This window comes from Anabrus simplex, chromosome 1 (genome assembly GCF_040414725.1).
Source record: "Anabrus simplex isolate iqAnaSimp1 chromosome 1, ASM4041472v1, whole genome shotgun sequence".
In the NCBI taxonomy this organism is placed as follows: Eukaryota; Metazoa; Arthropoda; class Insecta; order Orthoptera; family Tettigoniidae; genus Anabrus; species Anabrus simplex.
In genome coordinates this window covers 1,188,763,814-1,188,835,902 of record NC_090265.1, presented here as the reverse complement: position 1 = coordinate 1,188,835,902, position 72,089 = coordinate 1,188,763,814, and the positions used below count along the sequence as shown (strand labels likewise).

The 72,089-nt window shown below is 40.8% G+C and overlaps 1 protein-coding gene across 1 annotated transcript; it reads left to right on the top strand.

Moving 5' to 3' along the window:
- Positions 1-35,090: 35,090 nt before the first annotated feature.
- Positions 35,091-60,103, top strand: Lk6 (Lk6 kinase). The gene is made up of 7 exons (XM_067137537.2): positions 35,091-35,276; positions 36,325-36,450; positions 49,426-49,645; positions 54,014-54,150; positions 54,263-54,417; positions 54,548-54,969; positions 56,302-60,103. Exons 1-7 carry the CDS (start codon positions 35,231-35,233, stop codon positions 56,588-56,590), a joined length of 1,395 nt encoding a protein of 464 aa, XP_066993638.1. The 5' UTR covers positions 35,091-35,230; the 3' UTR covers positions 56,591-60,103.
- Positions 60,104-72,089: the final 11,986 nt, after the last annotated feature.

The window sequence follows — 72,089 nt, the reverse complement described above, 5'->3', positions numbered from 1 at the left end:
ACTATGTTAGTACCTATTCCTGCTTGCCTTACGTTATAGGTAACAGCGTGGAAAATTACCACCCTCTCCTTGTCCTTCTCCCTCCCTTCTGTTTTCCGCAACATCTGCCTTAACCTAATTTCTGGATAACCTTTCTTACCTGTTCCCTTTCCTCCACACACTTTCCCCGCATGCCTGACACTTGAGTCACCCATGACCAGAGCCTCAACCCCACCCTCCTCGTTCGATCCCCTTCCCTCCTGCTCTCCCTTAACTTCCCTGACGCCTGCAGAACCCACTCTCTCCTCTCTTTTCTCCCTCTCACAACATTTCCCTTTCCTACTGGTACATTTCGTCTTACCCCGCCCCTCCTGTGTAAACTTCCCCCTGCTGATCAACCTGTAGTGACTCATACCGATTCCTCACCGATATCTCGCCTGGGCTCAATCCCTGAGAAAAACTCTTAGTCCTCGTTTTCCTTGACCTTAAAATATTAGTCCACCTGACATCCACAACTTCTCGCCTTCCTTCCTCACCCTCTTGCCTACCTACCATATCCTGTACATTGATTGAGTGAGGCCTATATTCTTTCTATTCTTTCCTGTCCTCCGTTACAAGTCTTATTATCTCCCTCAAATCGCTCTCTTTTCCCTCACCTTCCTTAGTTGGCTGAGTCAACATCAAGTAGCGCCACCAACAACACTACGTTTGTCCATTATGACACGTCATGATTATAATCTCCATGTTTATTGTTCCACTGTATCCATCTGTGATTTGCAGTATGGAAACAGAGAAAACTGCGAAGATAAAAAATTTACAATCTGATAACTGAATGGAATACGTGAATTCCCGTTTCGAAGCACTGTTGAAGAACTCCGGGATCCTACAACGCCTGACGATTCCACGTAACCTGGAACAAAGTGGAGTAGCGGTACTAAAAACCGTACAAGATTGCCAGATGTTTATTAATACAGACCGCACTTCCTCGATGGTTCTGAGCAGAGGCAGTTGCAACAGCGAATTACATTAGGAACAGGTGCCCTAAAAGTAAACTGGGTGGACGAACTCCTGACGAAGCCTGGACTGGAAAGGTTCCAAATGTTTGTGAATTCAAAAAATGTGGATGTGAAACGTGCCTACTGCCTAAACCAACCGTCGAACTTGGGAAAATTCGACCCCCGCGTCAAAAAGGGGCGTATTGCTCGAATATATCGAGCAGTTGAAAGGTTACAGAATTTGGATACCACAACAACGAAAAATGGAAATCTCGCGTGATGTCAAGCTTTTCAGAGGATATAGAAAAGAGCAAGAATACAATCACGAATTTTCTTCAACAAGAGCACTTCGATTATAATCATCCCGAAAAGGAGCCGAAGCAGACTGATTCTTTCATCAATGTAAACATAACTCCTAGACGCACAGAACGTATGGAAAGCATCGAAGGTGATTCAGATAGTTCAGAGAAGGAATTTCCTTTGTGAAAATTCGTCCCCCGCGTCAAAAAGGCATATTCCTCGGATATGCGGAGCAGTCGAAAGGTTACAGAATTTGGATACCACAACAACAAAAAGTGGAAATCTCGTGCGATGTCAAGTTTTTCAGAGAAGATAGAAAAGAGCAAAAATACAATCACGAATTTTCCCCAAGTCAGCGCACAGACGTACTTCTTCAACAAGAGCACTGCTCCGTAAAGTGACAAGTTCAAAGTGGGGCGCCCACCTTCATACGGTAAGGACAACAGCCTTAGCACTTTGTTACTCAGCAGGGGAGTATGCTAGTCCCGTTTGGTATAAATCCACACATGCCAGAAAGGTCGATGTCGCCCTGAATGAAACATGCAGACATATTTCAGGATGTCTGAAACCAACACCAACAGACAAATTGTACTCCCTTGCAGGAATAGCCCCTCCTATGATCAGACGCGAAGTAGCTACCACACGAACTACCACCAACTCAATTGAAGTCCAGGAACAGTTTTATGCACTCCTCATCCCCCGCTAGTGCAGATTCAAGGAAGACTAGACTTGTACTCTGGAATAAGAAGATCCCTTTTCATCCAGAATGCTTAAAATTGGAGGAAAAGCTTCCCCATGGTCATGAAGAAACCTGGACTACAGGGAGGGCACTGAACAGACTAAGAGCAGGCGTTGGAAGATCAAAGGACAATATGAAGAAATAGGGTCTCCTGAAGGGCAATCAGACCCTATGTGAATGCGACGTGGTACAAACGACAAGGCACCTTATTAATTGCCCTCTATGCCCTGTTAAATGCACAGAACTTGATCTGGCACAGGCCAGTATCAGTGCTGTTAACGTGGCCAAATTCTGGGCCGATATTTTGTAAATAACTGTTTAATTTTATGTATTATCTAAATTTCATATATTTTATCTAATTTGCATCTGTAATCTATATTGTGCTACTGACACGAATAAATAAATACTTCGATTATAATCACCCCGAAAAGGAGCCGAAGCAGACTGATAACTCCTAGGCGCACACGACGTATGGAAAGCATCGAAGATGTTTCAGATAGTTCAGAAGAGGAATTTGTCGGGTTTGAAAATGAACCAGAAGCAGAACGAGAACCAGAAATACACCAGTTTCGACATGTTCCAGGCAGACCAAAACTGATTTGTTCAGGAGCACGAGACAGATCTAGAAAGCTCTACCAGGAACATGACAGAGGAAAAATTGTTTCGGTATGTTTGGCTGAGGTTCCAATTCAAATGACATTTTCAGGTCCGGGTGAAAATGAATGGATGCTGGCGATGGGAGATAAATTTTGTCTCTATTCTAAAAAAACAAGGCATGCAATCTCGTAGACCATCCAGAAAATAAGACACCAAGTGGAAGTCGTGTAGTGCTTAGGAAGAAGTATGGAGCTAATGGCAAGATTACAAGAAGGAAGGCTAGTGTTGTGACCAGGGAATTTTCCCAAAGGCCAAGTATAGATTATACCGAAACGTTCGCGCCAGCAGCACGACTCAGCTCAATTCGAATGGCTGTTGCGCTGGCTGCTCACCGCGGAATGTATGTTCGACTGTTCGAGGTAGCAACTGCGTACTTAAATGGAATTGTCGAAGAGGAAATCTTTATGGAGGTCCCTAATTACACCAGGCAAATCCTTCAATCCATCGTATGGGAAGGCCATGCAACATCCTATATCATACCCGAAGCAGAACGGATGCTGAACAGGGATTGTGTGTGCCGTATTAAAAATAGCTCTACGGGGCGAGTTGGCTGTGCGGTTAGGGGCGCTCAGCTGTGAGCTTGCATCCGGGAGATAGTGGGTTCGAATCCCACTGTTGGCAGCCCTGAAGATGGTTTTCCGTGGTTTCCCATTTTCACACCAGGGAAATGCTGGGGATGTACCTTAATTAAGGCCACGGCCGCTTCCTTCCCACTCCTAGCCCTTTCCTATCCTATCGTCACCCTAAGACCTATCTGTGTCGGTGCGACGTAAAGCCACTAGCAAAAAAAGGCTCTGTATGGCTTGAAACAGGTTGGCCGCTTTTAGCACAGACGCTTGAACGACCAACTATACTAAAGCTTGGTGTTAAACTAACGTCCGGCAATTCGAGCATCTGTGTGAGGGGTGCAGATGCTGATCTCATGATCATCGTTTATGTTGACGATATTTTAGTTTTGTCACAGAACTGGAGAGAAATTGAAGAGGTCTATAAATGTCTACAAAAGTCGTTTGATGTCAAAGACCTAGGAGATATTATGTACTGCCTCGGGATGGACGATATGGACATCTTACATCGCTTTCAAATGTCTGACTGCAAGCCCGTGGCCACACCAATTGAAGCTGAAGTCAAGCTGTCAAGATCTAGTACTTAGTACAAGTATGGTGAGGGATCTAATATGTGCTCTTATGAACACGCACGTACAGAAATGGTGTCCCGACATAAACAATCAACACTACCCCATTCCATTACTGAAAAGGTGGGGTGGGAGTGAAGGAGTGGTGTCGAAGGTCACTCCGGTACTGGGGAGGGAGTGAACGGGAAGTGCTGAAGGCACAGTGTGTGTACTGCTATACATCCACCACTGTGCCCCTTTCAGTCACAACAGTATTGTAGCGGGCTATCTACCTGCAACATTGTGTTAAGCGAGGAGGTGTGGGGACGTCGTACCTTGTTTATATCGGGACACAATTTCTGTGCATGCGTATACTTATTGACTGCAATGCGTCCAGATATTTCGCATGCAGTGTGTGTGTAAAGCTAATACAATTACTGTATTATTTTGGCAAAAAACACTGGCGAGCAGCAAAGAGGTTACTGAGGTAGACCTACCTGAAGGACTTTTCCAACGTGGGAATCACTTTTGGAAGCGATACAAGTAATTTAATTGGATATGTAGATGCTGATCGGGCTGCATGCATCAACGATCGCAGATCATGCACTGGCTTCACCTTTACAATGTACGATGGAGTGAGGTTTCAAAAGAGGCAATGCACTTACAACGACTAGCAAGGGAGATACGGATTAACAGTATGTCAGCTGTGCAGCTATATAATGACAACATATGAGCTCAGAAGCTTGGTGGAAATCATGTTTTCAACTCTCGGACTAATCACATTGATGTGCGACATCATTTTGTACGAGAGGTCCTTTCATCTGTGGCGTTCGACTCGAATACTTGTCAACTGAGAAGATGCCTGCAGGCATATTAACCAAGGGGCTACGGAAGTATAAGCACTGGAAGTGCTTAGGATGTCTGGGTGTCAGAAGATTAAAATGTTGAAGCAGGTTCAGCTTTTGAGAGGGGGTGTTGAGAAACACCGTGCCTTTTTAACAATATGTCTTGTTACTGAGGAATACAGTACTGAGGAACCGCATACGTTGCTCTTCTGTGGTGGTTTGCCTCACTTTCCTAAATATACCTGGCAACTGCTCTCCGAAACTGACAATACGTGAAATCTTTTCCATTTCCCAGTCTATTCATAACTAGCAAGATACCCGTGCTTCGCTACGGTATTATACTGAAATTTATAATTGAATGCTTATTGTTTTACATATATAATCCGCCGAAATTCGCGATCTGATTCGTTTTCTGCGAGAATCCACCAAAATTCGCGATCTGATTCGTTTTCTAATAGATTACGGCAAGTTTCCTCCCATTTTTCAATCTTTCTTTCCAGCAATCGATTTCGTACTTCCCGGGCTAGGTCCAGGTATTCCACTCGGTCAGTTGGGTCCCTAAATCTTTGCCATCTTTTCCTATAAGCGTTTTTAATATGGATCAAATCCTTCAGGAGATCCGGCGTAGTGTCGTCTTGGGTGCCTTGGCGGTAGTGAACCCGCGGCCGGACTGCATTCTTAGTAATTACCCGCCCAGGACCCGTTTCCAGCGCGGTCCGCACATTTGACGACGTCCAGAACATTATTATTATTATTATTATTATTATTATTATTATTATTATTATTATTATTATTATTATTATTATTATTATTATTATTATTATTATTATTATTATTATTATTATTAGATGTTCTGGACCCCACAGCAAGATGCAAGACCGCTACTTGGCGGTAAATTACATCTGCTGCCATTGCCATTGTTGAAAATGTGACCAGCACCATTGTCGCGCGTAGGCAAGTGTGCGGGATTTCTGGCGATACGATTGACATACTTCCGTGCATTATTGACCTTATTATAGAGGTGAGCAATTTGACGGTCAATCTCATTTCTATCGTTTATTTCAAATGTGTTTACATTTTTATTTATATGCCAGAAGAATCTACTGTAATCTAAGAACGTTCTCCGAAGGAAAAGATGGCTGTTGAAAACGAACCCAGGAAAGATTAAAAATGATCGGTTTATGATCAGAATAAGTACATCGAAAATCTACAGCCTGTTTCCAGTCATTCGATAGGGTCAGGCATGAATAAAGCCCCATCTAGCGGCGACAATAGGAATTGTGCCGGCTGCCGAAGCACTCCTCTGGGGCAATGGTCGATGAATGACAAATGAAATAAAATATTGGACAGTGTTGCTGGAATGAATGGTGACAGGGAAAACTGGAGCATCCGGAGAAAAACCTGTCCCGCCTCCGTTTTGTCCAGCACGAATGTCACACGGAGTGACTGGGATTTGAACCACGGAACCCAGCTCTGAGAGGCCGGCGCGCTGCCGCCTGAGCAACGGAGGCTCCTTATAAGTACATTATGAACAGTAAAATCAATTGTTCTCACCTCCTTTTACACTCCACCGCCGTTTATTTACCCCCCCCCCTCCAAAAAAAAGTTAAAAGGCGTGTTTCTTTATGTATAAAGGAGATTCCATACACCAATGTTCACGTCTATTACCTTCAGTTTTGAGATATAAGTATCCCCATAAAAATAATTCACTTTTTTTCACTTCCTTTCACACTCCTCCCCCGCCCTCCAAGTGAATTTTCCAGCAAAAAATACTTGTTTATAATAGCAAAGGATTTTCTAAATACCAATTATCACGACTCTACTTCTTCAGTTTTTGATGTATGTGTCCTCATGACACATGGTTCCTACCCCCCCCCCCAAAAAAAACGCGCTTTTCTTTGTTTTTAAAGGTGACCAAAATACCAATTTTCACGTCTGTAACAACTTTAGTTTTTATTAGATGTATGTATTCTCATCCAATTAAGTCAATTAATTTTTCAATTATATCACCCCCCCCCCCTTTCATTGGATTTTCCGAGAATACGTGTTTCTTTACTTTTAAAGCAGATTCAAAATATCAAATTGTCACGTCTGTAACATATTCATTTTTGAGATATCAGTAGCCTAATAAAAATAATTCAACACCATTTTCAGTCACTTTTACCCCCCCCCCCCTTTCCACCCAAGTGGTATTTCCCAAAACTAAAAGTACACGTTTCTTTATTTTTAATAGAGATAAAAAAACAACATTTTTCACTTCTGTAACATGTTAAGTTTTTGAGATATACTGCAGAAATTCTCATTTTCAAATTTCACCCCTTTTTAGTTCCTTTTAAGTGGAGTTTCCAAAAACAAATCACCTATGTTTCTTTACATTTACAGGAGATTCCAAATACCCACTTTTTACGTCTGTAACATTTTACGTTTCTCAGATATTCTGTAGATATAGTCTTTCCAAAAATTAACCCCAATTTGTCACTCCTGTTTAACCGCCATTAATTGGATTTTCCAAAAGCAAAAGCAAAAAAAAAAAAAAAAAAAAAAAAAAAAGAAAAGTGTTTCTTTATTTTTAAAGGAGATCCCATATACAAATTTTCAGTTCTGTGATATCTTCAGTTTCTGAGATATATGTATCCTCATTAAAGGCATTCAACCCATTACTCACCCTTTTACACCCCTCCTATTGGGATTTTCAGAAAACAAAAAAAAAATACGTGTTCCTTTATTTTTAAGGGAGATTCTAATTACCAATTTTTACATCTGTAAACTTTTCAAGTTTTAAGATGTAGACACACTCATTTTAAAAATTCACCCCCCTTTTCACCCCCCCCCATTATTTGGATTTTCCAAAAACGAAAAATACCTGTTTCTTTATTTTTAAAGTAGATCCCAAATACCAATTTTCAGGTCTGTAATAACTTCAGGTTCTGAAATATAAGTAGCCTCATTAAAGGCATTCAACCTCTTTTTCACACTATTCCACCCTTCCCATTTGGAATTTCCGAAAACAAAAAAAATACGTGTTTCTTTATTTTTAAAGGAGACTCTAATACCAATTTTTATATCTATAAACTTTAAAAGTTTTGAGATATAGATACACTAATTTTAAAAATTCGCCCCCTTTTCACCCCCAATAATTGGATTTTCCAAAAACAAAAAATACGTGTTTATTTATTTTTAAAGGAGATCCCAAACACCAATTTTCAGGTTTGTAATATCTTCAGGTTCTGAAATATAAGTAGCCACATTAAAGGCATTCAACCCCTTTTTCACCCCTTTTCACCCCCTCCTATTGAGATTTTCCGAAAACAAAAAATACGTGTTTATTTTTAATGAAGATTCTAAATACCAATTCTTACATATGTAAACTTTAAAAGTTTTGAGATATAGATGCACTCATTTTAAAAATTCACCCCCTTTTCACCCTCCCATTAATTGGATTTTTCAAAAACAAAAAATACGTGTTTCTTTATTTTTAAAAGCGATCAAATTTACCAATTTTCAGGCCTGTAATATCTTCAGTTTCTGAGATATAAGTACCGGTATCCTGATTAAAGGCATTCAACCCCCTTTTTCACCCCTTCTATTGGGATTTTCTGAAAAAAAAATACGTGTTTCCTTATTTTTAAAGAAGATGCTAAATACCAATTTTCACATCTGTAAACTTTTAAAGTTTTGAGATATAGATACACTCATTTTAAAATTTCACCTCCCTTTTCACCCCCTTAGCGACGGAATATCCAAAAATCCTCTCTTAGCGAGCACCTACATCTTAATATGAATATATCCCCAAAATTTCATTTCTTTATGTCCAGTAGTTTTGGCTCGGCGACGATGAGTCAGTCATTCAGTCAGTCAGTCAGTCAGTCAGTCAGTCAGTCAGTCAGTCAGTCAGTCAGGACAAGTTATTTTATATATATATAGATTTGCCACGCATTCTGACAAGCACTGTCTAAACCGAAAGCAAACTGGAGAACCACAGGGTAGAAGTCCAGGTCATTCCATTCTCCAGTTATTTCTTCCTGGTCACCCCCTTCCCCCCGATTTATGAGTAAAGGTCTCCTCATTATCGTACTAGTTCCTCGTAACGTGTTTTTGTGGCTGAAATGTACGTTTCTCAGTTATAATAAAGTTTTATTTGCCATTGACATTATCTGCTAGTGTTTCCTCCCTTCTTATCCTCCTGAACGTATGCATTCCGAGACATATTTCGGTGGTTTTGGTGTCTTCTCTTCTGTGACTGCAGTAAATGTTACGTTTGTTTCGGCTATTGCAGTCAGTAAAGTCAGGAAAGTGCTTCATGTTCACTTCTGCTTCGTCACCATTCTCCTCATCCGCCTGGTGGCGATCTTCCGCGGATATATGGGTAATATCAGTAACAGGTTCACCACCAATTCAGAGGTCTTCATCGAGGAGTTCTAAAATCTCGTGCAGTTCCAAATTGTTGAGTGAGAAACCAAAATTTATTTATTAGTTTCATTAATCGAAATGTCCAGGATCTACTAATTATTTTTTCCGCTAGTTTTGAACGTGGTAAGTTACTAGTAGGCCTATGAACAATATTACAATCAAAATAATTAAAATATACACTCATCTTTCACGGTTGTTCCAACTCTTACAATGAGAGCTAGAAGTAGAACTTCCTCTGTTGCTTGCAGACATGTTTCATTTCCAGTTCTCACTAAAGGAATAATACTGCTCCATTGTTCATCTCCTGTTACTATCATTCCATACTGTTGAACAAACTCATAGGCATACTTACCAACTTAGAATCTTACTTGTATATTACGGTCAAGAACGTCGCCAGAAATTCATTAACGGGGGAGAGAGGGGGGGAAACTCAACATAATTCCAAACGCAAAGATTCGTATTTATTAGGTTAAAGTATACAGTAGTCTACAATATTACTAATTAATTACGGTAAATATATTTACATTTTTAGTCTCCCTGAAACAGCGGGTTGACAGAGACGAAGAGTACCAAAAAATGAATGAGGCTGTAAGGCATTCCAGGAGGGAGGCATCTCCCTGCCGACGTCCGTGATTACGGTCAACGGTTTATGTACATTTTAATCAGCTGCACCAGCAGGTGACACTGGGAACTGACGGTTGAAATACCCGTCTTGTCGCTTCGATGTGGCTAAATATGAAATAGGTCTAACAGTTGGAAACGGAGTGTATCGGTGAGCGGTTTACCGCTACAACCGGATTATTTTACACTTGTCCAAGAATTATTTTCTAGCAAACGTGCACACTGTCGTGGAGAACAGAAGTTTTTATGTTGCTATTTTCCGTCTGAAAAGAGTAACTCTCGTCGCCATAAGACCTACCTGCGTCGGTGCGACGTAAAGCAAGTAGAAAAAAAAAAAAAAATTAAAAAAAAATCTTTAGGCATTTTCATGAAGAATAGTATTATGGTCAGTTATGACATACACACACATTGTCTGCAATCTACATACATGCATTTCTTATAATACATATTTGCACATTAAAAACATTAAAAACTTTTTGGCCTTTTCAATCGTAAAATTACCAGCGTTTTGTCTCAATGTGGCATTGGGCTCAGCAGTTGGAGTACTACATATTTCCAAGACGCTGTCGGCAAGTGCGCCGTCGAAACACCACTGCAAACCTGCACAGTGCACTAGGCGAAGTATGTACCTACCTCCATTTGTATCAATGCCAGCCTTTGGCTTTTATCTAAAAAATTAGCCCGTTTAGTGGCCATGATCGTCAAGGCATCAGGTCTATATGGTCTGACTTCGTGGTTAGCCAGTTTGAGTCCCTTTGGTAATATACACTGACTGACAGAGCAAATGCAACACCAAGAAGGAGTGGTTCGAAAGGGATGAAAGTTGGGGAAAAAACAGAGACGGCACGGACGAATAATTGATGTTTATTTCAAACCGATATGCAGGTTACACAATGCGCACGGCATCGACTCAGTAGGATGTAGGACCACCGCGAGCGGCGATGCACGCAGAAACACGTCGAGGTACAGAGTCAATAAGAGTGCGGATGGTGTCCTGAGGGATGGTTCTCCATTCTCTGTCAACCATTTGCCACAGTTGGTCGTCCGTACGAGGCTGGGGCAGAGTTTGCAAACGGCGTCCAATGAGATCCCACACGTGTTCGATTGGTGAGAGATCCGGAGAGTACGCTGGCCACGGAAGCATCTGTACACCTCGTAGAGCCTGTTGGGAGATGCGAGCAGTGTGTGGGCGGGCATTATCCTGCCGAAACAGAGCATTGGGCAGCCCCTGAAGGCAAGGGAGTGCCACCGGCCGCAGCACATGCTGCACGTAGCGGTGGGCATTTAACGTGCCATGAATACGCACTAGAGGTGACGTGGAATCATACGCAATAGCGCCCCAAACCATGATGCCGCGTTGTCTAGCGGTAGGGCGCTCCACAGTTACTGCCGGATTTGACCTTTCTCCACGCCGACGCCACACTCGTCTGCGGTGACTATCACTGACAGAACAGAAGCGTGACTCATCGGAGAACACGACGTTCCGCCATTCCCTCATCCAAGTCGCTCTAGCCCGGCACCATGCCAGGCGTGCACGTCTATGCTGTGGAGTCAATGGTAGTCTTCTGAGCGAACGCCGGGAGTGCAGGCGTCCTTCAACCAATCGACGGGAAATTGTTCTGGTCGATATTGGAACAGCCAGGGTGTCTTGCACATGCTGAAGAATGGCGGTTGACGTGGCGTGCGGGGCTGCCACCGCTTGGCGGCGGATGCGCCGATCCTCGCGTGCTGACGTCACTCGGGCTGCGCCTGGACACCTCGCACGTGCCACATGTCCCTGCGCCAACCATCTTCGCCACAGGCGCTGCACCGTGGACACATCCCTATGGGTATCGGCTGCGATTTGACGAAGCGACCAACCTGCCCTTCTCAGCCCGATCACCATACCCCTCGTAAAGTCGTCTGTCTGCTGGAAATGCCTCCGTTGACGGCGGCCTGGCATTCTTAGCTATACACGTGTCCTGTGGCACAGGACAACACGTTCTACAATGACTGTCGGCTGAGAAATCACGGTACGAAGTGGGCCATTCGCCAACGCCGTGTCCCATTTATCGTTCGCTACGTGCGCAGCACAGCGGCGCATTTCACATCATGAGCATACCTCAGTGACGTCAGTCTACCCTGCAATTGGCATAAAGTTCTGACCACTCCTTCTTGGTGTTGCATTTGCTCTGTCAGTCAGTGTATATTCACCGCCGGCAGGGTAGGAGAGGTGGTGGCAAACAATATCTAATCACGAGATTGCGTGCCAAAAGCTTGGACTCAATTCCAAATCTCTTCGCAGTGGTCATATGGAGTGAGGGCATATGACATTGTTGATGGTGATTTGTCCGTCGGATGGGGACGTAAAACTTTGAGCAGACCCCTTGGTATAATTCAACATAAATAGGCCACGTGCCGACACCGGGTTTCATCCTCTCCTTACCTCATTAGCATCACCATCCCACATCCAGACGCGCAGGTCTCCCATGGGTGTCAAACAGAAAGACCTGCACCTGGCGAGTCGAACATGTCCTCAGACACTCCCGGCACTACGTTAAGTAAGTGTTGTATCTCAAAAAATAAGTGCCCAAAACGAAACCATAATTTAATTTCATCGATTGCAAATATTAAAAACATTCAAGCTCTGTAGGCCTTTTCAATCGTGAAATTACCGGCGTTTCGCTCCAGTGTAGCTCATCTTTACACATTATCGCTAAATCTGAACCTGTCGGCAAACGATGAACAATCGTCCATCTTCATAGTCTACAGTTCCTTGCAAGTTATGAATGTCATCAACTTGAAGGTTAAGGATTTTTTTTGCTCTCAGAAAGTTGAACATGTTTAAAGAAATGTGTATTCAAATTTCTTGAAGCAGGAGATACTTCAGTAAAAGCGGATGATTTTCTCAGATACCGAGGGAGCAGAGAGGGCAAAATATTACTTAATCTTAAGACATCATGGCACTTCGCACCTCTGCATACACATTAAATATGAATGTATAACTGCCGACAAACCATACTTCGGTATTTTCATAAATATGGGATCAAATTGATTACGTAACATTTTAGGTAACTATCATCATTGTTCTCGGCGTCTTCCAAAAATTTCAAGTTTTGTTAAAAAGCATCAATTTGGGATAGCCGGGCTGAGTGGCTCAGACGGTTGAGGCGCTGGCCTTCTGACCCCAACTTGACAGGTTCGATCCTGGCTCAGTCCGGTGGTATTTGAAGGTGCTCAAATACGTCAGCCTTGTTTCGGTAGATTTACTGGCATGCAAAAGAACTCCTTCGGGACAAAATTCCGGCACCTCGGCGTCTCCGAAAACCGTGAAAGTAGTTAGTGGGACGTAAAGCAAATAACAGTATTATTATTAATTTGGGATACAAAAGGGCTTGTGTTATTGACATTATCCGGTAAAACATAACTGTACAAAAATCCATGTTCGTTGAAATCACTCTGTGCGTGGAACCGAACGAACCCGTTTACTATGAAGATCGGGAACCTTAGGCAATCGAAAACAACTTACGTATCCTTCTAATTTTACTGGCATATCGTAGGTGCTTACGCACCATGACACTGCACATCTATCTGGCATGATTATAAAATATTCACATTCCACAGGCACCATAATAACGGAAATATCGGTAAAATATGAAGGACCGAGCTCGATAGCTGCAGTCGCTTAAGTGTGGTCAGTATCCAGTATTCGGGAGATAAATGAAATGAAATGGCGTATGGCTTTTAGTGCCGGGAGTGTCTGAGGACAAGTTCGGCTCGCCAAATTCAGGTCTTTTAATTTGACCCCCGTAGGCGACCTGCGCGTCGTGATGAGGATGAAATGATGATGAAGACGTCACATACACCCAGCCCCTGTGCCAGCGAAATGATCCAATTATGGTTAAAATTTCCGACCCTGCCGGGAATCGAACCCGGAACCCCTGTGACCTAAAGCCAGCACGCTAACCATTTAGCCATGGAGCCGGACACTCGGAAGATAGTGGGTTCAAACCCCACTGTCGGCAGTCCTGAAGGTGGTTTTACGCGGTTTCTCTTTTTCACACCGGGCAAATGCTGGGACTGTACCTTAAGACCACGGCCGCTTCCTACCCACTCCTAGCCTTTTCCTATCCCATCGTCGCCATAAGACCTATCTGTGTCGGTGCGACGTAAAGCCAATTATAAAAATATGAAGGAGTATCTTAACATACAGTCATAGGGCATTCTAGTCGGCTGGATGAGCTGTGGCGTTGCCGCATTTAGCACAACCCGATCATGACTAGAGACAGCCATGGTAGAATCCCTGCCGCCGAGTGAGCTTAGAATGTTGCACTCGGGGCCAGTGGAGGTTGTCGGCAGATTGTTCACTTCAAAAACTTGGAAATCGATCACAACACGGTATGTACGCGATCGTGGCAAACTCTATGTTCAAACCATGTGTGTAGAATTGTCGCAAATGTCGACATGTCCGGCACTGTCACTGTGCGCAACTGTCATACATTCCCCTTGCCTGAATATACTGAGATATGTTTTCCTGCAACATTTCATGGATCTCACTTTTTATGTTTCCGGCTGCTCTGAGATTTGACAGGATATATCAGCATCGGCTTCGTTCTGCTGATGCAAGGTAGAGTAGGTCGTGGTAAGAAACGTGTTATGAATACAATTCCTTCCAGTGTGCTGCCGGGGATTTCAGGAAGTTGCATCATGCTAAGTGGGCGTCAGCAGCTCAACCCTGACATCGGCTGTCGCCGGCAAGAATTCGCATTGAACCGAGCGTTTTCATGTTACCCTATTTACTGTGCTGCACTTTTAGTTTATACAGGCCCGGTTGTATAAAACATTTGATCTGAGTTTAACGAGGAAAAATGGCTGCCAGTCAAGTTGAACTTCGATTTACCGTTGTATAAACGCTAATCTAAGCTCATCTCGTCTCGATCTAAGTTCAGATTTGACTGGCGAATATTCGTCGATTAATCTCCTTGAACCTAGATCATTATCATTCATATTAAACATTGAACTAGCCCTGAAGACTTGAGAAGTGTTTCCTTCTATCGTATCTGCGTAAGAATACCGTACCTTAATAATATCGAAATGAGTTATAAATATCTTGAATGCTAGTAGTTAAATAATATTGTTAAAGATCGCTCGATTTTTTCAGAAGTGAGGTTATGTGAATATCATATAAACAATAGCCTACTGCCATACCAACACGTTGTTGTTACTTAGTTTTATGATACTGCTTCAATAATGAATTATTTTAAATTATGTTTCAAGTTTACAAATCAAAGCAACTGTGTAATATATATATATTTTTTTTTCTTTAGCAGGGATGTCAGATTATTCCGACTTTTCGTCTGATGAAGAGTTGATTTTACGATGAGCTCCTCGCGTCTTTCGGTACAGACGGAATCCGATGATTGAAATGAGTGATCAAATGTTCAAAATGAGATTTCGTTTCTCGAAAGATGTTGAGGAACGACTGGAACTGGAGTTAAGGGACACACTACAAAAACCTACTCAAAGAAATTATCCCCTGTCACCCATGTGTATGTTTTATGCTACAAGAAGTTTTCAAATGGTTGTTGGAGATCTCTTCAAATTGACAAGTCAACGGCTTTCTCTTTCAACTCTGATGTCACCATATCGGTTCTTTTATTTTCTATTATATGTTTGTACCTTGATAGTACAATATCCACCAGATCGTCCTTTTATTTCGGTGTGAAATTCGCAGAACGCTCCTTTGAATTTCCTTCCATGTTTACTTCGCGAGATTTCAATATTATCTTCTTCTCCTTCTTCGACAGTCACGGCAGTTTCGTATTTCATTTGTTTACAGTCACGGCCAAGTTAATCACGCCATTTATGTATTATCCAAAAGGCCGGGCTATTTCGTATTTCATTTGTTTTGCGGTGTTGCCACGTCCACTTTTTTGAACTCCGATTACATTTGAACTACACATGTGTAAACTGAGTTCAGTTTTATACAACGCGATTAAGTCGTAATCTCAGTTCATTTTCAGTTCTTAATTGATCTCCAGTCAGATGTCTTTATACAACCGGGCCACAAAGGTATAAATTTAAACATTATTGTTGCGGATCCCCGCATTAATGGTTAATCATGTCTATAACCATTCTTATATGTTAGGGTGGGACAAAGGAAGCTGGAACGAATAACCAGTGTATCTCACAATTATTTTTCATAACAACTAGAGGAACCGTGCTGCTCTGCAGCATTCGTTATAAGGTGGTCAGCTAACTCGTCTTGATACGCCTGTCGTATTCATATTGTTTTGCCTGCTCTTTTCAATGGCTTTGAACATTTAATAAGAAGCGTGTTATGGTATGCCGCAGTTCGCAGTCAGAATTCTGCCATTCTGATTTCATCATGCCGTCTGTTTTGTAAATAGCTATCCATATATTCGCTTTTTTATCCTGCAGTTCTTGATCTAAAACTTGGTTTGTGTCGCACAAGGCAGTGGTATTTTTAATCGCAGTTTTTCTATACAGAACGGTTGTCTTGTGAGCTCATAGGTTAGTCTTGAAGGAGCGTTTTCTGCCAGGCAGAGAACTTTTTTAAGATACATGGCTTTCACTCTTTCTAGCGTTGCTAGGTTATCTATCCTTCGATAGATGTTCTCAGATAATGTCTAAGGCTTATGTCATGATGGGATCTGTTTGTCCGTAGACTTTTTTTCTCTCGGCAGCATGTAAGTTATAAGAAACGCTCTGCCATTTGTTGAATTTATTCGGAAGCTGGGAAATGTTAGAAAATCAAAGAGTATCTAGCAGGAAATTGTATTCTTCCGTGATCAGAGGATGTGTATGCTCTCTGACTTGACAGGTAGTAATCAAATATGGCTACATGCAATGACATTACCAAGGATAAAAGTCACGTATCAGTATATTAATGAACGTGTTAGTCGCTTAGCAACCTGCCAAGTACAGAATGTATTGCGGGTTAGGGTAAGCCTTCGCCTGCGATTATTGGAGTAATCATTTAATGATTTGATTTTATGATTATTCAAAGTTGGCTTAATTTAGAGACCTATCAATGTCTCATGATTCACCGGCAGGTAATTCCGGAGAGAATAAAACAGAAATGAAGCAAATCGGTCGAGTAGAACGGACGGACGGATTTGCCAAACCTTTTTTTTTTTTAGTAAACTCTTTTAATATATAGATTTATTTTAAGAAGCAAGCAAATTTGTAGCTTTACGAGACTGTCGATATCGTGACCTCCAGTTTTAAGTGTAATTTGAAACATATGGTCGTGACTTTCTCTTTCAAAACTCCCAAGGGCGAGATTCGAACAGCGATCTCCTTGGTGAGAAACCAGTAACGGTGCCACTGGGTTATCGCGCCCCCCGTCTCCTAAAAATAAAGGTGTGAAAATAGGTTGATAATGCTGAAGAATCCTGCTTTACAACTCAAACAATTCATTTATACTCTTATTTCCCAAATCTACACGCACTTCTTAAAAGAAATGTTCAGGATATTTCCTTTGGCCTCCTTCCCCAACTCGGTGGACAATACAACCTACAGCCGTGACGCTGACCATTCAGCTAAGGAATAATACTGTATCGTTTATAGCAAATAACATGGCTGAAGACCCGAGCGAATTTAGATCAGAAAGTGGTTGTCAAGAACTCAGGACTAAAATTTCATTTCGCAATATACACCCACTGCACAAAAAAGGAGACAGAATAAATATTAATAATTACAGAGGAATATCATTACTACCAGTCGCTTCTAAGATATTATCTAAGGCATTACAAAATAGGATTGAGGAGATAATCGAAAAAGAACTGGGGGAATACCGGGCAGGATTCCGGAAAGGAAGATCATGCAGAGAACAAATTTTCAATTTGAACTTCATAATACAATTGCACGCACTCACAGCCAAGAACTTAGTGATTGTATTTGTTGACTTCAAGAAAGCGTATGATTCGGTCGGCAGAACAACCTTGATAAGCACTTTGGAGGAATTTGGGGTAGATGAAAAAACTAAAAATTTAATCAAGGAAACCATTACTGACACTACATCACAAGTAAAGTTATGGGTACGTTGTCACAACCGTTTAAAATTGAAACAGGTGTCCGACAAGGGGACGAGATGTCACCACTCCTGTTCAATGTTATACTTGAAAAAGTGGTCAGAGAGTGGAATAATACTGGGGAGATTTGGAATCAAAATTGACTGTCTAGCGTTCGCAGGTGATATGGTAATTCTGGCATAGACGCAGTAACTGCTAAGGTATAGATTGAAAAGCTTCAAGAGATTGCTGTAAAGACAGGACTTCAGATATCGTTTGAAAAAACAGAACTAATGATTCAGATGAAAAATGACCCGACAAAGACTATTGTCACTAAGTATGGAACAGTTAAAAGAGTGCAGAAGTTTAAATACCTAGGAGAGTGGATAACCCCAACAGGAATACCAGGAATAGCGTTACAGAACAGGTCAAGAAGATGGAAATAGCATACCATTTATGTCGAAATGTCTATAACAAGAAATCAATCTCAATCACTGCGAAACTCAGACATTACAACACTGTGATAAAGCCAGAAATTGTGTATGCAATCGAATGCATTCCATTGAACAGGAAAAGATTACTAGAGAACATTGAGAAAAAAGAGAGAAAAATCTTGAGGAAGATACTAGGGACTAGGAAAGTGGAACAAGAATTTAGACTGCGACCAAATGAAGAACCATACAAAAGGACCGAGAATATCACATCCTTTAAAGGAATGCCAACAGAGAGAGCAGCCAAGAAAACCCTGGAGTACATGGATAGCAGGAAGACGCAAACTAACTGGCTTAAAGGAGTCAAGAATACAGGATGGCCATCAACAAAATTAAGGGATTCCAAGAACGAATGAGCAGAAAACGGACCGGCAACACCTGGTCGCTAGAACGCAAAGCAGCCCATTCCGAAAGAATGAAGAACTACTGGGCTAATCGGAGGAAGAAGAATCGTAAGTGTACGATGCTTAACGTGGTCCATAGTAGACCTGTCCGAAGACAAGAAGAAGAATATGTAATTGAGAAACTACAGGAGAATTAGGGTTTTTAATTTTGAAGAGAAGACTTATTGCAGAGTAAGGGGGGAAGATATGGCTTATGGATTAAAAGCAGTCGGACAAGGTCAGGGAAGTAGTCTTCAGATCAGAGGGCCTAGTGGCCCCTCGGCTTAATCTACATTATTGCAAACCTACAGATAATTTAGAAAGAAAGACTAAGAACGAGAAGGTAAGCTAGAAATATCTCACCTTATTGTCCATACTTTATCTATAAATGAAAGATAAATTGATAGATTCCTGTATCAGGTTGCTAAGTAGGTTTATTGCCCGCTTGATCTTTGTCCGACGTTGCTGGAAAAGTAGCGGCCTTGATTGAGGTACAGCTAATGATTTGTTCCGTGTGAAAACGGCAAACCGTGAAAAACTATCTTCAGGGCTGCCGACAGTGGGATTCGAACCCACCATCTCCCGAAAGCAAGCTTACAACAACACGACGCTTATCGCTCGGTTAACTTGTTCCCTCGAATACAATATACTGCTTTTAAATGAGGATGAATTCAAAGAACAGAACAAGAAGTGCACCTGACATTTAATAATTGACTTAAATCAATAGACTGAGAACATGTTTTACTATTATTATTATTATTATTATTATTATTATTATTATTATTATTAATTTTCCACTAATTGTAGGTACAATTTATGGATGGTGAACGGAGAAAGGGCATAGCCCCACATACACGAAAGTGCCTCCATCACCACTTAAAATTACAATATTCAAATATACAATTACATTCTACATAGTGTGCTTATATACAGTTACCGTATTTACAGGCATATTTACATACTACTCACAAGACATGGTCAACATTCAAGTAATTCGACACACACACACACACACGAACTCACACGCACTCTCCCTCCCTCCCTCCCTCCCTCTCTCTCTCTCTCTCTCATCCCCACATATACTTTAGCTAGGCCGGCTCACTCATACCCACATACAGTACACTCTCACTCATTCGGGATTACATAAACTTTCATCCGTCTTCTCACTCATACTGAAAATTCACACAGCAGAAAAATTATATTATGTACAGAAGGTTTCATTATATATACATCCTTTTTACCTCTTTACAAAATTTATCTGGAGGTAGTTCTTTCATCTGTGGTGGGAGTTCATTCCACAGCCGAGCAGAACGATTAAGGAAGCCACTTTGATATGATACTGTTCTTGCAAATGGAGGGAAAAGGGACACACCTCGACCTCTTTGAGCGGAACGATAGTTCAGCTGTATAGAGTACTTCACACGACGTCGGATTCCAAGCGATCTGGTAAAATATTGTTTTCCGTTAAAGTAGCTGAATCGGTGGATCAGTGGTGAGTGTCCGATTCATGATCTGAAGTTCGTTGGTTCGGTCCCGGCTGAGGTGGTAAATTTTTGAAGGGCTGTCGGAAATCTTGGCTCTCTGGTGGCGTATTCGGCAAAATTAAATGACCTCAGCCATAGTATTCATTTCAGGATAATTCCGCTTTCTTTGCTAGACAGCAGCACAATCTGAATGTAGAAACTGCCAGGCAGGCCACCTAGACGGCACAACTTCTGATGGTGTGCACCACGGTAGTTAATACCATATATTATTATTATTATTATTATTATTATTATTATTATTATTATTATTATTATTATTATTATTATTATTATTTGGAGCCCACTAATTTATTATTAAGTTAGTTACATGGAATCACATGTACGGGTATATCACAATATCCCACTGTCGGCAGCCCTGAAGATGACTTTCCGTTGTTGCTCAGTTTCAAACCAAGCAAATGCTAGGGCTGTACATTAATTAAGGCCACAGACTTTCCCGCTCCTAGCCCTTCCCTATCCCATCGCCACCATAAGACCATCTGTGTCGGTGCGACGTAAAGCACATAGCAAAATAAAGTAGTGACGTAAAGCAAATTATAATCTGTGTCACAATATTATATCACTTTTTGCCAAAATCATGAAAATAATACTGTACTAGAAAGAACAGTAGAGAAAAGGTGGAAATGCGACTCCGAGAACAATTTCTCTTCAAAAGAATGGTTATGAGTGATGATGGAGTCCATTTTCATTATGAGTCAAGAGCTTGGGAAGGATATGAAAAGGCCCGTGGGAGTCCCAACAGCAAAAGTGCGCTACAGAAAAGAGAAGACAAAAATTGTAGAAATAACGAATAAGGCAGTACCGGGCTGAGCAGCTCAAACGGTAGAGCGCTGGCCTTCTGAGCTCCTGTGACACGTTCAACCCCTGCTCAGTTTGGGGATGTTTAAACTTTAGATAGATCTACCGGCTACCGGCACATAAAAGACCTTCTCCGGGAAAAAATTCCGACATCCCGCCGTCTTAGAAAGGCGCAACAGTAGTTCGTAGGAAGTAAAACCAATAACATAGTAGTACTATACAGTAACATTAAGACTCAAATAGGTGGAACGGTATGGTCTGAAAACGAAGCCAGACTGAGTCAGGGAAGTGTATTTTCACCTGTGTGAAGAATGAAGCAGCCTAGGAAGGTAAAGAATGAACACGACGAGGGGAAGTGCAAGATCAACTTGAAGCAATGATTACAGAAAAGAAAATGAGAATCAATGTGGAGAAGAACAAAATAATTACCAGAGAGAGAGAAAATATCAGGGTCAAAAATGTGGAGGCTGTGAAGATCTTCAAGCACTTAAGAAGTGAATTAATGGAATATTTGAGACTGGATATGGAAATCAACACTGAGGTGTGTTTTCTATCACGGTGTTCAAATATACTTTTTAAAATTGTGATTTAACGTCGTACTAACCCAAATAGGTTTTCGAAAAAGATGAAATATGAAAGGGGAAGGATTGTAGGAAGTATCCAGCTGTTGCCTTAATAAGGTAGAACCTGGTATGAAGATGGAGAAACCACGAAAACCATATTTAAAGTTGCCAATGGTAGGGTTCGAAACCACTATCTATCTGCCTAGTGCCAGCACATATATACCAATAACTGCTCAAGAAATAGGCCTTCTTCTTTTCCTTTGTTGGTTTAACGTCAGACAGGCTTTCGGCGACGATAGGAACAGCAAGGGCTAGGACTAGTTCGAGTTGACCGTGGTCTTAATTAAAATACAGCATTGTATGGTATGCAAATGGAAAAACATTCTCAGAGCTGCCGATGGTGTGTTCGAACTTACTATCTACCGAATACAAGCTTACAGCTACACGGCCGTACCACGCTGCTAACTCGCTCGGTACAGGCTTATTATGTCATTTGCAGCGGGGACCTGCCTTGTAACAAAGAGGGGTTAAAATCTAACATAGGTACTTTACAAATGTCAAGAATACGAGAGAGAGAGAGAGAGAAATGGAAACCCGCAGAGAGAATAAGTGGCGAAAAGGTTGAGGGATAAATTGAGATAAATAGACTGCCATGATTTGGACGAATTAATCAAACGAATGAAGAAGAAATGACAAAATACAAAATTATGGATGAAAGATAAGGGAAGCAAAGAAAGGCCCGGATAACGATGGCTGAACATTGCTAAGCATAGGGTTCTGGACGAGAAGTGGGAGAGAGATAGAGAAAACGGAGAGCAACCACATCTTCCTCGATCCGGTTGTATACAGATGGTTACGTGCCAGATGCGACCGTGCCGGATGCGACCCGGCCATTATCGTGCCAATAGCGACCGAGCGGATATGCACCGTGCCGCATGCGACCCATCAATCATTTACAATTGATCTGCATCAAGGGCTGTCACCAAGTGGCAGATTGCTTATCAGTAGCTAACTTGGTCTTTTCTAAAATAAAGGTCTGACACCGTTGTTAGCAGGTTCGAGTGCCGTTGGTCGAAAGAAAAATATGATAATGTTGCTGGCTTTACGTCCCAGTAATTACTTTTATGGTTTAAGGAGACGCCGAGGTGCTGGAGTTTAGTCCCGCAGGACTTATTTTACGTGCCAGTAAATCCACCGACACAAAGCTGACGTATTTGAGCGCCTTCAAATACCACCAGACTGAGCCAGGATCGAACCTGGCAAGTTGGAGTCGGAAGACCAGCATCTCAACCGTCTGAGCCGTCGAGCCACTTAGCCCGGATGAAAAAAATTTCACCATGAGAATGTAGGCCGGCAGGGTAGGAAAGTTGGTGTATACAATTTGTAATCACTAGATTGTGTACCAAAAGCCTGGATTCAAATCTAAACTTCTTCGCAGTGTTCAAATGAAGTGAGGGAATATGATGCTATTGATGGTGATTCGGCCGTCGGATAGGGACGTAAAGCATTGCGCAGACCCCTTGGTATTATTCGAGAGGAGTAGGGTACGTGCTGACACCGGGTTTCATCTTTCCCTACCTCATTATCATAATCTCACATCCAGACGCGCAGGCCTCCCATGTGCGTCAGATAGAAAGACCTGCACCAGGCAAGCCGAACACGTCCTCGGACACTCCCGGCACTAATAGGACACGGTAAGTAAGTAGGCCTAAGTCGTAAATAATTTCAGAGAATTAGGATCTTCTTTTTTTGCTAGTGGTACAACGTCGCACCGACACAGACAGGTTTTAAGGCGACGATGTCCGACTCGTTGGCTCAATGGTCAGCGTACTGGCCTTCGGTTCAGAGGGTCCCGGGTTCGATTCCCGGCAGGGTCGGGGATTTTAACCTTCATTGGTTAATTCCAATGGCCCGGGGGCTGGGAGTTTGTGCTGTCCCCAACATCCCTGCAACTCACACACCACACATTACACTATCCTCCACCACAATAACACGCAGTTCCCTACATATGGCAGATGCCGCCCACCCTCATCGGAGGGTCTGCCTTACAAGGGCTGCACTCGGCTAGAAATAGCCACACGAAATTATATATATTATAGGCGACGATGGGATAGGAAAGGGCTAAGAGTGGGAAGGAAGCGGCCTTGTCCTTGATTAAAGTACACATCGACTTTCACATTTGCCTGATGTGAAAATGGGAAACCGCGGAAAACCATCTTCAGGGCTGCCGACAGTGGGATTCGAACCCACTTTCTCCCGGATGCCAGCTCACAGCTGCGCGCTCCTAACCGCAAGGCCAACTCACCCGGTAGGAAATTTATTGAACATCTCCCTTGGTAAATTATTCCAATCCCTAACTCCTCGTCCTATAAACGAATATTTGCCGCAATATGTCGTCTTGAGTTTTAACTTTATCTTTATATTGTGATCTCTCCTACTTTTAAAAACACCACTCAAACGTATTCGTCTACTAATGTCATTCTACGCCATCTCACCACTGACAGCTCGGAACATCCCGCTTAGTCGAGCAGCTCGTCTTCTTACTTCTAAGTCTTCCTATGCCAAGATTTGCAATATTTTCGCAACGCTACTCGTGTGTTTTGTTACCAAACATTATCGATTGTTTTCTGAAAGGGATTCAAACTTAATTTCGGAGTCCCCGGTACAGCGTAATTAGATTCTGATACAAATATAGATATGACTAGCTAATGTACCCGTGCTTCGCTACGGAATTCTACATTGTATTCAGAATTCTAGGTTAAATACTCTACACGTTGTGAATAAGATTATATTAAACTACATAGCTCTTAAAGTTACTCAGAAAAGCGACGGGCAAGTCACCATAGGCCCTACGTATTTTCGCATGTGAAGACTTGGTTAGGAAATTATAACGGCAGGTCCTCTTGCCTACTGTCAGTCACAATCAACTTGGTAAGTTTTCATTATGATGGTAGGCCCACTTGCCTACTGCCAGTCAGTGGAGTTGGGCAGTTTGATGATAATGGCAGGCACTCACTCTCTACCTGTCTTTTTACATCATCAGAAAGACTGTCTTTGTGGTTTTGCCAACTGAAATCATCATAGGTCATTACAATGAAGTCAACAGAAATGTCGCAGTTACAAGCAATGCTATCATAATTATGAAATACTCGATAAAATAGAAAACCGCTCATTTTCTCATTTTTAACAGTACTATGCTGCCGATCTAACAGTCCAAAGTTCCCGACCTGGAATGACCAGGCCGCAGACAGCCGTGAACAATCCTCTGCCATTATTCCTTTAAGTGTGCACACTGCTCATTCCAATCAGTGCCACAGAGAAGGAATCAAATGCGTGGAGTACTATGAGAAACCAGTATGTTACGTACCAGTAGTACCAGAAAACCGATGAACCCGAGGAAAGTCATGCTAAAGAAGAAAGTTAACTAACTCCACATTCCCCTGTGGAGGGGGGCGGTAGAATTACACCCACGGTATTCCCTGCGTGTCGTAAGGGGCTCTCAACTTGGGAGCGTGGGTTAGTGACCACGGGGCACTGAGTTGAGTCCTAGCACTGCTTCCACTTACTTGTGCCAGGCTCCTCATTTTCATCTATCCTATCCGACTTTCCTTGGTCAAATCTTGTTCTATTCCAACCCCGACGGGATTAGAACTTTCTAGGCCTAGAGAGTCGTTCGTTTTCACGCCCTTCGTGGCTCTTGTCTTTCTTTCGTTGATATCTTCCTTTTTCGCAGTGTCGGATTCCTTCCATTTTTCTCCCTGATTAGTGTTAAATAAAGGATGGTCACCTAGTTGTACTTCCTCTTAAAACAACAATCACCACCACCACCACCACATTAACACGTAGCATTTCTCCTCTAATGGTTGGCGTCAAGAAAAGCATCCAGCCGTAAAAGAATAACAAATCTGCTACACATGCTACATACCCTGACCCGCAATAAGAAGCGGATAGAGTGGGGAGTAACAGAAACGAGTCCAGTGGCATCACTGCTCGCTTCTCACCAAGGCAGTCCGGGTTTGATTCCCGGCCAATATTTGTGGGATTTACGAAATGAAATACCACGCCCATTTTCCTGGAGATGAAAAATGGGAAACCACGAGAAATAATTTTCGAGGATGGCCGACGAGGTATTCGAACCCAGCAGCCTACCGAAGTAGCTGTAACTAGTCGTCCGGCAACGCACTGACCTAACCTGCTTGGTACCTTCTCCCAGACATGGAGATATTTTAGGAAAATACTGTTTATTTGCTAATGGCTTTACGTCTCACCGACACAGATAGGTCTTATGGCGACAATGGGATAGGAAAGGCCTAGGAGTTGGAGGGAAGCGGCCGTGGCCTTAATTAAGGTACAGCCCCAGCATTTGCCTGGTGTGAAAATGGGAAACCACGGATTCAGGTCTGCCAACAGTGGGATTCGAACCCACTATCTCCCGGATGCAAGCTCACACCCGCGCGCCTCTAACCGCATGGCCAACTCGCACGGTGGGAAAAGACCTAAACGCATTACCATATTTCGTGTTGCAAAACGAGTTTCCCCCAGAAGTGTTATGTAAAGTAGGGGCAGTAGCTGCTTATAAGACTCTTTAAAATTACATTGCACTTCGTTTAGCTTACCTTATCTTGGGTGATGACACAACTTATCAAATGACAATTTGCTTGTCAACGCCGGTCACATCCTGTCAACGCCGGTCGCATCCGGCACGGTTACAGGTTATGCGGTCGCTAGTGGCACGGGTCGCATGCGGCACGGTCGCATCTGGCACGCCACCATACAGATAAGGTGAAATGATGATGATGACTTCGATAGAAGCGACTAATTGACTATGCGTGATCAGGTATAGGGGCGCAGTCAAGGGGGGGGGGGGGTACTGGAGGAGGGTTTAGAAACACCCATGAAAATTTTATAAAAAGAAAATAAACAGAAACTGACAATAAACGATAAACTAAATAGACATTCAGAGACATGATTGTAGAACCAAGAGATCTGTTGTATATATTTTATAAGAAGCTTCGCAAGTTGAATTTTAGATTGTAAACTGAACATACCATTCGCTGTAAAACAGTTGACCTTGATCATATTGTTCTTGTCTGTATTTTAATGTAAGATTTTGTAGTATACTGCAGTCTAAATATCAACATAATTCACTTGTATCTTTCGAAAACTGTAAAAGTAGTTAGTGGGACGTAAAGCAGATAACATTATTATCACTTGTATCAGTGTCCTCATAAAGACAAGTCTTGCATGTGCGCCCCACACACGCACAAGCACCTTCATTGTATTCTATCATAAAACTATAGTCATTACAAGAAAAATGAACGCACGGAGGTAAAACCATTCCAAATGGGCGATTAGATCATTTAGACGGAGCATATAATGCCTCACGTAAAGTCCTCGTATTCCTCGAGGTGGTGCAGCTCTTTTCAGGCACACCCCCAATGGAGGTGAGCTGCGTGTACCATTTCAACCACATACCAGCCCTCCTGCCATTCTTAAATTTCTGGCAATACCGGGAATCGAACCCGGGCCCCCGAGGATGGCAGCTAATAACACTAACCGTTACGCTACGGAGGCGGGCAGTCAGGTTGTGAGTTTCACAATTTCCTCTCAGTTTTAATTACTGCGTTGATGGGGTGAAAGTTCCTATGGGGATCATTGTAAGTACCTAGGTGTTAATATAAGAAAAGATCTTCATTGGGGTAATCACACAAAATGCCGGGTTGAGTGGCTCAGACGGTTAAGGCGCTGACCTTCTAACCCCAACTTGGCAGGTTCGATCCTAGCTCAGTCCGGTGGTATTTGAAGGTGCTCCAGCCTCGTGTCGGTAAATTTACTGGCACGTAAAATAACTCCTGTGGGACTAAATTCCGGCACCTCGGCGTCTCCGAAGACCATAAAATTAGTTAGTGGGACGTAAAGCACATAACATTATTATTATTATTATTATTATTATTATTATTATTATTATTATTATTATTATTAATCACACAAATGGGATTGTAAATAAAGGGTACAGATCTCTGCACATGGTTATGAGTAGGGGGCGGATTTCTATGACAAGTCATATTTTTTCCCTTAACATTATATCTTATAGTCTTGTATTTTATACTGGTTTCCAAGCATGATAATCAAAATTAAACATGTTTTATTGGGCATATAAATGCATATTTAGGCTTTCTTAAGTTTTGTGGCATATTTTGAACAAAATATCATTATAATGACATATTTGAGTAATTTTCATTTGAATTTCGTTTTATAAAAATCAGAATAAGCTCTATAAATTATTTTTCAGGATAGACTGGAATGTATTACTGAAGAACCACTCTAAAGTAGTGTACGGAATGTTTCTAACAGGTATAGTTGGGGACAAAACATGACGGCCTCATTTCCTGGAAGCGAGCTGGAAGCCAGTAGTCAATCACACCCTGCACCCTGCTGAGTTAACGAGTTCCAAGTGATCCTTGTTTGTTTTGGAGAGGCTGCCAAACCACTTTCTTCCTCACTCTGTAGTATTTACCCTTTCTTCGTGTAGAGTGCAGTAGCCGATTTGGCAACTCGGGCTGCAGTAGAGGTAGTAAATCCTATTAAGTCGCTAATAGACACCGAGCTGCCGCTGGAAAGTAGTGGTGTGAGGCGAGGTCGTCATGATTTGTCCCCAACTATAAGAGCTATTGTTTGCCAGTTGGGTCAATCCTGGAAACTGGGCTATTGTTTACACGGAAGCAGAGGTAATTCTGCAGTTATTTGTCATTGTTCTTATCTCTCTCCTTCGCCCTTCCCTCTTCCACCTTCAACACACTGAATGATCTTGAACATTAGGGAGCTTCAGTCATTCAGTTCCTTTCAATAAGCCTAAAACGAAAGTCTCAGTTAGTGGGAAGTTGCGAAGTTTTGTTCGCGAGTTCAGTGAAAACATATTCAGTACGGATGGAGTGATATTATTCTGTAAATTGTGTGAGGTAAAAGTTACTGCCAAAAAACGCTTCTCTGTGCAACAACACTGTAATACTGTAAAACATAAGAATTGTGTAACTAGATATCCTGCACTCGAAAATAGGCAACGTCTGCTATTCGAAACCCCGACATCAAGTTCACAGTGTTCACAATTTTCACAAGATCTCTGCAAGATGATGGTTTCGTCTAATATTCCTTTAAAGAAACTTAACAGCCGAAGCTTCAGACAGTTTCGTGAAAAATATACAAAGCATCCTGTTCCCAACGAATCTTCTCTCAGGAAGGACTATCTGACCCCTTGTTATGAAGAGATGTTGGATATAATAAGGCGTGGCGTGGGAGACAGTAAGATATGGGTTTCAATAGACGAGACCACAGATGTGGATGGAAGATATGTAGCAAATGTGATCGTTGGCACGCTGAAGGAAGACCGGCCTGGAGATACGTTCCTCCTGACATGTGAAGTGCTAGAGAAGACAAACCATTCCACCATTGCAGTTCTCTTCGACAATTCAATGAATCTGTTGTGGACAAACGAGGCAAGGAGAGAGCACATTTTTCTATTTGTAACTGACGCTGCTCCGTATATGGTGAAGGCAGTCAAGGGACTTAAAATGCTATACCCGAAAATGATACATGTGACATGTCTTGCACATGCCTTGCATAGGGCAGCTGAAGAAGTTAGAAGTAGCTACCCGGAAGTTGATAGATTAATATCGAACTGTACGAAAGTGTTTGTCAAAGCTCCACTTCGCGTTCAGAAATTTCAAGGAGAAGCACCTTCACTAACCCTGCCTCCCAAGCCAGTTATAACGCGATGGGGGACTTGGCTTGATGCCGCAGTGTACTGTTACAACAACTTAGATATCGTGGAGAAGATCGTGAAGTCTTTTGATCCTATAGAATCGTCCTCTATAAAAACCACTCAAGATTTATTTTCAAGCACTACATTAAAAGCGGACCTGGCTTACATAAAGTTCACATTTTAATTCTTTATCTGGAACAATCAAGCAACTGGAAGTTTCAGGTGCAGAACTAAGCGATGCACTGGATGTTGTAAAGTGCTTTGAACAGGAATAAAAGCATGCAAAATGAACAATAGCATCTAGGGTGTGTAAAAAATTAGAAAATGTACTGGAAAAAAATAGCGGACTTGTGGACCTGTGTGGAATAAACGACATTCTTTGTGGAAACCCTTCATCTGCCGATTTCCAGGAATTTTCTCATAAGTGATTTAACTCTATTCAAGTACGCTCCCCTTACATCATGTGATGTCGAAAGAAGTTTTTCTCGCTACAAGACGACACTCAGCGACAACAGGAGGGGATTCCCATTCAACAATCTTAAGATGCATGTGGTCATAAATTGCAACAATTCTGATAATGGAGACTAGATCAGGTATGAAAGTTTCATTCAAATAACATATGTTTTGTGTATAAATTAAAACTGATTGAATATTGAACAGTGAAAGTAACTGTAGTGTTTATGTCTTCCACAGAGTCCGTCCTTGACTAGGAGTATGCAGTGTAACCTTAACGAGTTCATGAAATATACATCATTTTAGTTGATTTTGGGTTAAATATTTCGAAGAATAAAAACTTTTTAACTCTAAATTAATTTTAGCCTGTAGCAATCGTAATAAAAATGTTTCTATGTAACGTATATGCTATTCATTAAGTCATATTTTTAATTTTATACGTCATATTTTTATGTTTTTAGGTCATAAATGCATGCATATTTCATACATTTTTAAGTCATAGAAATCCGCCCCCTAGTTATGAGGGTGAGGGGTTGTAGTAAGGATGTAAAGGAGAGGGCATATGTCTCTGGTAAGACCCCCAACTAGAGGAAGGTTCCAGTGTATGGGACCCTCACCAGGATTACTTGATTCAAGAACTGGAAAAATCCAAAGAAAAGCAGCTTGATTTGTTCTGGATGATTTCCGACAAAAGAGTAGCGTTACAAAAATGTTGCAACGTTTGGGCTGGGGAGAAAGGAGACGAGCTGCTCGACTAAGTGGTATGTTCTGAGCTGTCAGGGGAGAGATGGCGTGGAATGACATTAGTAGACGACTAAGTTTGAGTGGTGCCCTTAAAAGTAGGAAAGATCACAATCTATATACTGTATATAAAATAAGAGTTTTGTCTGTACATTGCTCAGAACTTGAAAAGAATGGTATTTCTGTATCGGTCATGTCCACTGTAACAAGGAAAGGCACTTTTTACTTTTCCGTAATGTCTGTCTGTCTGTTTGTCTGTCTGTCTGTCTGTCTGTCTGTCTGTCTGTCTGTCTGTCTGTCTGTCTGTCTGTCTGTCTGTCTGCCTGTATGTATGTATGTATGTATGTATGTATGTATGTATGTATGTATGTATGTATGTATGCATGTACACGCATCACAAGAAAACGGCTGAAGAGGATTTAATGAAAATCGGTATGTAAAGTTGGGGTATGAACCACTACAATCTAGGCTATAAACCATTTTATTAACGCTGAGTGAAATGGTAGTTTAAGGGAAGGCCTAAAATTTAATTCTCAAATATTTATATTATTAGTGGTCGTATCGATAAATACTACATAACTAAAGTTATATATAATTAAATTTCCGATCATTTATGTCTTATACATTTTTACCGTACCGGCAATGATAACACAGATATTCATGAATTTGTATTTTTGTTGCCAAGTCCTTATAAACGCCGAGCCACGAGAAAATGGGTTAACAGAATTTAATGAAAATTGGTGTATAGAGTCGGGGAATAAGAAACTACAGTCTAAGCTATAAACAATTTTATTCATCCTGGATGAAATTGTAGTTTAGGGGAAGGCGCCTAAATTTAATTTTTAAATACCTATCGAAAATTACTACATAACAAGTTATATAGAATACAATTTCCGATCATTTGGGTTTTATTCAGCTTTACCGTACCGACTATGATAAGAGTGGTATTTTAGAGTCGGAAGAAAACTAAATATGAAAGCCTACAATATTGGAAGCGCATAACATTGAGCAACAATAACATTACATCGACCACTGTTTGTTGTGATGTTCTTGGTCTCTTTATACTTCCACTCAACTCCGATAGATGGGATTACTGCTGTGTACCAAGTATAACAGCCTGACTGAATATTGGCGGGAAATGGCTGGGGAGTTAGAAAACTTTCTTCTTTAGCATGCCAATCCTCTGGTTCATACATTCTCTGATACTGCTGGTACCCTACGTAAGATGCTGGTTCATCGTAGTATTCCAGCTATTCGACCCCTACTCTGACGCACTGATTGGATTGATCAGTGTGCACAATTAACGGAATAATGAAAGACGCTCACTTATGACCTGGTCTAGAATTACAGTTTAGATCTATTCTTAATTATAGCACCACAGTTCACTAAATAACTCAAAATTCAACCCGGGAAAAGCGACGTTTCTTAAGAAAAGCTTCTTCATCTTCACATTGATTAAATTATACATTCATTTTATTCCAAATTAGCTGTGAAGAGGGGGTTTCTGCTCTGGCTTGGAGGAAATATTTGCCTCCAAGTCAGATAGATTTTTCCGCCGAGTGTATTGAATTGAGATTTTCCGACTCATCGGGTACTCCTAGGTAACAGATTAGTAAAAAGACATAGTTTTTGCCCTGGCATTCTCTACTATTCGACTCCCCCCACCGAAAAAAGACGAAGAGTGTTCACGGATCACGGCTGTCTGCGGCTTGGTCATTCCAGCTCTGGAACTTCTGGACTGTCAGATCGGTAGCGTTCGTCAAAAGTGAGAAAATGTGTGGTTTTTCATTTGATCGACTATTTCATATGAAAGCATTGTTTTTAATCGCGCCATTCCTACTGACGTCATTGTAATGACCTATGTTCATTTCAGTTGGGAAAACCACTAAGACAGTCTTTCTGAGGATGTAAACAGGCAGGTGGAGTGTGAGTGTCTGACATTATAATGAAAACTCCCCAACCTGATTGTGATTGATGGTAGACAAGCGGACCTACCTTTACAATGGAAATGCCCTAACCCAGTTTTCATATGAGAAAAGACGTTTGGTGAATTCCCCGTCGCGTTTCTAGGATAACGTTGAGAGCTATGCAATTTAATACAATCTTGCTCACAACGTGTACACTACCTAACTTAGAATTCTGTATACAAGGTAGAATTCCGCAGCGAAGCTAGTATGAAGATAAAGTTGGAATTCAAGAGAAGAAATTGGGGCAAATATTCGTTTAAAGGAAGGGGAGTTAGGGACTGGAATATCTTACTTACTGTAGGGAGATGTTCAATAAATTTCCAATTTCTTTGAAATCATTTAAGAAAAGGCTAGGAAAACAGCAGATAGGGAATCTGCCACCTGGGCGACTGCCCTAAGTGCAAATCACTATTGACTGATTGATTGAAATGAGTTGCACGTACCGTCGCTCGTATTTCGTATTTTATCACACTTAATTACTACGAGCAAAATATAATTTACCTCTCATGCCAATACAACCCTGTGGATAACCATAGCAAACATATCTATTGGTACCACTGTTTCTGAGAAAAGTCTACCAGCACGAAACACCCAATATCATGCGCTCACATCGTCGCCATAAGACCTATCTCTGTCGGTGCGACGTAAAGCCCCTAGTAAAAAAAAAAGAAGTCATGCGCTCATTCCCTTTTTGAGCGACTGTACTCTTTTAAAAACACACTAGCCCTCCGGCCAATCTTAAATCTCAGTACCGGGACTCGAATCCGGGATACTATAATAGCGATAACAGTTACAGTACGTAGGTGGACACGCCTCAGGTACCATATTAGGGTGACCAGATGTCCCTTACTTTACGAATTGTCCCTTATTTCTCTAAGTGTCCCATTGACCTGGCAAAAAAAATATACGGGACGTAAAATGTCTGTTACGGAGCTCGATAGCTGCAGTCGCTTAAGTGCGGCCAGTATCCAGTATTCGGGAGATAGTAGGTTCGAACCCCACTATCGGCAGCCCTGAAAATGGTTTTCCGTGGTTTCCCATTTTTACACCTTAATTAAGGCCATGCGCTTATTCCCTTTTTGAGCGACTGTACTCTTTTAAACACACACTAGCCCTCCGGCCAATCTTAAATCTCAGTACCGGGACTCCTAGCCATTTCCTGTCCCATCGTCGCCAAAATACCTATCTGTGTCGGTGCGACGTAAAGCAGCTAGCAGAAAAAAAAAAAAAAAATGTCTGTTTCCGTGAACCATCCCGTTATTTTAAAATACCGTATTTAAACTTTATTTATCACAAAGCTCTGACGTTTATTTCACACTGTGTAATTACAGTTTGTTTTGATGGCACTAAATAGTGAGGCAGACGTAAGATACCATGTAAAAATAGCAACTTATAATCCTGCATAGTGAGCATTGTTTTTTACAACACTTGATGTGCTGGAATTGGGACGCTTCCATTTTAATAATAATATACTTTATACATTTTTAAGAATCTGCTTTACTTCGCATCGACACAGATAGGTCTCGATAGGACAAGAAAGCGCTAGTAGTATGAAGGAAGGGGCCGTGACGTTTAAGATACAGCACCAGCATTTTCCCGCTGTGAAAATGGGGAACAACGGAAATCAATCAATCAATCAATCAATCAATCAATCAATCAATCAATCAATCAATCAATACTGATCTGCATTTAGGGCAGTCGCCCAGGTGGCAGATTCCCTATCTGTTGCTTTCCTAGCCTTTTCCAAAATGATTTCAAAGAAATTGGAAATTTATTGAACATCTCCCTTGGTAAGTTATTCCAATCCCTAACTCCCCTTCCTATAAATGAATATTTGCCCCAGTTTGTCCTCTTGAATTCCAACTTTATCTTCATATCGTGATCTTTCCTACTTTTATAAACGCCATTCAAACCTTTTCGTCTACTAATGTCATTCCACGCCATCTCTCCGCTGACAGCTCGGAACCATCTTCAGGGCCGACAGTGGGGTTGGAACCCACTATCTCCCGAATGCAAGCTGCGCGTACCTAACTACACGGCTCTCTCGCTCGGTAATATAAACATAATCAGTACTGGTTTTCTATAAATAGACGGTACTCTTTGTGAGGTATAAGGCTCGTGTTAAGCAATTCTAATGATAAATAGGGCGCAATAACAAAAGCAGTCGGAGCGTCTCGTATTTACACGCATGTAATCTGGTCACCCTATAGTGTACGCTAATAATCGGAATTGATTTTTAAGATGAAAGCTCATCACGAATATTCGGTCAATGTTAACCATGCTATATGCACGGTTAACGCTGATACGAATAAAACATAAGTGAGTTCCACTGACAAATTCGCTCAGTAAGTACGCAGAGCAAAAATGTAGTGAGTAGAAACTCCAAACTCGTTAAACCAAGAACACCAGAAGTTTCATTTGGCACAGCGCGAATGAAAGAATAGATAAATACACTGATGCAATAAAAAGAAAATCGGTGATACATATCTGCGGATTTATTATTTCGAGAAATATAGCAATAGTAAGATTCAGTTGCGTGGGTCTGCAATTCATGAGAACATGCGTCGTAGCCTTTATCGCAGCTGACGTGCTCCTACGTCGTTGGCCGTCAGGATACTGAAATGGCGTGATTCCAGCAAGTTTTTTTTTTTAGTCATGTGGTCGGTTGGTTGGAATATCTTCGCGAGCGGAGAGCTTTGGATGATGTATATTGCAAGTGCCTACGTGCAGCGACCAGTCGGAGTTTGAACATCGTCGCGTGAAGTTGGTGTGTTATAGTATCCGGATGGGTTAGCGTGGTGCACAAAGGAAGTTGGATTTGTTATCGTTCTGTCGAAAACAGTCAATTTAACAGCTATGGTTGAGAAGATCCTGGAAGAAGTGCAAGGAGCGGAAGCGGAATGTAAGTAAATGTGAAAGAATTATTGTTATGCATTGTTTCGAAAGGAAGCGTCCATTAATAGCATTCTCGTATTTCACACCGGTTCTTACTTGTAAACTATGTTTCTGTCCCTTAGCCAGCTATTGCGATAATCTTAAGACTTGTTTCTTTTCGTGATAATGCATAACGAGTGGATTTATTAAAGAAGCTAGTGGTGAATTTTTTGTTAAGAAAACCGACGCCTAGCGAGAAGTGCTCTGTGATGTGCGTTTGAATTCCGTGTAAACAGGATCTGTATATTGTGATTATGTACGGTTTTTGGGGTACATTTTTTGGCATGTCGGCGATTATCTTGGCGATCGGGATGTAGTTTCATTGTTTGCTACGATATTTTAGTGGTGCACGCGTTATGAAAAAGACACCTGTGAAATATTAGCGTAGACTCGCCCTGTTTTGCGAGAAATATTCTGAAAATAGGTCTGCAGTAAATTGTAAAGGATATTTTCAGGCTTAGTTTCACGACTTGTGTTATTGAACTATGTGTATGCCGTTAACTTACGGGTAATTTTGATGACGAGGTTTCTATTTTGGTGCTCCGTCATGAATATTGTTTACTAGCATCACTTTCGAATATATTTCTACTAGATTTATAAATCAGCTTTAGCACTACATTTCGACCAGTTGAAGCTTTGTGGAATTTAATTGCTTCCCTATTTATTCGAGAGATAGTTTTCTTGTATGCTTTGGAAGTAAGAAACAACAGTCCAGAATATGATTCATTTCAGTTGCTAAATATTAATTCATTGTTTAGTGATCTTCCTGAATAGATCAGTTATAGTGGAATGTTATTTAATTTATTTAATGTTTTGATTGAGTGTCTAGTTACAATGGAGAATATTCTATATTGTAGCCTTGAGGCTTGCCTGGTGTTGTCTTGGAAATTAACATAGTAATGTTATGGGTGTTGTCATGCTGTGCTAGATTATACTTAGTTGGGCAAACACAAAAGTTTTCTGATTTTTCATGATAAACTGTAATAAACAGTTGTCAATTCCTTATTCTTTCATAGGTGAGGTTCTGTCTGTATTGCATGACAAGACCAACAACGATGTTCAGCAGAGAAAGGAGGAAGCCAGGAGGAAGCGCCGAAAGAAGAAGCGTTGTGGTTCCAGCTTGGTCTCCTCCTGTTTCCAAGGTGAGTTTTCTATCTATAACTTATGTCTGTTTAGACATTATGTGCACCAAGTTGTGCTTGCCTGAACAATGTTACATGAAATGTAAGATTCCTGTACACATTTGTTAGGTATAGTAGAAGGAATTTGAGTTTTTCATGCATAGGCCATTTTTATCTATCGTAGAAAAAGTAATGTGTCAGTTTATGTGTGAACTTGTGTTTAGGGGGAGTATTGTTGTTGGTAGCCATTGGTATGATGGAAGACTGTTGGTAAATTCCAGTCCACATGTTACTGAGTGGTTAAAACTTTATTACCTTGAAGTAAAAAAGGGGTGGTATGTTAAGGAGAAGCTGAGAATAGTTATTAATAATAAAGAATTAGAAAAATGTGGATTTATTGCAGAGTAGTGATACAGTATCAAAACTGCAGTTCACTTTCTGCCGACTATTATTGGTAAGGAAAGTTTGGGTTTGATATCAGTGTTTGTACTGAATGCAGTATTTTTAAAATGCCAACTCTTGTTTGCTCTTCACAGTCCTTTGGTTAACTGTTGAATTAAGTATTTTAAGGGGGAATTTTTTTATTTCCCCTTTGTGATTATTATTACTTGGGAGGAATGGCAGCAGTATCACAACTTGTTTGAAGCAGAATGGCAAGGCATAGTTAAACTTGAACAGTTGCTTGGCTTAGTCGTTCTAGTTACCATCTTCATGTCTGTGTGAAAACGCTGCATTGTTGACTCACTGAAATGATCTCTAGCTTATGACTTATCTTGTTATTTTATTATGGGAAGGCATGGAATGTTTGTTCAATTCATTTCACCACTCCATTATTCTAAACCAGCAATGTGGACTTGGCTGTATTTCAGGGTCCTTATCGAAGTTAAAAAATTTAATAACTTTCCCTGCCCTCTTGTGGTATGAGATAACTTTGATTGGGCATTGTGTTCTTCGGCTTCTATATTCTTTTACATGGTAATATATTGGTGTCTAATGCTAAGCATGTTACTAGGAATTTGCTGTTATTTCCTGAAGTAAATAATAATAATAATAATAATAATAATAATAATAATAATTGTATGGCCTCAGCTACCGTGTGCAGACATTTTGATTTGACGCCATCTGGCTGCCTGCTCGTCAATTTCGACGTTCCGTTTTACTCTAGGCCCACTAGATGGCAGACAGAGTAAACCGGATCTCTCTTGGGCGTCTACGGCTGAGATTTAATTAATTTTGTTGGGTAAATACTAAATGTATCACCAGAGATCTTTTACATGCCGACGTCGTACGACATGGAGTGTCGAGTGGACTTTTTTCCGCCCTTCAAAAATCCGACTACCTCTGCCGGGTTTGAACCCGCTATCTTGGGATCAGGAGGCCGACACTCTACCACGGATCCACAGAGGCAGCTTATTTCCTGAAGTGATGATTGTTGTATTATATTGGTATCTATCAGATCATCTTTTCCAAAAGCAGCGAGATGGGTAGGTTGAGGGTGGGTGTCATCCTACTCCATCTGCAGTTATTTGGGTCTTTCTCGGCCTTTTATATTTTCACTTGCCTCTCTTGGTCAATCTTTGTTCTTTTCCAACCCCGAGAGTATTAGGTTTGCAAGGGGTAGGGAGTCTATTTTCACGCTCTTCGTGGCACTTTCCTTTTTTTTGCCAGTCCTTCATTCTTCTATGTGACGGAACTCTTCCTTTTTTCCTTGCAATTAGTGGTTATATAGGATGGTTGCCTAGTTATACACCCTGTTAAAATGGTAATCATCACCAGCGTTACAGTTTTGTCATTCTTCTATTTAATATTCCAAATTGTCTACATTTTTCCACTATCCCTATGAAGTCTATATGGTCTGACACCGTGGTTAGCCGGTTTAAGTCCCTTTGGTTGAAAAAATTTCACCTTTAGAATCTTGGCTGGCACAGTAGGGGAGGTGGTGGTATACAATTTCTAATCACTAGATTGCATGCCAAAATCCTGGATTAAATTCTAATCCTCTCCGCAGTGCTCATGTGAAATAGGGGCATATGACTCTTTTGATGGTGATTCGTCTGTCGGGTGGAGACGTAAAGCCTTGAGCAGACCCTTTGGGGCTATTTGACAGGTACGTGCCGGCGCCGGGGTTCACCCTTTCCCTTTTTACTCTTATATCATGCCATTCATTTCATCTCATTAACTCTGATGAGGGGGTTGACATCAGGATGTTGAAAACTCTTTACGAAGATTCATCTCTCTTCATACCAGGCTCCGTACAGGAACTGTACAAGGGTTGGATATATGTACATGAATCTGCTGCACAAGTCATAAAATTTCTTCAGCCATCATCACTAAATCTTTGTCCTATGGGAGATTTTGCACTTACAGTAGAACCTCTGTTAACCGGAACGGTGGGGGGTTTCGGATAATGAAAATATTGGGTAATAATTTAAATATTTTCATAGTTGCAAAACATTTTTGATGTTTTATTAGATTAAAGTAAATGAAGGCAATACTTATACAGTGCTAACAAAGGCATTGTAACAAACCCAAACTACTGTAGATGTTTAGAACAAACCATGTTCCATAGTGCATGTACTTATTCTGTACATATTGTACTATCTTTTTGAAAAATTCTACTTTTATTTTGTTATGTTTTTTCCACATAGTTTTCTAGCTATATTTTGTTATGTCTTTCCACATAGTTTTCTATCTGCTGTGTAATACCACCATTCCATTAGCAGAACAACAGAGGGCTCTGATTTGTCACATCACAAACTGGGTTGACAACAGCAGCGGGAGGAAGGAAGTCAAGGTTGGAGTTCCATGCATTTCGCTACTCGTCCCCTCTGTCCTAAACGTAACATAACAATGTTCCTTCAATTTGTTTTTACCATACTTTTTATCGTTTTGGTTGAAGGTGTTCCGGATAACAGAGCTTCTTTTTAAAAAATGCTATTTGTTCAGGGCGTTGACCTATAGAGATCTTTTTCCCTACTTGTACCATGTGATATGAACCTGCGTGTTATTGGAATGGAGCAAGTGTTGAATGTGAAGAAAGGAACGTTAAGGACGACACAAACACCCAGTCCCCAGGCCAGGGATATTAATCTTTTACAGTTAAAAAACCCTGACCCAGCCGGGAATCGAACCCGGGGCCGCCGGGTGTCAGGCGGACACGTTGCCTTCTACACCATGGGGCCAGACTAACAGAGGCTCTACTGTATATAGAAATCTTTCCCAAGTTGTATCTTACTGATTGAGGGTTGTTCTACCATCTGAAAACTAAAACCACCACTATTCTGCTAATTTCCATATTCGGTCTTCAATTCACTCCATTAGTACTAATTATCTCTTTGATGTTGCCTTGTCATTGCTGTTATGATTTTCACCACGTTGATTCTTATTTCGCATTGTTCAATCTTTCATTTACTGCATCAAGTTTTTTCTTGGACTTCTGTCTCATTCCTTTCTTGCTGCCTTATATTATGAATGTGTGTGCTGCCGATGGAGCATCTATAGTTGGGCCCACGAGAGTTGAAGTCTGACGTTTAGCGCCACCGGCAAAAAAAAGAGTTGTCTAACGCTGCTCGAAAATGGTCTGTTGCTGTGGCAACGATAAGAGATGCCACATTTAAGAACGCTATCGCCACGTGGGTTGGCTTGCCCTGCTTTTGTGATATTCGGAGTAGTACTGTGTTAGCTGCGTTAGTTGTTGCTGGTTTTTGTAATAATTTAAGTGTCTGTTTCCTGAATATTATTTTCGTTGTTAGTTTATTTTTTTGTAAGTTAATCAGTGGCTAGTTGTACTGTTCAATTCTCCATTAGACATGTGCATTTGTTGAGGTTATTGTCAGTTTAGTGAATATGAAATCTCACATTTACTGGCAATAGTGTGTTCTGTCTTCAATGCCGGAATTATTAGCACGAGCTTCGGAACAGGTCAAAGTTTATTGAATTACATTAGGCCAACATAGTGGATTAAATATTTAGCCTGTATGAAAGAGTGATGTGCCGCAGATTGAGGTAACTATGACAACGCAGCGTACTTTGGTTGATTAAATATTCAGTCTGTATGAAAGAGTGATATGCCGCAGATTGAAGTAATTATGACAATGCAGCGTACTTTGTAGTTGCTGATTTCGCCGCTCAAATGTCGGACTTCAACTCTCGTGGGCCCAACTATAAGTATTAACTTTGCGAATCCTACAGTGGACTAATGCCATGCAGTATGGTAATACATGCTGTCAACTCTACTTGTTGCCATTTTATATATTTTAGGTAGCAAAATACTTGTATTAACACATTCACGCCCATCATCTGAGCGGCTATTTAAAGGGCTGGCCCAGCTATTCCAGCTGTTAGTGGCAGAGCAAACGACGACGAATTCTTTTCACAATATGTTCTTAACTAAACAAGATATGGAAACAAAATTTTGCACATACCTTAATGAAGTCCTCTAGTATCTCTGTAGGGTGTGGTAGGTAATGTCACACTTTCCTGGGTGAATGGGAACACCCCACTTTCCGCAAAAATAGCGTGTTTCACTAATAATTTTATTTTTGAAGCACACTTTGCACCTTCTTCAGGGGAACTTGACTATATTTGATGGTGGAAACTTCAAGACAATATGCTTTTTTCTCTTCCCATCTAACCTAAAAGACGGATCCTTGGCCGGTGCCCTTTTAGGCGGCAAAACCGCGGCGGACTTGGAGCTATTGAAGTAGATGGAGCTGAGATTTCGGAGAGGTGACTACTTGTATGTCGGGTTCACTTTTCCCCACCGTTTGAGAATTGCCTGGTGTTCCTTTAGATCTTTTGGTACACCCCTATTTGACTGTATTGTTCCACATACGGCAGTGGAGTTCCCGTAATTGTTTCACGAGTCCAACACTATTTGTAATAATTGTCCATATAGACTGTATACCCCTGGCCAAGATAATTTTCAAGCAGCTGACAAACTGTGCTTTGCAAATTCGCATCACTTGCATCGTTTATATTGTCCCTACACGCCATAGTTACACGCAATTGCACACGCTTGTGCAATCACAACCAACTATGCGGCTAGTTGTGCCGGCGCTAGGCTACCTTCAGAAACAAAACAAAGAAAGTGCATTGGGAGTGAAAATCGCCGTGGCCATGTGGTTTCTGGTTAGTAGAAGCATTCATAAGGGTATTACTTTCATCTCTCTCGCACATATTTGTGACCAAAATAGATCCCAGCTGCGTAGGAATGGCTCCAGTTCAAGGTTGCGCTTATCCGGGCTAACTCGGATACGGTCCCCAGCATGGTCATGCGCTATAGGCAATAATTCGGATACGGGCGTGATTGTGTTAAATTACAATTTGTTAAACAGTATGAACTTGGATGTTATTGCCGGTTGGTAGCTAATGTTCTGACATGTTTGTTTGATTTACTGGTATATTAAACTAAACTACTGGTATTCCAGATCTTCGCTTCCCACTCTCCCTTTCCCCATTACAGGTCGTATTTTTCCTGTTATATCCTTGAAATTAAACATGCTGTGTGTTCTCCCTTTTTATGTAGTGGGTACAGTAACACATCATTGGTGCAGTTGGAGTCTTCTACAATGCTGTTTATTTCTTGAATATCAGAATTATTGTTTGTATTCCTTCATGAAATGTTTAATGGGTGTTTAATGGCTAACAAATTTTGGTCATCGTAACAATCAGGGGAACTTACAACCCAGATTTGAATTGTTTTAAGTATGTCACAGTAGATTATATCCCCATTCAATTTTTTTTTTTGTATGGGTCAGTTCATAAGTTTCTGAGTGTTAGTTTATGGGTAGCCGGGCTGAGTGGCTCAGACGGTTGAGGCCCTGGCCTTCTGTCCCTAACGTGGCAGGTTCGATCCTGGCTCAGTCTGGTGGTATTTGAAGGTGCTCAGATACGTCAGCCTCGTGTTGGTAGATTTACTGGCACGTAAAAGAACTCCTGCAGGAATAAATTCCGGCACCTCGGCATCTCCGAGAACCGTAAAAGTAGTTAGTGGGACGTAAAGCAAATAACATTATTATTATTATTATTATTATTATTATTATTATTATTATTATTAGTTTATGGGTATGTTTAAATTATTCATTGTATTGACTTCCTTAAACTCAGTTACTGAATTAAAAAGTTGGGACATTGGTTACTACACAGGAAGCTCTGATCTGTAGTTTTGTGTTGTAACGACTTCAACGCTGAAGCTGGGATGGCACTTTGGTATCTGGTTCGTATGTTGGAATCGGTAACAGAGGAGAGATTCTTCCTTGATGCTTACCAGGGACTTGCCAACCTGCCCCTAAAAGCACACTTATATAGGAGAATTAAAACTGAGACTTGAAACTACAAAATGCAGCCATTTTCTTTGATACTATTGGCCATCTGTGATAAAGGCAGTGTTCATACCGTCTCTGATAGAGCACGCATAATGTGTGGCCACAGGGTTAAACACATTCGGTGAAAATAAGAAAAACCGCGGAGTTTGAAACAGACGTGGCAGTTCCTTCAGTTTGTACTCTTGGCCAGCCCATTCTATCCTCCGTGCTAATAAAGGTAAGTCATTGATCGTTTATTCACATTTTGTCCCATATTCACATTTTGTCCCATGCCCAGGCCAATCTGTCACAAAACAGAGGGGACACACTTCATTTTGAGAGGCTCTTTTCTATGGCCACAGTGCATACTGCCTGCACAGCAAGAAGTAATTTAGTAGCTGTGTCCTATCTTTAGTGTTTGTCACAGGCCCAATCTGTCAAACTCCCTTCGAGAGCCTTTTTTCTAAGGCTGCAGTGCATACTGTCTGCATAGCAAGAAAAAACGCATTTTGTAACTAACATTATCTTTCACCTTTGTCATTCATCTTTTGTGTTATTCGGTAGCTGTGTATAATGTACCGACATTGGCAAGCCTTTTCAGCGCATTGTGAGGTGGTTGAAGCTGCTTCCTTGTTGGATCTATTACTTATATTTCGCCGACCAGGAACTAAAGTGTTGTCGAAGTTACTACAGAAGATATTCATTTTAAAACAAATTTTGGACAACTTTTGAGTGAGTGAACACACTTTCTTGAACAGATGAGCAGTTATTAGGGTCATTCTCCACGAGCAGGTAAAACGCCGCTGTTCGCCCGCTACAAACCCGCTTGCGGAACAGAACTATGGGGTATTTGTAGAGCTGTCTACACGGGCGGTTTGCCCGCCGCGGGTGGACGCGTCCATGAGCGGGCAGGCGGGTCTAACGCCAGCAGAGGCGTCATTCCCGCTAGCGGTAGAACAGCGAGTCATACTCCACGTGGCGGCATTGAGCAGTTCACCCGCCTCTGTCGCACGATAGGAACTGCCTAAAGTGTAGTATATTCTTTACTAGCTGATGTACCTGTGCTTCGCTACGGAATTCTACATTGTATACAGAATTCTAGGTTGGGTAGTGTACATGTTGCGAGCAAGATTGTATTAAGTTCCATAGCTCCTAACGTTACCTTGAAACGCGACGGGGAATTCACCGAACGTCTTTTCTAATATGAAGACTGTATTAGGGAATATCCATTGTAACAATAGGCCAGCTTGTCTACCATCAGTCAAAATCAAGTTGGGGAGCATTATAATGGCAGACACTCAATCTCCACCTGCCTTTTTTACATCCTCAGAGAGACTGTATTAGTCATTTTCCCAACTGAAATTAACATAGGTCATTACAATGATGTCAGTAGGAATAACACGATTAAAAGCAATCTTTTGATATGATACTCGATCAAATGAAAAACCACGCATTTTCTCACTTTTAATGAACAGTACTACGCTTGCGATCTAACAATCCAAATTTTCAGAGCTGGAGTGACCAAGCCGCAGAGAATCGTGATCCGTGAACACTCTTCGTCTTTTTTTTGGGGGGGGGGGGGGGTGGTTGGTGGTCGAATAGTGGAGAGTCCCAGGGCAAAAACTACTACTCTGTTTCCTAGCAATACACAATGAATCGGAAAATCTCAATTCACTACACTGGCGGGGGAGAAACTATCTGATTTGGCAAATTCTTCCTCAAAGCCACAGGAGAAAGCCCCTCTTCACGGCTAATTTGGAATAAAATGAATATAGATTTAATAAAAGTGAAGCGGAAGAAGCTTTTCTTAAGAAACGGCTCTTTTCAGGGTTGAATTTTGAATTATTTAGTGAATTGTGGTGCTATAATTTGGAGTAGACATAAATTGTAATTCTAGACCAGGTCATACTACTACTACTACTACTACTACTAAGTGAGCCTCTGCCTTAAATGTGCACACTGCTCATTCAAAACAGCGCGTCAGAGTAGGGATCGAATAGCTGGAATACTATGATGAACCAATGTGTTACGTACTAGCAGTATCAGGAAATGTGTGAACCAGAGGAATGGAATGCTAAAGATGAACGTTTTCTAACTCCCCAGCTATTTCCCGCCAATATTCAGTCAGGCTGTTATACTCTGTACGCAGCAGTAATCCCATATATCGGAGTTAAGCGGCAGCATAAGAGACAAAGAACATCACAACAAACAATGGTCGATATGTTATTGTTGATGAATGTTATGCGCTTTCGATATAGTAGGCCTTCACATTTAGTTTTCTTCCGACTCTGAAATACCACTCTTATCATAGTCCGTGTGGTGAAACTGAATAAAACACAAAGGTAAGGGTGTATTCTGCTCGAAGGCAGGTCCGAACCTACGCAGAGGTGTGCCTGAGCCGGAGTTTACGTGCGGTGGAGTGGCGAGTTCTTTTCCGCTCCTCCATTCCCTTACCCCCACCGACAGCGTGTGGCAACCCATCCCAAGCTTGACCACGCCCAATGTTGCTTAACTTCGGAGATCTCACGGGATCCGGTGTTTCAACACGGCTACGGTCTTTGGCAATAAAGCATAAATTGCATTATCTCCAAATTTTGTTATGCAGTACTTTTCGATAGGACCAATAACTTATTGTAGGTATTAAAAAATACATTTTAGGTGCCTTTTCCTAAACTGCAGTTTCATCCAGGGTGAATAAAATTGTTTATAGCTTAGACTGTAGTTTCTTATTCCCCGACTCTATGTACCGATTTTCATCATATTCTCCTGGTTCGGCGTTGATATGGACTTAGCAACAAAAATATAAATTCATGAATGTCTCTGTTGTCATAGGCGGTACGGTAAACATGTAAGAGACATAAATGATCGGAAATTTAATTCTATATAAATTGATTTATGTAATATTTATTGATAAGACCACTAAAAATATAAATATTTGAGAATTAAATTTCAGGACTTCCCCTAAACTACCACTCCACTCGTTTAGTAATACTCAACTTAATAAGATCAAAAAGTTCATCGAATGAAGCAATTGGAAAAACATTTCCGGATAGCTCCTGTGTTCGCACAACTTTAAATGAAATTGTCCAGTGGTGAGCCGATTCGTTAACGCAGGGTGAGTCCACCAACGTCTTTTCTTACCAGGTTTAATTTTTAATATTGCTAATAACTGTAGTTTAACAGCTCTGACAACACAACCTATTTGTACGACATCCATCATTACAGTATGGCGGGTTTATCGCTGGTGGAGAATGGCTACGCGTGTCGCCGGCGTTTTTGGCACTGTTTACAGGCGTCAATTCAACCGCTCGTGTAGAATAGGCAAAAAGTTTGAGCGTTCAAGCGGGCGAACAGCGGCGTTTTACCTGCTCGTGGAGAATCAGCCTTAAGGTAAAGAGTTCGTAATGCGCAGTGTTAGGATCACCAAGTACAGTAATCCCAAATGTTCAGGAAGACAGTTGACTGGAGGTTAGCTGACTTGAATACTGCCTGTAACCATTGTTGTACTTGGCAATTTATCTGTACAAAATTTGGGCCATGGATGTAAGAATCAGTATTACCATAACTTTCAGCATTATTTGATGTACCAGGTAATTAATATCTACATTGTTCATTAATTTACTCTTCTTTGCATTGTTCAATATAAAATGGTTTGTGTCCTCATTGGACAACTTCGGTCAATCATTTTCTGGTCATATTCTTTGATAAGTTTTCTTTCCGAATTGCCCTGGTTTTTTTTCATTCATTTTGATATTTTCTGCTGTTCCTGATCTGTAAAACCCTTTTCATTGTATGCTATTTGTCTATTTTTGGATTGTCTTATTTTTTCTGTTTTGTTTTGCAAATTGTTCAGGTTATTTCTAGTTCTTTGATATCCTCTCTAATTTCCTTTATCCATCTTACTTGTTGCTTCAGATTCCAGAGTTTCTCTTTAATTTTTCTTGGTAATCTGGATTCTGGTGTCCTCATAATGTGACAAAAAAAACCACTTCTGTATCTGTTATGAGCTCCAGTTCTCTGTACACCACTTCATTTGGCACTATCCATCATTGTCCATCTTTTTGATATTATTTTTGCATGTTCTAGCTATTCCTCTCTCTACTTGTAGGATTTTGCCGATTCAGTTTCTCTTGAGTGACAAGAGTTTTGCTTCCGTATGTCACCTCTGGTTGAACCAGTCTTGTAAAGTTTTAATTTTGTTTTGACAAGACCTTTTTTATTAGGTAGAAATATAGAGTCTGCCCCGCAATGATTAATAACAGAATATGTACTGGGCTGAGTGGCTCAAATGGTTGAGGCACTGGCCTTCTGATCCCAACTTGGCAGGTTTGATCCTGGTTCAGTCTGGTGGTATTTGAAGGTGCTCAAAGAAGTCAGCCTTGTGTCGATAGATTTACTGGCATGTAAAAGATCTCCTGCGGGACTAAATTCCGGCAACCATAAAACCATAAAAAATTAGTTAGTGGGACATTAAAACAAATAACATTTTATTTATTCTTACCTAGAAATGATTCTTGAGGAGAGATGTGTTTGTTGTGCCTGCCAGCAGCCAACCCACTCGTCTCAAGTATATTTACTTTTATAACCTAAATAAAGTAATGGTCCAGGTGCCATTATCCACTGCTTCTGCCAAGGATTATGGGCATTGATTAAGACATCATTCGCACCAATGAAGACAGAGATTTTGTTAAAAACTACTGCAGAAGAAAAAAGGCTAAAGAGGTCTGCAAAGTTTGAAAGTGTGCTACTTATAAAGTATTGTCATGATTAATTCCAATTATCTTTATAGTAGTAAAGCATACAGCATATAGGACTGTCGCCCAGGTAGCAGATTCCCTATCAGTTGTTTATCTAGTCTTCTCGTAAATAATTTAAAAGAAATTGGAAACTATTCCATTCCCGAATTCGTCTTCCTATGAATGGATATTTACCCTGATTAGTTCTTTACATTTACAGTATCTTCGAGCTTTATCTTCATATTAAACATTAGAATGAAATGCATTGTCAATAAATGGAAGCATGTGAAACTAAACAAGGTCACAGAGCTAGTTGCAAATAGAGGATCGTGGAGATCCTTAATCAATTCACAGAAGCCTGTAGATAGAATGCTCAGAGGCAATAAGTCCATAAGGAAGGTGTGTGTATACGTACATGGAAGCACGTAAAAGATAGTTGAGAACAACGGGAGTGAACGAAAATAGATCTAAATTAGATACACGAAGAGAACCTGAGTACCTTCTATTACGGAGCGAGTGATTTGACCAATCTACTACGAGAATACTTTCCAAAACGCTGCCTTACATGACAGGTTATATATAACTGGCGTAAGAAAATGTGATCTCAAGATTTTAATCCCAATTAGGCATTGATTTTGAAGCTCATAGATTAAAATCATGAAAGCTTGACATAAATCGTTGTCCATAACTCTTAAAGACTCCCCTTAGTAGGCTTTTTGGTGATAATCAGCACATGCAAGCATATGAAAACAAGACAATCTAAATGAGCTTCATACATCCAACGATAGATAGCACCTCACTCGAAAGTGAGAAGTCGCTGAAAATCAGTCTGGCCAACCCCGTATATCGGTGTCTAGCTCCAGGTAGCTACCTAGCTCTTGTGCGGAGGTGATTGCATGCAAACCAAAGTACCAGCTGATTTACACCCCCAGGTAGTTTACCTACCGCGCAGCTGCCAGCCAGTTTACCAGCAGATGGTCGAACCGGCCCTTAAATTTCTTCTTGTATGTTGACCAGGTAATTTGTTGTGCTTGTTTCAATTTAAAAGTTCTGCCTTCTATTGAAGCTCTCCCATTGGAGTTCCAGGTTCTAATTTCACCAAGATATTTGAACTTGTGTACAATCTGAATTGGTTTGATTTTGTTTATTAGAATAGCTGGTCTTCAACTTTGGCATTATTTTTGTTTTTTCAAGTGAAATCTGTTATTAAACTTTTGTTGCTATTTTTTTCAAGTTCCGCTATTTGAAGTTTAGTGTCTATTTTATTTGCAACTAGTGCAACATCTGTGAATGCTAAGCGGTTAAGTTTAATATTTTTGCCAATTTTTTTGTTTGTTTGACATGACTTTCTCCAAAGCTCAGTGGTAATGGTGAGGGTCCACCCCCCTGTCGAAGTCCAGTTTTTATTTCAAATGGTTCAGAGCATTTGTGAATATAACTTTGGATTTAATATTCTTAAGGGTGATTCTGATAAGGCTAATAAGCTTTTGATGTGAACCAAATTCCTTAAGGATATTCAATAATGACTCACAATGAATACTATCATACACCTTTTTAAGATCAACAAAAATGATTACTAAATTCTTGTTCCTTACTCTTTGATGTTTCATCATCCATTATAGATGGATAATTTGATCTGGACAAGGTATTGATTATGAATTTACATCGTTTTTATTGTCCTCTCAACTTGAAATAATCGTTGCGAACAGTATGTTGACCATTTTGAAGCAATGTTCTGATTTTGTCAAGTCAAAAATTTTTGAAAGGCAGATAAGATTGAGAACGACTGTTGATACTACAAGTATAAAGATAACAGTATGTTGACCATTTTGAAGCAATGTTCTGATTTTGTCAAGTCAAAAATTTTTGAAAGGCAGATAAGATTGAGAACCACTGTTGATACTACAAGTATAAAGATAATTAAATTTAATTTGAGGGTTTTGTGTTGGTTGCAGATCTGTACCGGCTGACCGGGGAGGTGCTCGGTGAAGGAGCATATGCCTCCGTCCAGACTTGCATCAGCATCTGGACTGACCTGGAGTATGCAGTGAAAATTATAGAGAAGATCCCAGGTCACAGCAGGAGCAGGGTGTTTAAGGAAGTGGAGACTTTCCATCACTGTCAGGGTCACCCCAATATAATTCAGCTCATCGAATTTTTTGAGGATGATGAGAGGTGTGTAATACTGAATGTTTTCCATTGTTATCTCTTTCCTGTATTTCTATATTATTAAGGGACCACCGAGCTCAATAGCTGCAGTCGCTTAAGTGCATCCAGTATTCGGGAGTGGGTTTAAACCCCACTGTCGCAGCCCGGAAGATGGTTTTCTGTGGTTTCCCCATTTTCACACCACTCAAACGCTGGGGCTGTACTTTAATTAAGGCCATGACCACTTCTTTCCCACTTCTAGTCCCTTCCTGTCCCATCGTCGCCACAATACCTATCTGTGTCGGTGCAACATAAAAAATCTTGTTAAAAATATAAAAAATAAGGGACCAGGTACAGTACAATGTGTTCTGTTTTAAAATTCTGTTGATCATTAAAGATGTATGATGTAGGCCCTCAAGTTCTTTTTTTTTTTTAGTTTATTGAGTTAGCTTATCTTGAACACTTACAATTTGAGGGTTGTTGTCATGGCAGCTATTTTTTTTTTTTCACAAATGTGGGAACTACCAACAAAATGGAAATATACAGATGGGAAGCATAAGGTGCAGTGGAATGTGTGAATAATGCAGAGTAGGTTTACCAGGTGTAGGATATAAAGCAAGAAATCTGTCAACCTTGAAATCCTTGAGCTACATAATGTTCATTCTCAGAGAGTAAGGTAACCTATACGCAAACTCTCAAAAGTAGTCCCCTAGATAGTCCATAACACGTTGCCAATGGCGTGGGAGATATTGGATACCAGTCACTGCATCATGTGTGAATTTTGCAATCTTAATGTTTTACAGTGTTGGCAGTGACCTCTAGTGTCCCACACAATCTCCCATGTGATGGTTCTTTCACTTTGAGGATGAGGTCAATGTCAAAATTGCATGGAGACAGGTCTGGTGAGTATGCTGGGTGTTCCAGTACTTCTCGCCCCCCAGTGCTGAAGTTACCTCCTTACAGTCTTTGCTGCACGTTGTCTGGCGTTGTCATGGAGAAGGGTGACATTGTTCAGAAGCATTTGTCCCTAATGGCACCATGTAACTATCTGTACAGGGAGGTTCTGTTGTACGCTGCTGTCACCGTCGTACCATGTGGAACGAAGTGACCTGCAATCACTCCTCTGATGAAAGGCACAATGACCATCAGCTCCATGGGGAAAGGGTTTTGCCAGAAATTCTATCTTCATGGTGATCCTGCATGTCCGTTTTGCAGAGTTCTGGTTTAAACACCTTGGCCCAAAATTCATCCACGGTCACTATTCTGTCCAGCATTTGCTAGCCTTCCTGCTGGTAACAAGTGTTCAGAGCATATGGTAGACCATGTCCACGTATCCATGTCAACGAGTGCACCTGGCACCCACCGTGATGTAATTTTATGCAGATCTTCCCATAAAATTCTGTGTGTCTGTTTTGACTTAACTCGAGTAGTGTCCAATCTTCTGTCCACGTCCATGCACTGGGTAACTAACTGCATGTGACAAATCAATCCAAACACTAACAGATCTTCCAGACCATTGCAAAACGCTGTTTCGTTTTGGATCCATGCTGAAATACTGCGACCCAGCTTGCAGCGGTTTGGTATGGAAGTACATTATTCCCCAGGCTTCCACAAGCCTGACATTCTTTGGCATTGCGATCCCCGCAGATGGCCAGTTCGATTTATGCATGCTGTTCTTGTCTCATCAAATACATTCTCTACAGATTCTGACTCATCTTCAGTCCCATCAGGCTGTGTGTTGTACCTGTCCAATGCACTGCCATCTCATGCTGTGTCGGTGTCTCATGCTTGTATGGTAGCACCGTGCAAATGTGAGGAGGAAGATAGTTGCCCTGACTTATGTCCCTACCCTTGTTTGTTAGAAATATTGTCGAGTATAACTAGGGTATATTGTACCGCATATTAGGTAACAGAAGGAAGCAAAAAGAAAATACATCAAAAGTAAATCAACAAAGCTGGAAAACCAGTGTGGGAAGAAAAAGAAGTTTTGAAAGTATGGAAAGAATACTCTCTCACTCCATATGCTTCTGCGGGACGTGAAGTTCCCGTGCCATTCTCGCAATCCTCTTCCATTCTTTTTGATCTTGAGCCTGCTCTTCCCACTTCCATTCTTTTCGATCTTGAGCCTGCTCTTCCCAGTTATCAATTTGGAGGGTTCAGCATATACCTTGTTGATCTTCTTCCAGGTGCTTCGGGGTCTTCTTGAAGGTCTTTTCCCATTAAGAGATCCCTTGTATAGATCTACTGGTGCTCTGTTATCCTGCATCCTCAGTACATGTCTAGCCCAGCGCAGTCTGTTGGATTCTATCACAAATGTCTGAAATGTGTTATAATAGATGGCAAAAAATCAGAATGATTTAGAGTAGACAAGAGGAGTTCAACAAGGAACTGTACTTTCACCAGTGTTCTTTAATATAGTGATGGACAACATTGAGGAAAGTTCACCTAGGGTCAACAGCAAATGTTATGAAAGTCGTAGCATATGCAGATGTAATGATATGGGAAGAAAATGAACAAAAATTGGAAGAACTAAATACCTGGCAGAGGGCAATTGAAGAAGCAGGCATGCAAATAAGTTTAACGAAAAGTGAGGTAATGAAAATCTGTAGAGGAAACAAAAAAAATTAAGGATGTTGGGTGTAATGGAAAAATTCTTAAAGAAGTACATGCTTTTAAATACCTAGGAAGTAAGCTAACTGGGAAAGGAAACATCAAGGAAGAAATTTCAGAGAGGATAGGAAATTGTTCAAAATTTTAATACTGTATATCAGACCTAATCAGAAATTGGAAAGTACCTACCAAAGCAAAAATCATGATATACAGGGTGAATAAAAATTTGCACACTCGGGCGTCGCAGTGCGACTCCTCACATGCCAGCAATAAAAAAAAATGTCTCACAAAAGTTTGTCTTGCGAGTATATCCGGCAGAAAAAGGGCATTGAAGAGTGTCAGTCTGGCAACACCATATCCACATGTAGGGTAAGTACCTCATGTCAGCACATATTAGTTGTGCTGTACAGTTGGTGCAGTGGATAGGGTTTTGGGTTAGTATGCAGGAGGTCGAGGGGTTGATCCTAGGTTGAGGTGTATGTTTTTTATTTCGTAAATGTAGTCCAGGTGGTATGGTATCTGGCATCTTAATCGTCAACAACAATTTCAGTGGGTCCTCTAGAAACCATTTGCACTTACATACTACAATCCTAGAAATGGACGAACAATTTTGTTTTCATTGGTCAGCTTTGAAAGACGCCTTTTCCACATCGTGGGCGTGAATTTATTCGCTGTTGACAATTAAGATGCCAGGTACCATACCACCTGAACTTACGAAATGAAGCACATATGCCTCAACCCAGGATCGACCCCTCGACCTCCTGCATGCTAACCCAAAACTCTATCCGCTGCACCAACTGTACAGCATGACTAATGTGCGCTGACAGAGGTAGTTACCCCACATGTGGTTAGTGTTGCCAGATTGCCACTCTTCAACGTCCTTTTTCTGCTGGATATACTCGCAGGACCAACTTTTGTGAGAGACATTTTTAATTGCTGGCATATGAGGAGTTATGATGTGATGCCCGAGTGCGCGAATTTCGGTTCACCCTGCATAAATTGTATTATTTGCCAATATTGACCTATGGTGCAGAATGTTGGACACAAAAAGATCTGAGTAGATTACAAGCTACAGAGTTGCACTTTCTGCGAGGGATCTTGGGTAAAACAAGGAGGGACAAGATAAGAAATGAAACCATACAAAACACACTACAGATCAACCCTCTAAAAGAAACTATGAAGTGGAATACGCTGAAATGGTTTGGCCACGTCAAAAGAATGGGACAAGAAAAATTACCAAGAAGAGCTCTGGAATGGGCAGAATCTGGAAGAAGACAAATTGGAAGACCACAAATAAGATGGAGGGATCAGGTAGAGGATGACGTAAATCTGAGAAGACTACAGTGGCAGCCAGTGATGAACGATAGAATGTGGGGAGGGGGGAAGAGAAGATTGGAAGAGGCTCTGTGAATGACCTGCACGAGCAGAAACGTATCAAGAAGAACTATGAGAGAAAAGTAAATATATATATAATTATCTGCAGAAGAATGAAGATAATCCATTTTTGTCCTTCAGAACATCGGGTCACCTCAACAACCAGACTATTTGAATATCGAGATTTGTGGACGTGCAGGTCCTAGTTAGTTGAAACAGTTATTTGAAACCTGAACAGTACTGTAAGGCAATGGACAAGATGCTTCTCCTGACATTCTTTTACTCATGTTCTGATTTCCCTCATGTTTAACTGCTTTATGAGCAAATAATATTAAATGTTGTGTACTTGATTTAAGACATTTTGAATTTTGCTGTGGTAGGAGTCTTGAAAGAAAGTTCTTTTGTCTGCAGGTTCTACCTTGTTTTCGAGAAGGTGAATGGTGGCCCTCTGCTCACTCGTATACAAGAGCGCAGTAGTTTTACAGAAAGAGAGGCAAGCCAGATTGTTCATGATCTTGCCAGTGCACTACAGTTCCTACACAGTAAGGGTAAGTGTACTATTGTTACATGTCTTGTACAGCTGCTTCCTATGCTCATATAGCCCTTATCTGCGATTTACTATAAATGTTCTCGTCATGAAGTTATTATTATACTCTACAGGAATTGCACATAGGGATTTGAAGCCAGAGAACATCTTGTGCGTGTATCCAGACAAGCTAAGCCCAGTAAAGATATGTGATTTTGATCTCAGTTCAGGCATAAAATTCAACTCCAACCTGACATCTCCACTGGCTACACCCCAACTGCTCACTCCGGTAAGTTTTATTTCAGACTTGTCATTTCTACATTAGTTACTGCTGTCACGTAGACTGCTGGGATGGGGGAAAAGGTGGATTTGATTTATTGGCACTTTTGTAAATGTTAGTACTGGTTTTTCCTCTTCAGGTGGGCAGTGCAGAATTTATGGCTCCTGAAGTCGTCGATGCATTTGTTGGGGATTCTGCGAGCTGGTATGACAAACGCTGTGATCTCTGGTCTCTTGGGGTCATTATGTACATTCTTCTGTGTGGCTACCCACCCTTCTATGGCAGCTGTGGTACGGATTGTGGGTGGGAACGTGGAGAAAACTGCAAGGAGTGTCAAGAACTTCTGTTCTCCTGTATTCAAGAAGGCTGTTACGACTTTCCAGACCGTGAGTGGGCTGCAGTCTCTGAAGAAGCCAAGGACTTGATCCGCAGCCTTCTTGTGAAGGAACCTAGTCGCAGGCTCTCTGCTGATCGCATTTTGAAACATCCTTGGATGTCCCCACGACCATTGGGTCCAAATCTGGCCAACCGCTCTCTAGGCACGCCTCTGAATATCAGAAGGTAAATATTCTCTATGTATTAACAGTAGTGGCATTAATTCTGGACACTTTTTAGTGATTCATTGAATATTGTATTCAGGAGTTTATTTTAGTTCGAATATACATTGTAACTTACAAATTTTCAGGAAACTTGCCCTAATGTCTGCTGTTTGAAAATTTAAGTTAAACCATAAAAATTTAATTCAGAATTTAATAAAATAACAAAATACAACACAACCATTTCAAAAAAATTACAAATTATTAGGTACAAATGTGTCCTTACTCCAAATGACTAGCCCAGTCTTCTTTCGTCCACTCTTTGTGTGCTAAAGCTCACTGCAAACGTTTCTGCCTCTGCATTTTGTTCAGATAAGGCTTCTTTCCTCGAGTCCTCGCTCGCAAACTATTTTCACAAAGTTTCTGTCTGACCGTTCAATCTGAAACTTCAACCCTTGATTCAAGATGCCATTTATATCTTGCGGTACACAGACGATCTTGTAGAGAAAGACGGCAGATTCTACCACAGTCTTGATCAGTCAGTATTGGTATTCTGTCAGTTCTTGGAGCAGTTTTGGTTGACCCAGTTTCTTCATACCGCTTGCAAACTTTCGTTACATCCGACTTCGTAGCGCCTCCACCCAACCTTTCTGCTATTTCTTCGTAGGTATAACCTCCTTCACGGAGTGTTATTGCCGTACTCCTTTTACTCGGTGACCAATCTGCACGTTTCGGTGCAGGAGACATTGTTTTCAATACTGTATTTCGTCTCAGCTCATTTTAAAGAAATCTTACACTTCAACAAAATTGTTTTGCTATTACTGCCACAATGCCTTTTCTCACTGGATAAAGCAATAATACGCATTCATTGTTTGATTTGTCGGAACAAAATAAATGACAAACTTGTTTTATAGCTGCAAAAGCATTTAAAATAGTAAAGGTTTTTAATTGTTGTCAGTTATATCTATTTACTTATTTTTAATAAAAATGCAACATATCCCACTTTCAAAAAATGATAAATATTTCGTATACATATTATAAACAAAAGATAAAAGCATAATTTATTGATTTAGTGTACCACAACTTCCGTACATTTCGTGATGTTATAATGAATGAACATTTCAATAAAGTGTCCTGAATTAATGCCACTACTGTAGCTTGGTTACTGGTTATATTTCTTGAAATTTTTTAAATTGGAGCAGAGCCTGTCTTGATACTCTTCATGCAATGAGGATGGGGTTTCAGTCTGATGGAAACAGTCTAATTTGGCAACCATTATCTTCTGGAATATTTCCTTATTTAATTTAAAGTCCCAACTCCCAGAATACATATAGCTGACTTTGACACCTCATTTCAGGAACAACAGTGCTCGTGAGCTGTCAGCTTTTGCTGAGAGTGCGATGGTGGTGAACAGAGTGGTACTGCAGCATTTCAGCATGAACCTGGAGATGTTGAGGGAAAGTAGTGCAGTGGAGATACCAGGCTCTGGGTCCGGGGACGATAGTCCACTGAGTTTGTCTCCACCTGGAGAGTCTCAGCTGCTACAGCGTCGTCGGGCCCAGAGTCTTACCAAGCAGCACCTGGAGGAGTGCAACAAGAGCATCGCCATCGTAGCTCCAGCTGTTGTGGCATCCCCCAGTGGCTAACTCAACAGACTCTAACTCTACGTACCTGATTTATTATTGCTATTTTTTTATTATTCTCATTCTCAGTCATTCATTTATATATAGGGGAGAAACAAACTGTTGCGCGGAAGTGATGTGTTCTCTTGTTCCTGGCGCAATCCACTCGGTGCACGTTACTGCACTCCTGGTTCTCATTAACATTTTAATGTCATTGTCCGTTAGTACGTTCATGTAGGAAAGAAAGGCTGGCACAGTGAATACTATGTGAAATAGTTGGCCTTTCATCGTGTCATGTGGCATATGTGTGTATAGATACATGTAAACAATATCTTTGCGTGCATTTCATTTCCTTAAACCATGTATTTTGGTTTGCCAGTATCCTTTCATTTGTACTTGTCTGTAATCGTCGATACTATCTTCCATTTTGGTATCTGTTCATTGCATCCTTTTTGTTCTATATGCCACATGTCACGTGATTTCATCGTTCAAATGCAGCTAACTTTGCCATCCAGTCATCTGAACGCCTTAACATTGTGTAAATTGAGTAATTCCTTATGAATTTCATTAAAGTATCAGAAAAGAGAAATCTGTTTTACTCTAAACATACGTTGGGTGCTGTGTGATTGGCTAGTTAGTAAAATTATTTCTACAATATCTGTACCACAGGGATATGTTCATTTCTTTCAAAAGACTGTGGGAAAAGTGACACAATGTGCAAATTGTAGGCGCTTGGAAATATCGTATTTACTGTGTCGTACAAGATGAACAAGTATGTATTAAAAATGTCCATTTCATCTGTCAATTGTAGGGTGTATTATACCTATAAGTCGGCCTGCTCTTTAACCCTATTTATGGGAATTGTTTGCAGTTATCACATTTCCTGCATTGCCATTTGATAATTTATCTGGGCAAGTATCTTGTATTACAGACTGTAAATACGATATTTAATGAAGTATCAAAGCTAAGGGGATATTTTGAAATCATTGTGTAATAAACTCAGGGCTCTGTACATGTTTCTTTTCCTTTAAAACTTCATATGTGAAGGATTTTTAATCCAGTTTCTCTATATGGATTCATCACAGTGAAATGCATTATTTCTGGAGCAGGCCTATCATTGGCCTGTAGTGTGTTGAGAGGAAACATTCTCCTCCCTCCTATTAATATTTCAGCAGAAGTCGCAAGGTTGAGAGGAAAGCATCAAAATTTTGATTAATTTTAGGAGTCTTGAAATTCTTCGTATAATCTTTCAGCTTTATTTAAAAATTTCATTTTTGGGAATATGTTTGGATGGGTGCTATCTGAATTATGTTGCCTCCTTGGATTCGGAAGCTCAACTGTTTTGGTACAGGAAGGCGATTAACCTGAAGATTCCCAGCATGTCTTCAGTTATCAAATGCGTTAAGATGTGATACATTGGTGGCATGGAAGATGATGCTTTGCTCATCCTTCTAGTGTTAAAGCAGGACCTGTGGTGGTGATTATTATTATTATTATTATTATTATTATTTATTCAGGTATAGGAGGGGGAGAACTTCGGTTATTAGTGGCACCACTCCTAGCTGCAAACTCGGTGCGCAAGCAAAGTCCTTTTTGTTCATTATTCTGTTTCTTTTAAAAAAAATTTTATTACGATGTATTTGCTTCTCCTGAAAAGTCACTATGCGGTATAATTTAATGTGTTAACCATTTATGTTATCGTTCTTTTTATTGCTGAGTGGATGTTTCTTAGTTGTAGTATCTTGAGTAGCAGGTGGAAATTAAAAAAAAGAAATTAAAACTAGAATTGCAGTTCAGGAAATCTCGGTGGTTTACCAAGACCTGTAATAGTGAGGATGCATTGAAGTTAAGGTTCATTATAAAAATAAATAAAAAACTGTAGTTAAAAGTGTAAACCTGCATTAAGATTAAAATGTAGTAGGTTTCTTCGATAACAGATCATGAAATCTGGAAAATTCTGAATGAAACATCCTGTGGACATAAACATGTGGCTCGACTAAATTTTTTTATACGCATATATAAGAACACTCCTGTATTTTCTATTGTTTCCTTATTATTAGTCTTTCTAGTCTTATGTTATGTTCAATATTTCATTAGATCAGTAGATGGAATGTCGCAGAAACTGTCTTTTTTGTGTGTATAATGTCATCATGATCACTATTTTCAGTACTTCATGGGAATATTTTGATCTATTTGGTGGAATAAAATGAAGTATTGTTCTGGAATAGTTGATCCATGCTTGATATTACAGTATTAACATAAGTTTCTGTGGCTTTTTGTCTAGTGTCACACGTCCAATGCGAGGATGGATGTGTAATTGAGTTTTTGTGTTGCGATGAAAGAAATTCTAGCGAGGATTTCTGATTTGGTAGTGTGAATGTTTGAATGGTGGGATGAATGTTTTTATTGTATGTATCAAGTGTCATATTAAACGGATGTAAAGTGGAAGTGCTAAAGTCTGATTAGGTGCTCTTTGCAGTGGGAATATACTACTGGACTGACAAGTGTTTTTTAAGGCTGAAAATTATTAGTTGTCCCATAAAATTGTATTTTAACTTGGGGAGAAATGTCTCCTGAAGCTAAGGACTACAAAGAGTACAAGTGAAGATTAATTTATAAAATCCTGTTCGTTTTATAATGCCAGCCATTTAGTGAAGTGCTACAAGAATATTTCTTTGCAAGAGATTCAGATAAGGTGGTGTTTCATGTTCATTTCAAAGCGGAATTCTTGTTTGAAATATAAATATCTTTGAAGATGAAACAGCAGAAAGACTCCTTCACATAAATTGTCAATTTTGTTTCTTTTTCTTATTTTTCCACTGTGGAGAATACACATTGTGCTCTCCCCCTCACGAGTACATTCTCTAATTAGGTAGTAGAGTAGACCTTTCACGATGAAAGACATTGTATTTTCCTGATACTTCTCATAATTTTTTTGTCTTTCAAATGACCATGATTACAAACATATCAATTTGATATGGTGTCGATACTGCACACACGTAATCAATCAAGTTAGTGGATCTAAAAGTTTGCGTTCAAGTTTTTCTTATTTTGTCATTTTATAAAATTGTGCTTTTTCATCTTTAATGTATTTATGTTTCATTCTAACGTAAGTTTCATGAGGTTGCTCAGCCTGTTAATCTTTTCGTGTATGAGTTATACATAATATTATTCTGTAAAACAATGAACATTGTTCATGGCTTTCAACTGAGGTTTAGTTTTTTACTGCAGTAGTAAAGGAGTGTAAAATATCAAGATACTCAACCTTAAAGATTGTAAGGATGAGCAAGATAAAATCTTTGTTTAAATAAACATGGCACAATCTTCCAGTAGATGATGGAGTGATTTGTTACAGTTTACATATTTTTGTTCAAATGTCCTTTTTTTACATGCTTCATGATTCTGATAAAAAAATTGAACATAATATGGTGGCTCTTTTTTAAAAGGAGAAAAGGCACCACCGTATCTGTGATATTGAAGTTCGTATTGTAAAAAAATACACAAAATAAACAATAAAAAGACAAGTAATTTGGTGTACTCTTGCTGATACGTCAGTTGCCTTTCTCTTAATTAGTCTCTTGTTCCTAATCCAATCCTTCATTTCTTCCTCGCTTTTTTCTTAGTAGTCGACAGTTGCACTGGCGACCCCACAGTTGGTGAAAAAGCAGTGGTAGAAGAAAGAATTTTTCATTCCCACAAGTTTCAAACTTGCATAAGATGGATTGGTGTGTTATGTATGTGTATACACATTTTCTTTTTGAGAGGGTCGTGGACTTTACATGTGAATGTCGTAAAAACAAAAATGTATATAGACTACCATGTTGCAGAGGTGCCAACTCTCCCAATTTAAGCATGAGATACCCAATATTTTGCCCTTCCTCCCTCTCTCCTGATGAGACTTATCTTATGATTTTGAGAGCAGTCTTGTTTATTGTTTGAAAATGATGGGTTTTTCCTTATTCTTTAAGCAGCTGGAGAGAATTGATTTTCAATGGCCACTGGCAGGGCAAATGCAATCCACTCGTGATCTTAAATATGACAATCTCTAATGTAATGCTTTGATCATTTCCACAGTTCAAATAAATACATATCCAGAAAAGAATCCTTGAAATAAATAAAATCCATCCGACAATGAAAGTGCTTTGAGCAAACAATTTACTTCAGAATTTTTGAAGCGGTGTAAGGCAGTTATGATAAGGAATCGTGTTCAGATACTTGCAATATAAATAAGAGGAATTATGTAATAGAGCTGTATGTGTTAAATATTCTTGAGGCGATCCAAGTTGCGCCATCAATAATGGGTCGTAACTTATCACAATGTGTCGTAGTCTCCTGATTTTTTACTTTTGAAAGTTAGCATGTTTGCAATGTGTAATAAATTATACATACAATCTTTGGAATATTTTGGAGAAAAGGAGTAAATTCTTCCAAGATTTTGACCATGAAAAGAATTGGTCAAACGTCTTGGCATGTTGAGATGAAAGGTCGATAGAGGCATGATGAGCACTAACCTTCCCCTGTACTGACCCAGGTTGGACTCGTGCGATTGTACAAGGGAGGCCTGTTCATAATGAACCAGAGCGGCTCTGGCTAGCTACACTTCTTTTCTGCTTGTCGTTTAAAAGTCTCGCTAACGCATCAAAGGCTTTTGGCGACTTAAGTGTGGAAGAGGGTTAGGATTGGGAGGGTAGTGGCTATGGTCTTCATTAACGTACAGCCCCAGTATTTGCCTGATGTGAAAATGGGAAACCATGAAAAACCATCTTCAGGGCTGCCAGCTGTGAGATTCAAACCCACAATTTTCCAAATGCTATGCGACACCAACTGCGTGGTCGTTTTCTGTCCTAGCTACACCAAAAACAGTAATTGGGATGAAATTGAAGTTCTGTCCACTTGTTTTTAATAAGGTACAAAAATGCTCATGTAATTTATCAATGAAATCGTTTTGTTTAGTTGAACTACAAGATTGCAAAATTCTATATCTGCTTTATGTAAAGGGGCCCATTGACGGTCGAGCCGGTCCACCAAATAAACCCCCACCAGCTCGATTTGCCATACACTGTTGAACCAGTCTGCACGTGTACCCCAATCTGGAAAGTTCACAGTGAACTGAAAATCCTTTTACCCGAAACTTGTAGCTGAATTTTTATTTTAAAAATGTAAAATATTATGTACGATTCTGATTAGTAGTAGTAGTAGTATTAGTAGTCACTAAGCAGCTCAAAGTGTATGAGGTAAGTAGTGTTTCCTATAATTTAGTCGAGTCTGTTAAACCCACATCTCGTCTCCAACATTAGCAGAGCATTCTTCCAAGATACACAGTAGGAAAACTATGAAACCTTTCAATGAAAAAGAGAAAGAAGCAGTGTTTTATAGTTCACACAACAGGAAAGGGAAGCAGCAATAGCAGGACAAATAATTCAAGTAAAGTAATTTTCCAAAAAAGTTGAAATTCTCGAACGCGTGCCCTTACAATACGATGGGCATGTCGTGGCTAGGAAAAGATGTGAACAAAAATGTTCAGACTTTTTCTTGAAGAAATAGTGAATAATTAACATACAGATTTAGTATTACCATACTGCGACTACTGTATGAATGTTCAGCTCGAAGGCTGGTTGGGTCCTTAATAGTTCCACAGATGGCCTAGGCATCGTTGAAGAGGTGTTGCTTTCCTTACTGAGCCAGAAGTTGCTATTACGTATCAGTCTGCCAAGCCCACTGAAATGCATGTACCAACCGATCCTATGAGCAGCATTTTCACACCATTCATTGCAGGAACTGGCTGCGTAAGGAAATGACATTACTATCATTGCTCGTATCTGTAACTTTCATTTTGTCAAAGCCAAGGATAAGACTGGGACAGATCAATGAAAGTAACAAAATTGTTCCAGCCTGTACCAGAAAAGACAGTGTACTGTAAACCCTAGGTGTCGTCAGTAAAGGCATGTGTGACTATTATACACATATCAACCACTTTTTAAAATATACTTCTTGCTTTCCCGAACTAGCTTAGAAGTCTCTTTCTGAAGTTTTAACTGTAGATTAAAAGTGGCTGTAGCTGTTGCAGCATTATTGTGCAGTGATGAAAACAAAAAAAAAAGCCTGTGCTGGTGAAGGAATGTGTTGAGATAAGCCACGATTTTTTAGCATTGATGACAAAAGGATGCCTGAAACAGTTTTTTAACCCGAGAACGGTGGCGCTGGGTCACCATGACCCAACACCATACATTTCTGCTTTTAATTCCTCAATCGGCCTATAACTGCACTTCTCTCTCCCCCCTCCTCCCAGTACCTTCCTGGTACCCCCCTCTCTACACAACCTGGTCACCATATCTCATTTCGCGCCCATTCCTTGTGCGTTGTTGACATGTCCGGGTCACAGTGACCCATTGCCACTTGTTTTGTGTGCAGTTTGTATCCACTGTCGTACATTTAATTTGCTCATACATTTGTACTTTACCAACATTTTATCCTTAATTTAGCTGCAATCAATACTCGTCTAGTATTTTCTTATAATGACAAACATCGGAACAGGCCTATGGTTCGCAGGAAGTTCCTGAAGTTATTAGGACAGGAACTGATTGTGGATTTGATTAGATTGAGACTGCCGCAGAAGGGTCTGCCAAAGAGATTGAGGTGTGAAATCTTATTTATACCCATAGAAGATGAGGGAACTTGCACAAAGCAACAAACCATCAGGAAGGCCTCGAAAAGGTTGTGTAGAGAGAGGGGCAACAAGGACACGAAGACATATCATTCCTGTTCAATTTGTAACAAGTTTGTGGAAATCACAACAGAATTCCTGAACAAGCATTTTTCATATTTTTATGAGCTAGTTCTAATAGGTGTAACTTGCAATCTATTTCCTTTTGATTGAATGTTGTTGTAAATTAGTTAATAAACACACTTCAGTTTGATTTTAATTTGTGAACGTCTGTAAATGTATGTCAATTTTTATTAACCTATATAAACATCATGGGTTTTAAAACCATCCACATTCAGATCATAGGGTCATGGTGACCCAGTGCCACGTTTTTTGTATGCAGTAAGAGCGCCATAGTGCCAGGTTAAATTACTTCCCACCCCACCAAGACAAAGAAACAGAAGAATAATAACTGTATAATAAAAGGATGCTATGAACATTAGTAATCTTCTTCTTCCACAGCTTTTTCCTCACAACTGTGGGATCGTGGGTGCAACTGTTACATATGATTTGGCTATGTTTTATGGCCAGATGCCCTTCCTTGTGCCAAACCTATGGGGAGATAATGAACATTATTAATGATTAGGGGAAGAATTTTAAGGTGAAAAGTATGGCCAGAAAAGGAGAAAAGAAGGTTCTGAAGATACATACAAACAGGTGCAAAAAGAAGTATTCAGATTACTATATTAAGGTTTAAACTAATTAATTACATGAACTCCTTTTATCCCATTTACTGGTTCTAATCTATCTATTTATACATAAAATGAGAGTTTCTTGTGTACATTGCTCAGAATTGAAAAAGAATGGTATTTCTGTATCGGTCACATTTGCAGTAACAAGGAAATGCACTTTTTAATTTTCCATCATGTCTGTCTGTACGGGCATCACAAGAAAATAGCTGAAGAGAATTTGATGAAAATTAATAAGTCGGGGAAAGAGGCACTACAATCTAGGCTATAAATTTTATTCACGCAGAGTGAAATGGTACTGTAGTTTAGAGGAAGGCCTAAAATGTAGTTCTCAAATATGTATGTTATGTTGGCCCTATTGATAAATACTACATAAGTAAAGTTATATAGAAGTAAATTCCTGATCATTTATGTCTTCTACATTTTTACCGTACTGGCTATGATAACAGAGATATTCATGAATTTTTGTTGCCAAGTCCATGTCAACATCGAACCACGAGAAATTGGGAGAACAGAATGTAATGAAAATGAGTATATAGAGTCTGGGAATAAGGAACTAGAGTCTAGGCTATACAATTTTTATTCATGCTGGATGAAATGGTAGTTAGGGCAAGGTACCTAAAATGTAATTTTTAAATACCTATTTATTGCAAAAAGTATTACATAACAAAAGTTCCAATCATTTATATCTCATACAGTTTTACCATACTGACTATCTCAATAGAATTCACAAATTTAGACTATTGTTGCCTAGTCCATATCAATGACGAGCATTGCTAACATGGAAATAATGTTTAATCGTTTTAACTGATAATGGTTTTTGTAATTTCTTAAAATGTAAAGCCGCATGGTCATTGGTCCATATCATCATCGTCATCATCATCTGTTTACCCTCCAGGTTCGGCTTTTCCCTCGGACTGAGCGAGGGATCCCACCTCTACCGCCTCAAGGGCAGTGTCCTGGAGCTTCAGACTCTTGGTCGGGGGATACAACTGGGGAGTATGACCAGTACCTCGCCCAGGCGGCCTCACCTGCTATAGTGAACAGGGGCCTAGTAGGGGGATGGGAAGATTGGAAGGGATAGGCAAGGATGAGGGAAGGAAGCGGCCGTGGCCTTAAGATAGGTACCATCCCGGCATTTGCCTGGAGGTGAAGTGGGAAACCACGGAAAACCACTTCGAGGATGGCTGAGGTGGGAATCGAACCCGCCTCTACTCAGTTGACCTCCCGAGGCTGAGTGGACCCCGTTCCAGCCCTCGTACCACTTTTCAAAATTCGTGGCAGAGCCGGGAATCGAACCCGGACCTCCGGGGGTGGCAGCTAATCACGCTAACCACTACACCACAGAGGCGGCCTTGGTCCATATCAACAAGGAAAATAGTGAAGATGATCATAAAAAATGAGAAAAATTGTAAAGGAACGATCACTCGAAGAGTAAGAAAAGAGGGAGAAAGAAGGAATGGTTGCCTTTAAATTAGATGCTCTAATATCCCAAAGTTGTATGACAACTAAATGTGAAGGTATACAATATCGATAGTTCATAAAACTGATCAAAAATAACATTACATTGACCATTGTTGTGATGTGATCAATCTCTTCTGCTGCCACTCATCTCCAACAGATGGGAGTACTGCTGCATCCCAAGTAAAACAGCATGCCTGAATGTTGGCAGAAAGTAGCTGAGAAATTAGATAACTCTTGCACATTCTATATAACTGTCCCATCAACAACATCATCAAACTGTCAGCAGACATTACTCGTATTGTACAGTTGGTGCAATGGATATAATTTTGGGTTAGCATGCAGGAGGTCGAGTGGTCGATCCTGGGTTGAGGCGTATGTTTTTTATTTCGTAAATGTAGTCCAGGTGGTATGGTATCTGGTATCTTAATCGTCAACAGCGATTGCAGTGGGTCCTCTAGAAACCATTTGCACTTACATACTACGATCCTAGAAATGGACGAACAATCGTTTTCATTGGTCAGCTTTGAAAGGCGCCCTTTCCACGTCGTGGGCGTGAATTTATTTGCACCACTTCATCTACTAGATGTGAAACCTGTTTTCTTTGTACCCTCCTCCAATGGTCCCATAGATTAGTACCAACTATTATTCTTGCCTCGTTTAGGTCCATTACATTTCGTTAGGGCCTTACGTTACCAGTAGGCCAAGCAACGTGCTCTGCGAATAATGTCCAAACTCGGTTACAATTTGTATGTGTTATCACCAAAGTCCCAATAATTCTGCCTTTCAACATTGCGTGTTGCGTCTGGTAACCGCATGCTGTTTAGTACGAATCTCAATGTATTATTATTATTATTATTATTATTATTATTATTATTATTATTATTATTATTATGTTGTTGTAAATGTAGGATACATGTGACCTCAGAAACGGTGTCTTACTGTATCACAGTAGGTAATGTCCGATGGAAATTAGCAAATAAAAAATGCGCCTCAACCCAGGATCGAACCATCGACCTCCTGCATGCCAATCAAAAACCCTACCCACTGCACCAACTGTACAGCACAACGTGGTAGTTACCCTACATATGGTTACAGTGTTGCCAGATTGCTACTCTCTAATCATCATCATCATCATCTGTTTACCCTCCAGGGTCGGCTGTTTCCCTCGGACACAGCGAGGGATCCCACCTCTACCGCCTCAAGGGCAGTGTCCTGGAGCTTCAGACTCTTGGTCGGGGATACAACTGGGGAGAATGACCAGTACCTCGCCCAGGCGGCCTCACCTGCTATGCTGAACAGGGGCCTTGTGGAGGGATGGGATGGGAAGATTGGAAGGGATAGATAAGGAAGAAGGAAGGAAGCTGCCACCCCCGGAGGCCCGGGTTCGATTCCCGGCTCTGCCACGAAATTTGAAAAGTGGTACGAGGGCTGGAACGGGGTCCACTCAGCCTCGCGAGGTCAACTGAGTAGAGGTGGGTTCGATTCCCACCTCAGCCATCCTCGAAGTGGTTTTCCGTGGTTTCCCACTTCTCCTCCAGGCGAATGCCGGGATGGTACCTAACTTAAGGCCACGGCCGCTTCCTTCCCTCTTCCTTGCCTATCCCTTCCAATCTTCCCATCCCTCCACAAGGCCCCTGTTCCGCATAGCAGGTGAGGCCGCCTGGGCGAGGTACTGGTCATACTCCCCAGTTGTATCCCCGACCAAGAGTCTGAAGCTCCAGGACACTGCCCTTGAGGCGGTAGAGGTGGGATCCCTCGCTAAGTCCGAGGGAAACACCGAACCTGGAGGGTAAACAGATGATGATGATGATGATAGTGGTCGTATCTTCACGAAAATTGGTATCAATAATGTTATTCACACTGAGTGAAATGGCGTCGCAATAAAAAATGTCTCTCACAAAAGTTCGTCCTGCGAGTATATCAGGCAGAAAAAGGACGTTGAATAGTGGCAATCTGGCAACACTGTAACCACATATACCGTACGTTAAGTACCTCTTCAGCAACAATCATCCGTGCTGTACAGTGGGTTCAGTGGATAGAGTTTTGGGTTGGCATGCAGGAGGTAGAGGGTTCGATCCTAGGTTGAGGCGCGATTTTTTATTTACTAATTTCCATCGGACATTACATACTGTAATGCAGTAAGACACCGTACCTTAGGTCTCATGTATCCTACATTTACAACATTTTGTAACGCTGAACACAACAACAAATACTTTGCTAGGCGTACTGGTAACGTAAGCCCTAACGAAATATAATGGACTTGAACGAGGCAAGAAGTCCGCCTCTGTGGTGTAGTGGTTAGCGTGATTAGCTGCCACCCCCGGAGGCCCGGGTTCGATTCCCGGCTCTGCCACGAAATTTGAAAAGTGGTACGAGGGCTGGAACGGGGTCCACTCAGCCTCGGGAGGTCAACTGAGTAGAGGTGGGTTCGATTCCCACCTCAGCCATCCTGGAAGTGGTTTTCCGTGGTTTCCCACTTCTCCTCCAGGCAAATGCCGGGATGGTACCTAACTTAAGGCCACGGCCGCTTCCTTCCCTCTTCCTTGCCTATCCCTTCCAATCTTCCCATCCCTCCACAAGGCCCCTGTTCAGCATAGCAGGTGAGGCGAGGTACTGGTCATACTCCCCAGTTGTATCCCCCGACCAAGAGTCTGAAGCTCCAGGACACTGCCCTTGAGGCGGTAGAGGTGGGATCCCTCGCTAAGTCCGAGGGAAAAACCGAACGTGGAGGGTAAACGGATGATGATGATGATGATGACGAGGCAAGAATAATAGTTGCTACTAATCTATGAGATCATTGGAGGAGAGTACAAAGAAAACAGGTTTCGCATTTAGTATATGAAGTGGTGCGAATAAATTCACGCCCACGACGAGGAAAGGACGTCTTTCAAAGCTGACCAATGAAAACAATTGTTCGTCATTTGTATGATCGTAGTATGTAAGTGCAAATGGTTTCTAGAGGACCCGCTGCAATGGCTGTTGACGATTAAGTTGCCAGATACCATACCACCTGGACGACATTTGTATGTATGTTGGGTATTCAGCCCGAAGGCTGGTTTGATCCTCTGCAGCTCCGCCAACAGCTGTCATAAATAGCCTAGGCGTCACTGAAGAGGCGTACTAGGGAAATGAGGACTGAGGTAGTTTCCCGTTGCTTTCCTCACCGAGCCAACTGTTGCCATTGCATATCAGTCTGTCAAGCCCACTGAAATGCATGCACCAACCGACAATATGAGCGATATTTTCACACCATTCATAACAGGGACTGGCTGCATAAGCAATGGTATTACTAGCATCGTCCGCCTCTGTGGTGTAGTGGTTAGCGTGATTAGCTGCCACCCCCGGAGGCCCGGGTTCGATTCCCGGCTCTGCCACGAAATTTGAAAAGTGGTACGAGGGCTGGAACGGGGTCCACTCAGCCTCGGGAGGTCAACTGAGTAGATGTGGGTTCGATTCCCACCTCAGCCATCCTGGAAGTGGTTTTCCGTGGTTTCCCACTTCTCCTCCAGGCGAATGCCGGGATGGTTCCTAACTTAAGGCCACGACCTATCCCTTCCAATCTTCCCATCCCTCCACAAGGCTCCTGTTCAGCATAGCAGGTGAGGCCGCCTGGGCGAGGTACTGGTCATACTCCCTAGTTTTATCCCCGACCAAGAGCGTAAAGCTCCAGGACACTGCCCTTGAGGCGGTAGAGGTGGGATCCCTCGCTAAGTCGAGGGAAAAACCGAACCTGGAGGGTAAACAGATGATGATGATGATTACTAGCATCACTCATACCTCAGTCACTTTCATATTGTCAAAGCCAAGGATGAGACTGAGGCAGGTCAATGAAAGTAACAAATTTGATATAGCCCCTACCAGAAGACATAGTGCACTGTAAACACTACATCTCGCCAGCGAAATAAAAAAACACACGCTTCAACCCAGGATCGACCCCTCGACCTCTTGAATGCTAACCCAAAGCTGTATCCACTGCACCAACTGTACAGCACAAGGAATATGTGCTGACAGATGTAGTTAGCCTACAAGTGGTTACAGTGTTGCCAGATTGCCACTCTTCAACGCCCTTTTTCTGCCGGATATACTCGAAGTACGAACTTTTGTGAGAGACTTTTTTTTTCAATTGCTGACATGTGAGCAGTCGCGCTGCGACGCCCGAGTGCGCGAATTTCGCTTCACCCTGTATATAAAATAAGAGTTTTGTCTGTACATTGCTCAGAATTTGAAAAGAATGGTATTTCTGTATCGGTCGTGTTCACAGTAACACGAAAATGCAGTTTTTACTTTTCCGTAATTTCTGTCTGTCTGTCTGTCTATCTGTCTGTACACGCATCACGAGAAAACGGCTGAACAGAATTTAATGAAAATCGGAATGTAAAGTCTGGTGATGAACCGCTACAATCTGAGCTATAAATTATTTTAATCACGCTGAGTGAAATGGTAGTTTAGGGGAATGCCTGAAATTTAATTCTCAAATATTTATGTTATTAGTGGTCGTGTCTTAATGAAAATCGGTAGACAAACATAGGAGAAAAGTCGCCACAATATAAGCTATACAAGCTGAGAAAAATGGTAGTTTAGGGGGAAGGCCTAAAATTTAATTGTCAAAAATTTATTGTATTAGTGGTCGTATCTTCACAAAAATTGGTATGCAAAGTCGAGGAATAGGTCACTATAATCTAGGCTATCAATAATTTTATTCACACCGAGTGAAATGGTAGTTTAGGGGAAGGCCTGAAATGTAATCTATCTATCTATATATATAAAATAAGAGTTTTGTCTGTACATTGCTCAGAATTTGAAAAGAATGGTATTTCTGTATCGGTCATGTCCACAGTAACAAGGAAATGCAATTTTTACTTTTCCGTAAGTTCTGTCTGTCTGTCTGTATGTATGTACACGCATCACTAGAAAACGGCTGAAGAGAATTTGATGAAAATCGGTATGCAATGTCGGGGAATAAGTCGCTATAATCTAAGCCATAAATAATTTTATTCACGCTGAGTGAAATGGTAGTTTAGGGGAAGGCCTAAAGTTCAATTTTCAAATATTTGTGTTATTATTGGTCTATGTTAATGAAAATCGGTACGCAAAGTCGGTGTAATAAGCCGATATAATCTAGGCCATAAATTATTGTATTCACGCTGAGTGAAATGGTAGTTTAGGGGAAAGCCTAAAATTTAACTCTCAGATATTTGACTTATTACTGGTCGTATGTTAATGAAAATCGGTAGGGAAAGTCGCGAAATAAGTCGCTACAATCTGGACTATGAATGATTGTATTCAAATGGTAGTTTAGGGGAAGGCCTAAAATTTAATTCTCACTTTTTTTGTTATTAGTGGTCGTATCGATAAATACTACATAACTACAGTTACATAGCATTAAATTTCCGATCATTTATGTCTTATGCATTGTTACCGTACCGGCTAAGATCACAAAGATATTCAAGGGTTTGAATTTTTGTAACTGAGTCCGTACCACCGCCGAGTCACGAGAAAATGGGTAAACAGAATTTAAAGAAAATCGGTATTTAAAGTCGAAGAATAATGAACTACAGTCTACGCTATAAATAATTTTATAAGACGCCCTAATATCACAGAGTCGAAAGAAAACTAAATGTGAAGGCCTACAATATAGAATGCTCATACAACTGATCAACAATAACATTACATTGACCATTGTTTGTTCTGATGTGCTTTGTGTCTTCTGTTGCCACTCATCTATGATAGATAGGATTACTGCTGCGTAACCAGTATTTTTAAAATTTTGCTTTACATTGCACCGACACAGATAGGTCTTACGGCGACGATGGGATAGGGAAGGGCTAGGAGTGTGAAGGATGCGGCTTTGGCCTTACTTAAGGTACATAACAGCATTTGCCTGGTGTGAAAATGGGAAACCACGGAATACCATCTTCAGGGCTGCTGACAATGGGGTTCGAATCTATTATCTCTCGGATGCAAGCTCACAGCTGCGCGCCCCTAACTATACGGCCAACTCGCCCGGGCGTACCGAGTATCACAGCATGCCTGAATATTGGCGGGAAGTAACTCTGGAGTTGGATAACTTTCTTCTTTAGTGTGCCATTCCTCTGATACATACATTTTCTGATACTACTGGTACGTAACCCACTGGTTCATCCTGGTCATTCCAGCTGTGAAACTCTGGACTGTTACATCGGCACCGTAGTACTGTTCGTTAAAAGTGACAAAATGTGAGGTTTTTCATTTGATCGAGTATTTTATATGATAACATTGCTTTTAATCGCTACATTCCTACTGACGTTTTTGTAATGATCTATGTTGACTTCAGTTATAGAAAAGCCACACAAAGTAGGTCTTTCTGAGAATCCCGTAGCGAAGCACGGGGACATCAGCTAGTCTATATATATAAAATAAGAGTTTTGTCTGTACATTGCTCAGAATTTGAAAATAATGTTATTTTTGTATCGGTCATGTCCACAGTAACAAGGAAATGCACTTTTTACTTTTCCGTAATTTCTGTCTGTCTGTACACGCATCACGAGAAAACGGCTAAAGCGAATTTAAAGAAAATCGGTATGTAAAGTCGGGTGACGAACCGCTACAATCTAGGCTATAAATTATTTTATTCACGCTGGGTGAAATGGTAGTTTAGGGGAAGGCCTAAAATTTAATTTTCAACTAT

Bases quoted from the DNA above. Each gene is read 5' to 3' on its own strand.
- Lk6 (XM_067137537.2), top strand. From the start codon at position 35,231: ATGGTTGAGAAGATCCTGGAAGAAGTGCAAGGAGCGGAAGCGGAAT. The intron at 35,277-36,324 runs GTAAGTAAATGT...ATTCTTTCATAG, and splicing joins GCAAGGAGCGGAAGCGGAAT to GTGAGGTTCTGTCTGTATTG. The intron at 54,151-54,262 runs GTAAGTGTACTA...TATACTCTACAG, and splicing joins ACAGTTCCTACACAGTAAGG to GAATTGCACATAGGGATTTG.